Source organism: Vanellus vanellus (assembly GCF_965231255.1).
Source record: "Vanellus vanellus genome assembly, chromosome: 28".
Lineage (NCBI taxonomy): Eukaryota > Metazoa > Chordata > Aves > Charadriiformes > Charadriidae > Vanellus > Vanellus vanellus.
In genome coordinates, this window is record NC_138933.1 from 1,935,815 (window position 1) to 2,001,570 (window position 65,756).

At 63.9% G+C, this 65,756-nt stretch overlaps 6 protein-coding genes across 9 annotated transcripts; 4 read left to right on the forward strand and 2 right to left on the reverse strand.

The window, feature by feature from the left end:
• Positions 1 to 1,137: 1,137 nt before the first annotated feature.
• On the forward strand, positions 1,138 to 24,723 carry SPATS2 (spermatogenesis associated serine rich 2; the record flags this gene model as incomplete). The annotated part of the gene is made up of 12 exons (XM_082496486.1): positions 1,138 to 1,162; positions 9,147 to 9,226; positions 9,508 to 9,616; positions 10,573 to 10,622; positions 11,796 to 12,054; positions 12,310 to 12,522; positions 13,653 to 13,788; positions 19,209 to 19,267; positions 20,460 to 20,569; positions 21,987 to 22,089; positions 22,540 to 22,754; positions 23,552 to 24,723. 12 exons carry the CDS (start codon positions 1,138 to 1,140, stop codon positions 23,858 to 23,860), a joined length of 1,668 nt encoding a protein of 555 aa, XP_082352612.1. The 3' UTR covers positions 23,861 to 24,723.
• Positions 24,724 to 25,874: 1,151 nt separating this feature from the next.
• On the forward strand, positions 25,875 to 33,944 carry KCNH3 (potassium voltage-gated channel subfamily H member 3; the record flags this gene model as incomplete). Its single annotated transcript, XM_082496362.1, has 15 exons — positions 25,875 to 25,950; positions 27,394 to 27,627; positions 27,713 to 27,850; positions 27,940 to 28,070; positions 28,374 to 28,623; positions 28,732 to 28,889; positions 29,668 to 29,875; positions 30,467 to 30,739; positions 30,838 to 31,037; positions 31,703 to 31,952; positions 32,048 to 32,247; positions 32,835 to 33,031; positions 33,131 to 33,213; positions 33,305 to 33,387; positions 33,462 to 33,944. 15 exons carry the CDS (start codon positions 25,875 to 25,877, stop codon positions 33,915 to 33,917), a joined length of 2,937 nt encoding a protein of 978 aa, XP_082352488.1. The 3' UTR covers positions 33,918 to 33,944.
• Positions 33,945 to 34,036: 92 nt separating this feature from the next.
• MCRS1 (microspherule protein 1) lies at positions 34,037 to 37,469 on the reverse strand. 2 transcript variants are annotated; one of them, XM_082496320.1, is made up of 14 exons: positions 37,313 to 37,466; positions 36,708 to 36,837; positions 36,474 to 36,612; positions 36,229 to 36,387; positions 36,002 to 36,111; positions 35,809 to 35,917; positions 35,561 to 35,699; positions 35,404 to 35,479; positions 35,281 to 35,309; positions 35,070 to 35,162; positions 34,877 to 34,959; positions 34,673 to 34,760; positions 34,449 to 34,576; positions 34,037 to 34,370 (listed from the first exon to the last, which is right to left on the reverse strand). In XM_082496320.1, the coding sequence occupies exons 2-14, from the start codon at positions 36,815 to 36,817 to the stop codon at positions 34,284 to 34,286; spliced, it is 1,350 nt and encodes a 449-aa protein (XP_082352446.1). In that variant the 5' UTR covers positions 36,818 to 36,837; positions 37,313 to 37,466; the 3' UTR covers positions 34,037 to 34,283. The 2 variants fall into 2 exon arrangements, with proteins under 2 accessions (XP_082352446.1, XP_082352445.1); XM_082496319.1 differs by having other exon boundaries at positions 35,404 to 35,699; positions 37,313 to 37,469.
• Positions 37,470 to 37,793: 324 nt separating this feature from the next.
• Positions 37,794 to 52,001, reverse strand: ITGA7 (integrin subunit alpha 7). 3 transcript variants are annotated; one of them, XM_082496318.1, is made up of 25 exons: positions 51,813 to 52,001; positions 49,625 to 49,752; positions 49,428 to 49,507; positions 49,060 to 49,315; positions 47,375 to 47,494; positions 45,941 to 46,148; positions 45,601 to 45,794; positions 45,402 to 45,490; positions 45,185 to 45,312; positions 44,695 to 44,790; positions 44,527 to 44,588; positions 44,238 to 44,407; positions 43,861 to 44,010; positions 43,643 to 43,755; positions 43,350 to 43,548; positions 42,544 to 42,627; positions 42,380 to 42,459; positions 42,159 to 42,236; positions 41,971 to 42,073; positions 41,587 to 41,763; positions 41,396 to 41,488; positions 40,419 to 40,532; positions 40,229 to 40,327; positions 40,029 to 40,154; positions 37,794 to 38,230 (listed from the first exon to the last, which is right to left on the reverse strand). In XM_082496318.1, the coding sequence occupies exons 1-25, from the start codon at positions 51,992 to 51,994 to the stop codon at positions 38,048 to 38,050; spliced, it is 3,312 nt and encodes a 1,103-aa protein (XP_082352444.1). In that variant the 5' UTR covers positions 51,995 to 52,001; the 3' UTR covers positions 37,794 to 38,047. The 3 variants fall into 3 exon arrangements, with proteins under 3 accessions (XP_082352444.1, XP_082352442.1, XP_082352443.1); XM_082496316.1 differs by lacking the exon at positions 47,375 to 47,494 and adding an exon at positions 47,596 to 47,727; XM_082496317.1 differs by lacking the exons at positions 37,794 to 38,230; positions 47,375 to 47,494 and adding exons at positions 39,245 to 39,488; positions 47,596 to 47,727.
• Positions 52,002 to 57,776: 5,775 nt separating this feature from the next.
• On the forward strand, positions 57,777 to 60,469 carry BLOC1S1 (biogenesis of lysosomal organelles complex 1 subunit 1). The gene is made up of 4 exons (XM_082496354.1): positions 57,777 to 57,915; positions 58,201 to 58,273; positions 58,943 to 59,075; positions 60,126 to 60,469. The coding sequence occupies exons 1-4, from the start codon at positions 57,855 to 57,857 to the stop codon at positions 60,234 to 60,236; spliced, it is 378 nt and encodes a 125-aa protein (XP_082352480.1). The 5' UTR covers positions 57,777 to 57,854; the 3' UTR covers positions 60,237 to 60,469.
• Positions 60,470 to 61,484: 1,015 nt separating this feature from the next.
• Positions 61,485 to 64,061, forward strand: RDH5 (retinol dehydrogenase 5). The gene is made up of 4 exons (XM_082496373.1): positions 61,485 to 62,333; positions 63,045 to 63,303; positions 63,374 to 63,537; positions 63,666 to 64,061. The coding sequence occupies exons 1-4, from the start codon at positions 62,021 to 62,023 to the stop codon at positions 63,887 to 63,889; spliced, it is 960 nt and encodes a 319-aa protein (XP_082352499.1). The 5' UTR covers positions 61,485 to 62,020; the 3' UTR covers positions 63,890 to 64,061.
• Positions 64,062 to 65,756: the final 1,695 nt, after the last annotated feature.

Below are 65,756 nucleotides of genomic sequence, written 5' to 3' on the forward strand. Positions count from 1 at the left end.
ATGGCGATTTTTGTGTTTTTCCTGCTCCGTTGTGAATACGGCTTCGAGGTTTTGTAACGGGGGCCGGATCCCTCCGTGGGGTGAGGCGGGTTTGCCGTGGCAGAGAGGTCTCTATTGTTTCCTTACCTTGTGTGTCCTGTTGTTCTTTGTTTAACCTGTCATCCGACTTGATGTGGTGCCTGCCGCCCCTGCCCTCCCCGGCTCCTGAAATCAGGGGCGCCGCCGGGAGCACAAGGAAACCGCACAGATGTAATGCCACACGGAGCTGCCCCTGCGCCGCCTCGCTGGGGGAGGTTTGCCTTCCGTGCTCCGTCGAAATAAGCATTTAAAATTGTATGCTTTTGGGGGCAGGCAGCACAGCGAATTCCCTGGGATGCTGGTGGCGGTAACGCACGAGAGGTTTTAGAGTTCGCGCTGTTGTGAGCATTGAGGAACCACGCTCTCGGCCCACTGTGTCTGATGGCTCTTGCGGCCGTAAACGCTGGCGTTTGTGTAAATGTTGTTTTTTTGGTTTTTTTTTTATGGTGGGTTCTAAACCTCCCTGATTCTACCGCTTGCATGCTTAAGTGACGGTGTCTTACAGTAGCTGTGAATGAAGCCTGTTGAAACTGTACCAACTCTGTAGGGCTCTTGTTGCTTTATATTTAATGTTGTTCCTTTTTTTTCCTGGCTAGTTGTTTCACCACACTTTTAAACAAAATAGAAATTTTACTCTTCAAAAGCACAAGCAAGACCTCTCTGACAAGCCGGGAGGCGCAGGGTCTGCCTTGGCTAGTCCAGCAGCAATTTTCTTACTTCCTTTCTGTTTTTTTGTGTTTTTTTTTCTTTTTCTTCTTTCATTTTCAGAACCCGAAAAGACCGATACCAACCGCTGCAGCCAGGCTTCGTGACAAGAACTTGCTTTTCCGAGGAAGGAGCTGTAGTGCTCTGCTGGCCTGTCAGCAGATTTCTGACAACTCCAGACCCCGTTTGCCCTTGCAGCTGGGATTTTGCCATCCCAAACCAGCGAGCTGCCGCTTCCCGCGCTGATACAAGGCGGTGTGCGAATTGCAGCTGCCAGCTGCGTTGCTCAAGGGCGAGGACTCTCTTATTTCCCCCCCCTCCTGTATCGCTCGACATCAGAGCGAACACGCGGAGATGTCTAAAAAGCAAAATACAAAAGGTAAGATGCGTGTGAACGTGATATAATCAAATGCCAATAAACAGCACTATCGATTCCAAAGTTATCAATTAGGAAAGGGGTTAATTGCTTTTGCTATACTCCTTTCAAGGCTGCTGCTGTCACTTGACAGCTTATTGTCACTATCTTAGTGACATCGTATAACCTGTTGGGTTTTGTGACATTTTTAGTAGCATTTCAGTTGTCCAGCTGGACAGTTCTGATCTCGGGAGTTCCTGTATAATGGTAATATTGCATCGCTTTCACGGCCCGACAACAGGAGGAAAAAAAAAAAAAAAATACCGTTTAGTAGTTGGAAGAGTTACAGAGCCAAACTTTTGTGTTTTCCTTCCCCTGGCTGGGTATGGGCGGGATGAACCTGAGCGGGGCCCGGCTCTCCCGTGGGATTAACTCTACCAAAACCCGGTCGTGTTCCCGGGCAGCCCCTGGCCACCCTCTCGAGTGCCCCGCGGACACCAGGGGTTCGGGGCAGGCTTCGGGCTTGGAGCTGCTTGTCCTGCCTGTGGCAACCGCTTGCCAGGAATCCAGTTATGAAACAAGCTGTGGAATCGAGGTGGGATAGCTCCGCTCAGGTCGTCGCCTCTTGGCGATGGGATTCAAACCAGACCTATTTAGATCTTTTTCCTTCGATAGGTGCAGAAGGGCGACGAGCGCGTTTGCAAGAAGCTTTTTTCCCTTGCTTTGTCTTCAAATGCCCGGGCTGGTTTTCCTTTTTCTGCCGTCGCATGTTAAGTGGCAAAGCTGTTCTGGCGTCGAGCAGCTGATTTCGGGGAGGGATCTTATTTGTAGTGTGTGAAACATTAATTCCAAAGTGGGGGGGAGGGAGAAGGAGGGCTGAGGGTTATGGTTTTCTTTTTATTTGAGCGGACTACTAATTAATAATTTAAGGCGAATGGGTTTGACAATTCATGTCCTCTACCTCAAGAGAAGCGCTTTTGTTCTCTGTAGATTTATTTATTTTTTTTCCTAGCAGCTTTGGCATAAAACGGTGTCTACCTGCGGAGCCCAGCCGTCCTTTGACAGCTAGATCCATACATGATTCAAAGCAATTAGCGACAGTTATGGAAATTATTGTATAGGATAATTTTTGAGTGATTTTTAAAATGCTGTCTTTGTATCTGTGCTCTTGGAAGCCTCAGTACAAGTCATTAAGAAATCACCTTCTCTCTGATGCTGCAAACGGCGCCTGGCGGTCGTCGGTGCTGAGTAGATGTGGAGAGAAAAACACACCTTGAAACGGCAGCAGAGAATTAACGGGTCTAGGGAGGGGAACGGCGTGAGAAATCTGTAGGGGACGACTGGGGAAACCGCGGGAAGCGGTTCCTCTGAGGGACTGGGGGGTTTGGCGAAAACCGGCCCAACTCCTGCCGTCGATGGTGTTCGGCAGAGTGTGTCATGGGGAGAACGTGCCGGGAAGCACTGGCGTGGGTCGGGTTCCTAAAGAAAAGTAAAGGGATCTTGGCCATAAATATTTGACACCGAGCAGGAATGCAGAGTAGGCTTTAATCCGCTCTGCCACCGGGGATATAAAATACGCCCTGCTTTGTTAAGCAGGCTGATGGCCAGTCCGCGCTGCAGTGCGATGTGGACAGGAGGGAAGGGGAGAGTTAAAGCTGCAGACTCCTCCGGCGGTGCCCTGTCCTGTTTGGACTGTGATTGAATTTTCAATTACTACTTTTCTGCTGCTCTAGAATGTTAATGTGGTCAACAAATATTTTTCCAGTCCTCCGTAAAGGCCTGTACCTTGGCCAGGTAAGGGATGTCTTCTCAGTTTCTCTCTCTTTCTGAAAGCAAAACAAAACCTCTTTGCAGGGTAACAAAGGGCTGCTGAGAAGTGTTGAGAGAGAGGGGACGAGACAGACCTATTTTTAATAACGCGGCCGCTCCGAAACCGAATGGGAAGCCCACCTGTTCCTTCCTAGAAGTGCCACAGAACAGAGCGAACATCTGAGCTGTGCAGAAGGGTATTTTTAAGTCTTGCGAAAATGTATATGCAAAGTTTGGGCACAGAATCATGTTCTGCTCCTGAATATTGCTGGCTGTAAGTGAGTCTTCACTCCAAAGATCTGTGCTGAGGAGAAAACCCCTCAATCTCTAAACCCAGGGTGTCATCATCCCCATTCAAGGTCTGAGTGTGTGCACCCGCCCGTCGGTCCGTACTGGGTTATACTGCATGGCGCGTTTCAGCTTGAGTATATTCTGTAAGGGACAATTTAGAAACTGGAAGTAAAGGTAGTGTCAGGGATGCAGATCTCAAATAAACTCTTCCCCAGAGTCCAGTAGGTTTGGTGGTTTGCTGCTCTCGGAAGTGATCTTGGATTCTTGGTGCTTGTGGCTTTCCCCCCGCGCGAAGCATGTGCTCTCCCCCTCATCTCCCTTCTGACTCGATTAATTGATTTGAGTGAAAGCAGCCACCAGGCTCAGGAATAACTGGTGACCCCAAGATACAAAGCAATCACATAAATCTTGTTTCCATCGGACGTCGGCCACGGTTTTAGGCGTGCCGAGTTCCTGAATAAAGCAGCGCTCGGGTTCCTACTCATGCGGATGCATCAAGGAGCCATTTCAGTTGATGGAAAACTGTCCGATGTGAATTTCGTAAAGGTGAAAGGTCTTTGGTATCAGCCGCTGGGAAGGGAGTGGTGTTAAGCAGCAGGGAGCCTGCACATCACAAAAAACGCAAACGTGAGAGAAATGTCGTTTTCGGCTCCTATTTTGTTTAACGGCGCATCAGTCCAGCGGAAGATGCCGCTCTGCAGCAGCCAGGCTGGGCTGGTTGGGGTGGTCGGGAGCTGTTTGCTAACTTCTGGTGGGATGGGCGAACGGGGGGATGGGGGGGTTACACTGCGGGGCAGCACTTGCTGTGAGTTACGTTGAAAATGCACAAAGGCGAATATTGGACCTGTGTTCTGTAACCCGATAAATCAAACCCCGGCTTGCGAGGGGGCTCGGGTGCGGTACGGGGACGCAGGCGATGGCAGGAATTCACGGGGACTTCAGCTGCGTCGCTCCGCAGGGTGCGACGCTCTGGAAGTGCACGGGTTTAATTTAATTTTTCATTTTTTATGCGTAGCTGGAAATTAGATGGGCGGGGGAAGACAGTGCCGTGCAGTTCAAATTACTGTAATGGCTCTTTGGCTTCGCTGCCTCAGCTCCGCTGGAAGCCGATTGCCTTCCTTCGCTCTCCTGTGTCCGAAGCAGAAGGCGGAGTGCAGGTTAAAACTCCGGCCGTGGCCGGGAAATGGCAACGCGCCCACCACGGCTGGACCGGGCCGGTGGCACCGCGGGGACCACGAGACCTGCGCCCCAAGTGCGTCCCCTGCCCCTGGGAAGCGGGACGGGAGAGCTGCCTCCGGATGAGTCCCTTTGCCTTTGGGGCAGAAATACCCAGTTTTAGTAGCACAACATTGGGTTTATTTTAATTGATTTTCAAGAAGTAGATTTTTATTCCACGTTTAATTTCTTGTTTTCTTCCACTCTTCCAAGCCCTGGGATGAGTATGGCGTTACATTGGAGGGTAACCCACGTTAACACAGGGGCTGACTCTTCCGCCGCCAGCCAGCTCAGCAGATCCTTCTGAGGTCCCCTATCTGGAAGGTTTAATTTGCTCACCTCAGAACGAGTTCTTCAAATCGTGAGTCCCTCTCTTGCCTGCGTGGCCTTATTCTATCTGAAACACAGCACATTTTTCTTTTTTGAAATTACACCCTGGTCAACCTACGTCGGGTTTGGACCGAGGAGGCCGCGGGGGCTGCTTGGCCCCTTGAAACCTGATTGAGAAAATAAGCAAGAAAGTGGCGTTTCTTGTTGAGAGGAGACTCTGAATTGCAGCTGCCGGCTCCGTGCGCCGGCTGTGCGCTGCAGGAATATCGCAGGGCTGTCCTTGGGGCATTAAAATAGTTTCCGCAACAGCTGATCGAGGTACCAAACCCCGACTTCGAATGCGCCCAGGGACAGAAATTGAGCGAGAACAGCGTAGTGACCCCGCAGACCTGCTCACGTATCTTAACGGGCTTTGGGGAAGGGAGGGCTTGGGGTGGCGCGTGGTTGTGATGTTCTTCCCCTCGGATCGTGGTGAAAGTTGATGTTTCTGTGTGGTTTTTTCTGATATCAATGAAATGTTGTCTCGACAGCAGCAAACCCAGAAATATTGATTTGAATCCCAGTTTAGTCCTTACTTCTGTCGAATTCACGAGGAGAGAGCTTAGCATTGGTGCCTCTGTTGCCTGTTAGCGAGAACTGTTCTTACAGGGGAAAAAATAGCAGTATGTGTTGATGGAATTTGTAAGGAAAAGCACGACAGGAGAGGTGGGGAACGCAGCCTGTGGGGGTCTGTTCGCTGCGAGGGCAGTGCCCGACGCCCTGGGAGCTGCGCGACCACCGAAAGCGCCCACAGACGCAATCCCTTCTGTAGCACCTTTTTCAGAAATCCTGATGGTGGTGTGTGTTTTGTTTGGTTTGTTTTCTTTTTTTTTTTTTTTTAAGGTATTTTGGTATGACTGCAAGCACAGACCGAGAATAATGATATTCTGGCTTCTTTCCTCTGCCCTGGGAAGATGCATTAATTCCTGTCCAGTCACCTCTGCAGTCCTGGGCACGGCCGTCTCCCGATCCTCGCGACGCGGAGACTGCTGAAGATGCTTGTAATTAGAGCAAATTGGAGCTGCTCTGAGCGAGCAGCGAGGTGCCATTTCTTTAAGAGCTTTTTATTTCACATTAGCCCAGGTCTCCCGCGCTATCCCTGGGAGAGCCGGCACGGCTACCGGTGACCTGAAAAGCCACAGAGTCTATAAATGTTTCAGGGTTTAACTTAATCTCGACTGTATAGCACTTGAGGCGCGTGTGCTGTCCGGTTCCCCAAAGCGCCTGCGGATGTCCTGGCTGGCGCAGGAGGGGGAACCTGATGTTTGGAGGAGGATTTTTTTTTTTATTTTCATACGCTGTTTTACTGTGCAAACTCCCCCTGAGTGGGTGCGGCGGGGATGAAGCGGTGGCTGGCCTCGGAGGAGCTACGTGTAATCCCGCTGTACGCTTTGGGACAGCGTGCTCGGTGAGGCTGGCTGGGACGAAGTCTGCGTGGCTCTCAGGCCGGTGCTTTGATTTCTTTTCCGTGTCTCCTTGCGAAATGACTGCCTGCCGTGGCTCAGACGCGAGCCGGGACTCGGCTTGGCTTGACCCGGGGGCTTGAGGGGGGAAATAGTGGCCCCTGTTGAGGTGTCGGGTGTGAAGTTGTTTTATTTCACGTGTCCCAGGAAGCAGAGCAGGCATTTGTCAGGTCTGTAGTTTTAATTCTTGCACGTGTTTCGTACAGAAAGGACTAATTAGCGGAGTTACGGGAGGAGCAGGTTGATATTTGGTAGGGTGGATTCTTCCTGGCATCGTTAGTGGTTCTGTTTAAGAGATCCTGTGTTTTTAGTCCAATAAATAGCACTGAAACACAAAAGTAAATGATTTGGGATGAATGATTTCTTGCCACCTCGTTTTTCTGGAGGATGCAGTTATGAACAGAGAAGCAATTAAGGCCGTTGGCGGCGTCTCTGGGGTTTATCGCATCAAATCAACAGGGTAGCGCTGCATGGTGTGTGTTTTAATGCAACAGAGATCAGTCCGAGCGTCTGACTGACTCGTCATGTCAGACATGACATGCATAGTCTGAGCCCTGGCTTTGGGAAGGAGCTTTCCTTTCCCACGAGGTTGTTAATTCGAGAATCTTGAAGCCGCTGGTGGCCGCCAGACTTGTGTCCACGTGGGCGTGAGCATTTTAAATTCTGTCCCTTCTCGCAAATACCCACCGTCGCAAGAGACCTGAGCGCCAGCAGCCCTTTTAATGATGCTCGGGAGTGCTCAAGGGCAATATCAAATGTATACGGCGTAGTCTCCGTTGCATAATTTTTGCATGATAAACACTTTAACACCAGGAGGACTCAGGTCATAGCGAAGCGGCTGGAAGCTGGAGAGGCGGCCGGGAGCGAGGTGCCGATGAGCTGAGTCCCCTGTAAGACCAAGCACAAACTGGGATGTGGGAAAGGGATGGGATTGAGCAGCTGAAAATGTGCTGCATGGGGGAGCTGAACTTCATCTTTCCTGGCACCTGGGCCCTCGGTGGCTGCTCTGCGATGAAGATTTTGAAAAAAGATTGCTAATTCTCACTCGGTGATGAGAGTCTGAAAGCCATTTACAAGATTAAGGACTAGAAAGTTGGTAGCTTGAACTTCTGTGAGCTTGGGAAAGTTGAGAAAATCTTGCTCATGGGGCTGAAGCGGGTGAGGACGGCGCGAGGAAGAATTTAACCGTTCATCTGTAGCCTTAATAAGAGGCTGACCTTTCCATCATGTTCACAATTCTGTCACTGTATTTGGAGGCATCTCAGTTTAAATGCTACATCAATGTCTGGGAACTGCAGAAGTCAATGGTGTGTCTCAAAATCGCGTACGAGTTATTTAGAGGAGGTGAGGGAAAGAACATGAATCAGCAGCTCGGAATATCAGCTGAGCTAAAGCAGAAAGGGCAGTGACCGAGTGAGCGTCCCCGCAGGGCACCCTGACCTGCTCGAAGTGTCCCTTCCTCCAGGCGGTCCCTGAAGCCACCGGGCAGCGGCGGCTTTAGGAACCCACCTGAGAAGTTCTGCAGAAGAACCGGTGTCATGCGCTGCCCTGGCGCCGTGCTGGGCTCAAGGCATCGAGTGCCCTCCTTGGGGGGTCTGGAGATCTGCTGGAGGTTTTGTGAACTCATAGAATGGTTTAGGTCAGAAGGGACCTTGAAGACCATCTCGTTCCACCCCCCTGCCCTGGGCAGGGCCACCTGCCCCCAGCCCAGGTTGCCCCAAGCCCCGTCCAACCCGCCTTGACCACCTCCAGGGATGGGGCAGCCACAGCTCCTCGGGGCACCCTGCGCCAGGGGCTCACCGCCCTTAAAGTGAAAAATTTCTTCCTAATATTTAATCTAAGCCTACCCTCTTCCAGTTTAAAGCCGTTCCCCCTCGTCCTCCCCAGCAAAGGGCTGGTGATGCAGAGCAGGAACGCTTAAAACCTCTGGGGCCACGCCGTCGGCTGCTGCCCAGGGACACGTGTCCTTCCCGAGCCCAAATGTGGCTAAAATACTGATTTGAAGTACGTTCTGTCATAGTAAAACACATCCATGAACAGCTTTTCCTTAGCAAACCTGAAATTTAGCCCACTCACACCTTTAGCAGGCAAATGGAGGGTGAATTTGTGATACCAGGCGCTTGTAAGGATCTCTCGGTGAGATGGCGGGGCCTGCAGATTTATGTGACCTTTGCTCGCTGGCAGGGAGCGAACCCGTTGGTGGTGGCTGTCTCAATTATGGGTCTCTTTTGGAACATCGAAGCATTACCTTGGAGATCATAGCTGGCAGGGAACACAAGCTGCTGGATCTTCAAACCCATTTATCAGTCTGCTTGCCATTTGTATCTCCAGGTGGAGGAAATTGTTAACCACGCTGCTCGAAGGCTTTAGCGCATTTCTTAACTCTTTATTGCTGGGCTGGGTGAAGGATTAATGTGGAAGCGAAGGAGCGGGACTGGGCTGGCCTGCTTCGGCGACCTGCTCTTTCGCACCAGCCCTCCTGGGGCTTGTGTTTTTGTGGCTTGCGGTTTTGATCTGCGCTTGGTTGGTTGGTTGAAGCTGACCCAGAGCTGAGGAGTGAATCGGCTCCTTGAGTTCGGTGGGGGGCACTGGCAAACCGCGTTCTGCTGGGGTTACCCGGCTGAACAGGGTCCGGCCCTTACGCCAGGCTGGGATAGCAGCCGTTGTACTCTCAGCAGCTACTAACCCTCTGCCCACCACCATATGACGGAATTAGCCAGCGAACACCGTACGTTTGTAGGATTTCAATTTTCTCCTTGGCAGAGGAGCAGCGCGGAGCTGACCTCTTGCTTCGTATCTTTCTAACTGTCTCTCGGTGCCTGGTGTTCAGAAGAGAGCTTCCCTCTCCTTTGTCTTCACAGATCCGTCTGGGTTTATTTTTGATGTGCAGTCCAATACTGTGATGGCCCAAGGAGGAACCTTTGAAAACATGAAGGAGAAGGTAAATGTGTCTTCTGAGACTTTAACTCGCCACGTGCCAGGGAAGAGCTCGTGAGCTCTGTATCTTCGTCTCCTCTCTGGGATGAAATATGTTTCTGTCCGGGAGCTAACTGCAGCTCTGTCAAAAGCAAAATTTTATTCAGGCTAAATCGTCCTGGCACATTAAAGTTTTATAAGGAGGCCATCGGTTACGGTTTTTAGACTGCTTGCGGAAGGGTTGCTGCAGGCTCCCCGTGGGGCAAAGCCCGTGGTTGACATGTTCCCCTGTTTTCTCCCCCCTAGATCAGCGCGGTGCGTGCAATAGTCCCCAACAGGAGCAACAATGAGATTGTCCTCGTGCTGCAGCATTTTGACAACTGCGTGGACAAAACAGTGCAGGCGTTTATGGAAGGTAACCGCGGCTGGTTCGGTGGTGGGGTTTGCGGCTTCGTAACCCGGATGCACCGTGTTTATGGACCTGCTGCAGCAGCAGCAGCAGGAGCCTTTGCGCAGAAAGCGCTGTGTGCAGCGGGTACGCCAGGCAGCGGAAGCTCCTGTGGCTTCTCAGCGTATCCAAGTCTGGGCTCTGTCCGTAAAGATAACTAACGGATGAGTCTCTTCCCAAGTTTTAGTTGGTGCGTGTCGAACTAGGGGTCAAGGCAGAGATAAGCATTTGATAGCCCTTTAGATAAAGGAGGTTTGATACTCGATTACAGAAACTCTTGTTCATGTGTACAAAATGGGAATGTCTTCAGCTTCGATAGGTGCTGTGTGTACTTTGAAACCTGCCTGGCAAATCCTCTCTTGGGTCTGCCTGACACGCTGCGTTGCGTTAGATGGATTTTCTGACCTTGGAAAAAAACAGGCTGTTGCTGGTGACAGTGCCTGTCGCTTTGCAGCTCTTATTTCTGCACTGGCCGTTGCCGAGAGCCGCGCTTTGCCTCTGGCCTGCAGAAGGTATGACAGCTACTCCTCAGGCTGGGGGCATCCTGACACGCTCAGCGTCTCTGCGGAGAGAAAGCTGGCAGATATCTGACCTGAACGCAACCTTCGAGTTAGAACACGCTCCAGCAGGGTTCCAAGTACCCAAACCTTTAGTATGACAGAGCCAGAGAGAAGGTTGTTTTGGTTTTTTTTTCTTTATTTTTTCCTGGAAAGAGCTGGCACTGCGTTGTCAGGGAGTAGTCCTGTTCAGCAGTGTTCCCAAAGCAAAAATGAAACCGATCCTTTTATTACACCAACTCAGAGATTTGAAACTCAGCTGCAGGAGGTGTTTCAGCTGGCTCCAGTATGGAGGCGCGTCCACGTGACTGGGAAGGAACTGGACTGGATGCCGTGTCCACTGCTCATCTCTGCATTTCATTTCAGGCAATGCCAGTGAAGTGCTGAAAGAATGGACTGTAACAGGCAAAAAAAAGGTAACACTTTCTAAATATGCTTTGTTAAGGCATTTATCTTTTTATTTCGAGGATTTAGGCTACAGAGAATGGTACACATTCCTCACGATTTACATGGGAAAAGAAACCGAAGAGCAAAGGTGTATGTCGGTGTTAGCAGAGCTGGTGCACCGAGATAATCGCTGGGCTCACGGGTGCCTCGCTGTTCGGGGCAATGATTTACACGGTAACTTCGGTGCAAGTTGTAAATAACATCATCTCACCACATTTGCATTTAATTTAGCTGTCAGACACGTCGTGTCGAATGTAGCATCTGCAAAAAAAGGTTCTAGACTTTCTGCCCTTGCAGTTGCTTTTATTCTGCTGACCCTCTGCAGGACCCCGAATCCACACGCGCAGCCCCACACCGAAGTAAATCTTTATCAGGTCCATTTATTTCAACAGAGCTCTGTAATTCACTGTTGAGATAGTCACGCTGTTCCATTTTTCATCGCTAACCTTTGGAGCTGAACAGTTGCGTTTAATGCTGAGCTCTGTGGAAATATATGTCTCTGTCACATAAGCTTTCTCGAGTGTTTTGCCTGGTTCTTTGCTCAGGCCTCTGTGAAAGGGTTAAATAAAGATTTGCAAAGTTTCAGTACTTGATATTATAATATCTAAATCCACCAGGACAAGAATAAAATCATAATTATTCAAAAGGGCTCCTTTGAATACGTGAAAAGCACCAGGGTGAAATGGAGAGGAGGGGGAAGAATGTGACTGAATGGCCCTGTGCGGGGAAATGAGGGAAGTTTTAGCCGCGCCAGGTCTGGCAGAGCACCCGGGAAGCGGCGCCTCGGCAGTGAGCGCCCCCAGCAGCGACCCGGCTGGTGCGGTGGGTTACAGCCGCAAACCTCTCTGGTGCTTCCCATCAGTTCTCCAGCCTTCACCCGACAGCCGTTGCTCTCGTTGGCACACCGTGCGAGAGGATAATGTATTTGCGCCTCGTTAATGCCACTATATCTGTCCTCATTGTTGAATAAATCCCTCCTACTGTTAATAGGATCAACAGCCAGGCTGGCTCAAAAAGCACTTAATTCGGCCACTTTCAGCCAGTAAGCATAAGCTTGATTTTCCCTTCAGGAATTAAGCTTAACGTGTTTTGTTTTGTGTGGTTTTTTTTTTCCCTTTGTGGTGCGGGTACCTAATCCTTAGAACAAGAAGAAGAAAACCAAACCGAAACCGCAAGCTGAATCGAGCCCTGGCCTCCCAGACCCCGGTAAATTGGTGTCCACTGAAGAGGAGCAGTCGGCAAACTCGGAGAAGGGTGGAATTAACGGTTTCCATGTCAACGGCTGTGCCCACGACACGGAGTCTGTGGACTCGCTCAGTGAAGGTTTGGATGCACTTTCAATTGATGCCAGGGAGCTGGAGGATTGCGAGTCTGCTGCACCAGACATGCCTGATAGAACAGGTTAGTCTCTGTAAAGCAGCGCAGGAGATGGGCCCCGAGCGCTTAAAAAGCAGAGGAGCTGCCTCCTGCTCGGTTTTGGGTCAGCTTTAAATACGGCTTTGTTTGGATGATGGCTCTTCAGGGAAGGGCAGCTCGCCTTGACTTCTGTTTTGGGGTTTTTGGGTTTTTTTTTTTTTTGCTTGTTGTGGTAAAGAGGCGGTCAGCGTTCTGCTGTCCTCTTCGTGTTCCCCTTTAAACGAGTGTGCTTTTCTACAGCAGTGCCTGAACTAGAGAACGGAATAGCAGACTTTGACACAAAATCGCTCATCATGCATCCTTCCCAGAGCCCTTCGTCTCTTAGACAGCGGCCTGAGCAGAGGAGCGCTAGCAGGTCTCTGTCCAGATCAGCAGCCAGCAATTCAACTCCCGCCTCCCTCTCCGTAACGCGGCTGGAAGATGCTCCGCTCTCACCTGCAAACAAGAAGCTGGGTAAGGCCCTGAGGGTCTGCGCGCTCTCCCGTGTCGGAGCAGGTTGCTGCTGGCCAAATTCTCACCGCCTCTTCTGCCGTGTCACTGACAGACGCAGCGGTGAGGCGTACTGGACTTTGATTTTAATGCAAGCTAACACGCTTCTTATTATCTGGCCAGTAACTTGCACTCCACTCCTCCTCTCCCCTGCGCGCAGCGGGAATCTTGACAGCAGTTTAGATGCAGTGCCTGGAGCAGCGAACCCATATGTGTGAGAGAAGCTGGGGAGGAAGCAGCCGGTCTCGCTGCATACGTTTAGCCCATTCTTCTGTGTGCTCCGTCACAGAGCCTTTAGGTTGTTTCTCATCTTTTGTGAGAATTTGTCGGAAGGCCAGAAGTTCGGCCCAGCCCTGTTACAAGAAGTGACAGCCTCCGTCTACGGGATTTATTCCCCCCCCCCTCCCCCCCTCCTTCTTTTGTGTGCTTTCTCCACAGCTGAGTTCTTAGGGTAACAAGTGGGGACAGAGACCCCGGTGGTGACGGCGGTTGTTACGCTTAGGGAGATGAGGTGGTGGTAGCTCACCTCCTCGCTGCGTGGGAGAGCTGTAATGAACGGTTGTTAATGTAGCTTGGCAGGGGGCAACCGCTCCGGAGAGCCGGGGCGAGGCGGTGTGTCCCACTGGTGAGCTCGGACACGGCGTCTAACCAGTCCTTTCAGCTTGAGGAAACAGCCTTAATTTTAGTTTGCAAGATAATTCCCTTCCCCAGGCAAACACTCACTTCGTATCATTTAGCGATACGGAGTGTCGGTCGTTGGAGCAGACCACGTTTCGCTTGTCTCCGGTCCCGAGCACAAAAGCAACTCAGAGATGCATCTGATTTCTCTTGTCTAATTGAAAACGTGGAGGGACATCCCTGCCCGTCGAAGGAAATTCTACCGGCCCTGGGAAAACTTTCCCCAAAAAGAAAATCTCTTAAACTGTCCCTGCTGAACCTGGTGCCTTTGTAATGGGGAAGGGAAAGAAAAATTTAAAACCAAGCGGCGAATAGTTTTAAAATAAGAGGGAAAGCCATCTTTAGATTTATCCCTGCTGGGAGGATTTCGCAGCGTGATTGACGTGGCTGTTTGAGTTCACTCTGTCTCTTGGTAGGTTCTAATATTGAAAAATCAGTGAAGGATCTCCAGCGCTGCACCGTTTCGCTGGCTCGGTACCGGGTGGTGGTGAAGGAGGAAATGGATGCTTCCATTAAGAAGATGAAGCAGGTCTTTGCTGAGCTGCAGAGTAGGTAAGTTAAACATAGGGAGGGATCCAGGCGTTAAGGATTAAGACCAATACATTTGGAGTAAGACTTCAGCTTTCCAGTCGGGTTAACGACATGCTCGTGTTTGCCGTACCACCCAAGCACTGTTCTTCAGCGTCTGGGAGGTCAGCGTCTTGTAAACTGGAGTCTGAAGTCCCGCGCTGTGCGGTTTTTAGGAGCCCGTGTCTGCGGGCAGCTTCGCAGGGCCTGCGTTGGGGCTGTCGTCCCACACGTGCGGTGGGATGTTCACGCGCCGCTTCGGTGTGTCCCTCGGGGTCTTTGCCAAACTGTGGCTCCGTGTCTGTACAAGACGGACCTAAAGTCATTTCAGACGCTGATAATGTGAGGAACTCGCCAGGTGACATACTGAGCCAGGTACAAATGTTGGCTGTGTGGAAGGGGAACTGTTGGGAGCTCAGGGTGCGGTAGTATGTGCCTTTTAGAAACAAACATTCATATTTGATATCTTCAAATTATCATAAACCTTAACGTGGACTGGAAGAGAGGGATCCTTTTGAAGGTATAAGTACACATCAAAGATCATCCTGCACAGCGTTGCTTCCCCCGTTTTAAGCCAAGCTTTTAATACTGTGCATGATGTTCCCAGCGAGTGTAATCGGGTCTTTTTTTAATGAACGTCTTTATTGGTTTGAATAAGTGCTTTAAGACGATACTCCGAAAGGCCTAACATCAGGAACGCTTGCCGTCTTGGCTGATTGAATCCATTACTAAGAAATTGTTCTTCTTGGTTACACAAATACGGTTGTTTTTGGTGAAGAAATATTCATAAGAAACTGCACAGAGAGTACTCACTCCAGGCAAGGAGAAACGTTTGACAAGGAACTAAAATGCTGCTATCGCATCGGAGGACTGAAGTAGATATTTGGCAGACGTGCAAATCTGTGTCAAAAGCTGTCTGTGTCTGAAAACTGCGTGTGGCCTCCGAGGCCAGCGTGGTGAGCGGTGGCGGCGGAGGGAGCTGCGCGCTGAAGCCTTTCGGCAAATTCGGTTGTTCGGGACAGACTTTTTCTTGTGCCCGCACTTGCGTTGAACTTTGCCACTGGGAAGCTCTCTCCCGAAGGCAGTGGAACGCTGTCCCGCACTTAAATTCACCGTGTGCTAAAAATACTGACGAAGATGTTTATAGATGACTTTTAGACTTACCTGAGGACACTAGAGCAAGCGGCGGGGCAGGGCTCCGGGTGCCCGTGCGCCCTGACCTGCCGTTTCGTGGAGCTCCCGGCACCTCCCGTCTTTGGGAAAAGCTGCGGTGTAAGAGGGATTTACCTTCTCAATAGCTGAGGGAGCTGTAGCCCAAACCCACGTTTGTTTTTATGAATATAATTTCTTACTTTGTTAGTGGCTTTGTCTACTGAGTCAATACTGATACTGATTCAATATTATCACTGTTTACAGTGGGGTTCTGTTGTTTAGTTTTTTGTCTGCCCCTCTGTACAGTTACAACATCTGTAAAAAATCTCTCCCCGGTATGGAAAATGTCATTCTTTTGGCTAACGTGTCTGGTTCCGTATAAGTAATTCCTCGCCCTTTGACTTACGTTATCATCCATAAAACGCTTGCGTCACGTTCGGAAAGGGTAAAGGCTCAAGTCCAGTCCCGCAGCATTGCTCCGATAAGCCCAGCGGCAGCGGGTGAAGCAGGACATGCAGTTCCGTGAGCGGGGAGGAGAGTGCCTGCCTGGAACGGGGCCACCGGGAACCTCCTTCGGCAAATGCCGAGTGAAGGAGCTGCCCAGCAGGATGCCGGGTCCGCACAGTCGATAAGCGTTGACTCCACTGAAAGAGATTCACTTTCCTTTTCCCGAAAGTGATGCAGCTGCCGGTGACCTGAGGTGTAAATCGTACCTTCACATATTTTTTTTGTTGGTTTTTTTTTGTTTGTTTGTTTGTTTTTCCAACTCCCTTTGTGACCCAGAGAATAATTAGTGTATTTTTAAATCCTATGGCGCAGGGCAGGATGCAATAGTTAAACCCTCTTGCTGAATTGCCTCCCCAGCTGGCCTTCTACCGAAGGAGAACCTGGTTTAAAAGCAGGTGTGTTCAACTGAAATAGGATATTTAAGTAGCAAAGCTTGGACTGGTGTAACTCGTGCCTCAGGGCTGCCCATCGCGTGTCCTTATAACCAGTGAGGCTTCCTAGAGTTCTTCACCTTCTCTTGTTCGACAGCGTGTGCTGATATTAGACCTGTGGTCTGCCGGTAGGTGAGGGTGAGGAAGGAGACTAATGCCGGGGCTGTGCCTGGCAGATACCTGAGATCCGTCTTCTTTGAGTGGCAGATGTAGCAGCAGCTGCTTTGGCTTCCTTTTTGGAGAGGATTTGCTCCTCTGGGCTGGAGATGATCAGGTAGCCTGAACTGGGGAATCCTGATAGTCCTAAATTCCCTGAATATTTTGCTATCCACTGACAGGGAAAGTAGCACATCGCGGGGGGGGGGGGGGGAACCACCCCGAGCCGTTGTGCGTGGTGTGGGTAAGATCAACTTAAGCAGCGCGTGCTGCGGTGGGTGTGAGTCAGGGTTTGAGGTTTCTCGCTGCGGAGATCGCCGCTGCGTGCCCCGTGCTGCGGATCGCCCTTGCTTCCTGGTGGCGGAGCGGCCAGGCGCGCTTCCAGCCGCCTTCCACCGCGGTCAGTCTTTGAGATCGTTTGTGTTTCAGCCCCAAGGAAAACTGACCCCAAACCCTCAGCGTGCTTGTGCAAACGGCCGCTGTCTTCCACGAACAGACAGCGTCTTGCAGGCGCTGCTCGGCCGAGCTGAGAGCATCTCTCCTAATGGCTGGGTCTCAACTGAGGATTCGGTGTCATTTCATCTCCAGCAGTTGCTGGTTTATCTGCTTCCCCTTTTTCTTCCTTGCGCACTTCTTAAATGTCCTTTCTTAAGGCCCGGTCCGTCTGGCGGGGGCAGATGCGCTCTCCATCCTGCGTGGGAACCCAGGACAGAGCAGTCGAGAAAGGCAGGCGTGTTTCCGAACGCATCCGGCAGAAGGAATTGGGTTAGTTTGAGGAGAAGCCGTGCAAGATGGAGAAGCAGTGGGGTCTGATCCGAGTCGCTCATCACGTGAACCTCAGGCGAAGCCGCTTGACCTCTGTCCCTCAGCCAGCCCAGCTGTAAAATTGGGTAAAGGACTCCAGCTGAGCTCTGCTGAGTAAATGAAATTACGGAGAGACGCAAGCTGCGATCTGTGCCAAGGTGCGTGCGTGTGTGCCTGCAGCCTGGCGGAAAAAAGCCCAAAACGACCCGTATAAAGCGGGTGTTGGCTGTGCGGGCGCTGGGCGGGTGCCTGTGTGTTCAGGGAGGAGGCACTGGGGTAAGGTAAGGTGTAGCACAACCGAGTTCTGCGGCACGGGGAGCTGCAAGGCTGTTCCCACACTTGAATTAATCATTAAGGCCGCATTCCGACCCGTATCTCTCCGAGATCCAGGGGGATTCCTGCTGCTGACGTGGCTCTGGGCAGAAGGCAGCCGGGGTATCTGCCTTCACCCTGCCCGTCGGTGTTGGGGAGCCAGGTTGAGCCGCTCTGGGGATGGCTGGAAATAAGGTGAAGTCTTATTAGCGCAGCTTTTGACACGCGTTGTTGTATTTGCGCAGTTGGGCTGAGAGTGCCTGACCTGGATCAGGCCCCTGCTGTGCTACGAGCAGAAACAATTCCTGCCCTGAAAAGGCAGATGGACAGAGCGATAAATCAACAGAAGAAGCCAAATGTCAAAGCTGCTGTTCAGAGGGAATTGTTTAAATTGATCTTGCCTCAGCCTTCTCTGACATGCAGAGGAGCGGGAGCGGTGGTTTGAGTTTGCATTTCAGATGCTCTGTGGTTTCCCTTTCAGTCGGTCGCTAAAATAAATATTCTTCCCATTTTCAAGCAAACCTTTCTCGCTAAAAAAAAAAACGTGCGGTCGCTGTGGAAGGGCTGACCCTGTGTGCCGCTGGTATCTCCGAGTACCGTTTAGTGTCTGTGCTGCGGGTATCGTACAGCCGCCGTGCGAGAGGAAGACTTCTGCTTGTACATTTAGAAAGCAGAAACTGAAATGAGCCCTATTAATAGGTTGGGTGTTGAATGCGTTCGCGCCGCTGGCAGCAGCCGAGCGAAGGTGAGCCGCAGCAGCGCAGGGCTGAGGGCGTTGGAGGCGTAGCTTCGAGGGAAGCACAAAAGAAGCGTTTGCAGGGAGGGTGTCTGCAAGGGGCTGGATTCCTCACGGCGAAAAACAGAGCTGCCACCGGTACTTGCCCCTGTCCGGAATGGGAGGACTGGTATTTCCCCTCCTGCTTCCACTGTAACTGGATGTGCACGTCTCCAGGGGCAAGAGCCCTCTTTGCACGGCCTGTGAGCAGCAGTTATGGGAAGGTTGCTGGGTGCTTCGCCTTACCGGAGGGTGCTCCATAGACTGAAGTTGCTAAATTTGGCCCGGCAGTAGCTGTGCGGTTCTGCTTGCGTAAAGGCTGCCACCGTGATGCCCCGGGGGAATTGCGGTCTCATGGCAACAGACACACTCGAGGCACCGTTTGAGCCTCCTGGCGAGTGGAGATGCTTCGCTGTGACCCACTCGGGTGTTCCCTCCACGGTCAAAAAGTCTTCAGACTGTAAGAGAGTCACGGATTGTCGACCTGCGTGGCTGCGGGTGACCCGCTGGCTGCGTGGTGGCGACAGGCAGGAGGACGTGTCCCCGTACCCACCGCACCGTGCGGAAGGGTACGCACGCTCTCCCGTGGGTCCTGCAGCCCTGCGGGGATCAGCAGGGTGCGCGTCTCCTGAGAGGCAGCATAGAGAGCCCGAATCCGTGTTTCTGGGTTGGCGGGCCGATTTGTTAGGATTAAATAAGCTGATGAGGGCATCAGAGCGAAGCATTGCTTCACACACAGCCTGGCACCTGAGGGGCTGCCTTGGAGGGGACGGCTGCCCCAACGCCTGGCGTCCCACCCGCTCCGGCCATCGTAGATCCTCGTCCTGCCCCGCTGCTCACTCGTTCTGTATTTTGAGTGACTCTTTCAAACGTTGTGCCCTAGTTTTCTTTGGCAATAAAGTCCAGCGGCGTGCAGCTTCCCCCCCCCCGCCACCACAGCTACCGTTCCCTCTCCCCTTGCCAAGGTGGCTCCGACTTTTATCGGGGTAAGGTGACCATGTACCCAGCGGGTTGGGAACGCTGCGCCGTGCTCTGCGGTGACCCGAGCCTTGAGCCCGTCCAACGCCAGCACAGCCTGCGCACAACTCCTCAGCTCCCAGAACAAAAGCCGGGTGCGCGGCGCAGCGTGACGGGCTCCTGCCGCCATCTGCCGGTCTCTCCCCGCTGGCCGGCGCGCCTGCAAACCCGCCCGACCCTCTTCTTGCAGTAAGATTTTGCTGTCCTCTTTGTTGCTAAATCTCTTCCCTTTCTCTGTATTTCCCCCCCAGCCTTATGGATCGCGAGGTGGCGTTGCTGGCCGAAATGGACAAAGTGAAAGCAGAAGCGAGTAAGACTCTGTCTTTTTACCGAGTGCCCGCCTGAAGAGCCGTAGGTGTTGCCGCACTCCTCAGACACAGCCCCCCTAAAGCAGATTCCTGGGATTTACCTCCCGTCCACATTGTACCCAGACAGAACTTGCCCTGTGGCTTGTAGTTAGCCGTATATGTTGTGACTGGATTATGTTTGCTGCCTGACACGGTTGACACCAATTGTCCTCTTTGAGGCCACTGCTCTCTGCCCTCGTTAGAGGATGGAGATGTAAACTGCACTCTTCTGTTCCCGAAAATCTCAGCATTCCTGGGCAGGGCGTGGGAATTGACCCACGGGGACCCTCACACCCGCAGCACTGAGCGCCACTGTTTAAGTCGTCACAGAACCGTAGAATGGCAGGTTGGAAGGGACTGCGGGGATCATCTAATCCAACCTTTCTTAGAAGGGAAAGACACAGACTTGTTGGAGCAGGACCAGAGGAGCATTACAAAGATGCTGGGAGGGCTGGAGCCCCTCTGCTGGGAGAGGTGGGGGGGTCAGCCTGGAGAAGAGAAGGCTCCGGGGAGACCTCAGAGCCCCTTCCAGTGCCTAAAGGGGCCCCGGGAGAGCTGGGGAGGGACTCTGGGTCAGGGAGTGGAGCCGTGGGATGAGGGGGAATGGTTTTAAACTGGAAGAGGGGAGATTTAGATGAGATATTGGGAAGAAACTCTTGACTGTGGGGGCGGTGAGCCCCTGGCGCAGGGTGCCCCGAGAAGCTGTGGCTGCCCCATCCCTGGAGGGGTTCAAGGCCGGGTTGGACGGGGCTGGGAGCAACCTGGGCTGGGGGGAGGTGTCCCTGCCCAGGGCAGGGGGTGGAATGAGATGGTCTTCAACATCCCTTCCAACCCAAACCCTTCTGTGATTCTATGAAAAACGCGGGGTTTAGGGTTAGCGAGGAAGCGGTTCGCCTGGGGAGAGCAGCAAAGCTTCCGCCGACGCTGTGTGCGGTGCCCCTCGTGGACTCAGCTCACAGCTCAGGTTTGGGCCATGTGTGGAGATGCAAACGGCCGTGGGAGGGGGCGGCGGGGGCCGCTGTGCAGCTGGCACCGCGCTGTCTGCCGGGACACGGGGGAACCTGTCGTTTACCAATAAGGTGCTGCGCGCCGGGGCCGGGGTTGTTTAACGCTGCGTCGGTGCGGAGGCTGCCTAAGCCGCGGTCTGTTTTGCAGTGGAAATTCTGGTCGGCCGCCAGAAGAAGGCAGAAGCCCTGAAGAAGATGACTGATGTGGCGGTGCGAATGTCGGAGGAGCAGCTGGTCGAGCTCAGAGCCGACATAAAGGTGAGCTCTTCGCTTTGCTTCTCTCTCATCCAGCCTGGTCCTAATCTAATCCCACCCAAAAGCGGTGTTGCAGGAATTAGGCAGTCATCTAGCCCCTGGTGGGAATTGTGCGGGTGCCACCTCAGCAGGGCCCGGCCCTCGGTTCCTGCTCGAAGAAGACGAGTCGCCCATCTGCTGAGTAAATTAAGGGGTTTATTTCCCCGACACGCAGAGCAGCTCGAGCTGGTGCCTCCGAGGAGGGACCCCTACCCCAGATTGCGCCCCCCCATTGTACCCCATCCCCAAGTCCAACTCCTCAATTCTGGTCGGTGATCTCCTGGTTTCTTACTGGTTTTCTTGGTCACCAGGCTTGGCCACCTTCTGGAGTTACCTCGTTCTCTTGGAATTGTTTCCTTGATCTTTATCCTCATCATTCCGCTCGTATCTCCTGGATTCGGCGAGTTCTGTGTTCGCAGCGTTAGTTTTATCAGAAAGTTCACTCTCGGTCGGCTCTCGTGGCCTGAGGCTTCAGCTTCCAGCGCTAAGCAAGGCTGTGAACCCAAACCGGACTCAACGGGGGGACGCTTTTTTGTCACCTTCCGGGTTTCCGACACTCCTGAATGCAATTTTGTGTCATGTGCGGGTCTTCTCTTGCGTCTGTCATTCCTGAATTCACTGCCAGCGCTGTGCAGGCTGCTGTCCGCAGCCACGCCGCGGGATTCGGGACACCTTAACGTGAAATACTTGGTTTGTAAAATACTGACTTGAGCCCACAACCGATGGGCCAAACATTAACCCCGGTGTGTGCAGCACAACTTCCCGCCCTCGCAAACCGGCAGAGCGTGGGGAAGGCAGCGGGGCCGCGGCTTTGAGCTCAGAGCGGTTGTGAAAACCTCCCGCTGGCGCGGGCCGACCTCTGCCATTCCCCCGAAGCGGGGAGCGCCCGCCTGCTGCGCCCGAGTGACTTTCCTATTCCGTAAAACCCTTCTCCTCTCCAGCGCCCCAGCTCCTGCCACGAGAGGTCAGCACAAAGTTGCATCAATTAAACTCTGGTTTTGAAAACTATAACTGCTCCCCCCGACCGCCGCAGGATTAGTGCAGCTCAGAAACCTGTGAGCTTTGCCGCAGACCCTGTCTAGTTCCGTGGATGGCAGCCGGGCGGCGTGGGGCTGCCGTGGGGCTGCGTTAACCTGCGTCTTGGCTGCTGCAGCCTGGGGAAGGCTCTGTGCGTATGGGTGGAAATCGCACTGAAAAAAAAAAAAGTGTATTTTTTGTTTCCGTAAGTCGTAGCCGTCCGCCTTCTCACTGAGACTTGTTTTCTTCAAGCAGTACCCAACTGGGATACCCCTTCCGGGGCCGAAGCGGGAGGCTGTTGCCTCCGTTTTCTGTCCCTGTGCGCAGACTGAATTAACATGTGCGTTTTGCCTTTTCTGTGAAGCACTTTGTGAGCGAACGGAAGTACGATGAGGACCTGGGCCGGGTGGCGCGCTTCACCTGCGACCTCGACGCGCTGAAGAAGAGCATCGCCTCCTTCGGCCAAGGTGAGCCGGGCGGGAGGCGGGGAGGAGCCGAGGTGTCCGTCACCCCTTTGCTAGCCTTGCTGTCACCAAAACCCTTCGCCTGTGTCCCAAAACTTGATAGAGGCGGGACTGGGAGGGGTCTGGTTGGGGCGCGTTGTTTCTGCTCAGCAGTGGCGAGAGGAACCAGCCCTCCCCTTGCAGCGGACGCTCCTCCCGTGGCACGGGGGCGGTCTGTGCCCATTTCAGTCGCTGTCCAGCGCTGGTCCCAGTTAGCCAAACCCTTCGTTACCATTTGCACAACCAAAGCTTCATCCTGCCAGACAAAGCTCCGTTGTCCCTTGGAGCCTTTGGCTCCAGCCAAGAGCCGCCTCCACCCCAGCAGTACTGTAGCCAGCGGGGTCCGGAGGCTGGAGGGCAAGAGGTCTGGGTCCCGTCTGCAGAACACTCATTTTTGGGGTATTTCTCTTCCAGTTTCCCACCCAAAGAACAGCTACTCCACCCGATCGCGGTGCAGCTCCGTCACAGCCGCGTCCCTGAGCAGTCCCAGCGAGACCTCTTCTCCCTCTGCCCCTGCCTGTGCCTCTGCCTCCGCCGCCAGCCTTACCACCGCCGGCAAGAAGCCCTCGTCCTCAGCGGAGGTGTCCGTGGGGAACGCCGGCGGCCGCCCTCCACAGCCTTCCCGAGAGGTAACCGCACCGTGACACTGCGGGGAAACTTGCTCCGTGTTTGTGGGTCCTCTCCCGGTTCCTGGGCTGGATTCCCTCCCTGCCCTTTGCTGCCAGGACTTGCGCAGGGCTGGGCAGCGGCGGGGGCATGGAATGACAGAAGGGTGGTTTTGGTTGGAAGGGACCTTAAAGATTGAATTCCACCCCCTGCCCTGGGCAGGGACACCTCCCCCCAGCCCAGGTCGCTCCCAGCCCCGTCCAACCCGGCCTTGAACCCCTCCAGGGATGGGGCAGCCACAGCTCCTCGGGGCACCCTGCGCCAGGGGCTCACCGCCCCCACAGGGAAGAATTTCTTCCTCACATCTCATCTCAGTCTCCCCTCTGTCAGTGTAAAACCGTTCCCCCTCGTCCCACGGCTGCCCCCCCTGACCCAGAGTCCCCCTCCAGCTCTCCTTGAGCCCCTTTAGGCACTGGAAGGCCTCAATAAGGTCTCCCTGGAGCCTTCTCCTCTCCAGGCTGACCCCCCCCCCTCTCCCAGCCTGTCCTCCCAGCAGAGGGGCTCCAGCCCTCCCAGCATCTCCGGGGCCTCCTCTGGCCCCGCTCCAACAGCTCCGTGTCCTTCTGCTGTGGGGACCCCCCTGAGCCGGGTGAAGGACACATGAAAGCCGCGGAGCGCAGCCTTGATGGTCCTGTTCCAGAGCAGAGTTTGGGGGTTTTGTTTCTCCGCTTCCCCCATCCCCATCAGGAACGAGGGGTGGGGGTGCGTAGGGGGCTCGCAGCCCCCGGCCCATCCTCACTCCCCCCCTCTTCTGTTTCAGCCTTTCCAGGGGACCAGGAGACCAGGAGCGGGGTCCAGGTCCCAGGGCCAGCGCCACATCGGCCCCCCGACTCCCGGGCGCTTCAACACCACCAACCGACAGAGGAACGGGCCGGGCCAGGCCCACGGCAGGCGGCAAAGCTCCCCCCTGGCAGCCCCCGCCGGCAGTCCCGGCCAGATGCAGCGCACGGGTGCCGGCGGTGCCTCGGCGCAGCCGGGCCGGCACGGTCCCCCTCCCGCCGGCACAGAGACCAAGGGGCTCCCGCAGCGTAAGCCCCGGCCCAGCCGGCAGGAGGGAGCGAACTCCTGAGCCCCCCCGGCTCTGCCTCCTGCCACGCGTCCCGCGTGGAACCAGACTGTCGGGAGCTCCTAGCTAGGATACTAACGAAGGAAAGTTTACACTTCTCATTTTTTGTGCCATTGGGTTTTTTGGTTGGTTTTTTGTTTTTTGTTTTTTTTTTTTCCTCTTTTCCCTTCCTTTCCCCCTCAGCTCCGTCTGCTTTGTGTTCTTCTCCCGCCCGCGCTGCGCCCTCTGAGTGGGTTCGGGCCCCCCCCACGCTGCCGTCTCTTCTGCTCTTTTTTTTTTTTCTTTCCCCTCCAGAAATCGCCTTTCTGTGGGCAGTCGCCGGCAGCGCTGGCCAGAACTCGGCCCCCGAGGGTCTTTTCTTCTTCCTCGCCTTGGAGGAAGCGTCCGTGACAGCCCATCCCTCCTGCTGGCAGCGAGGATGATGAGTGCTGGGATGCGGGGCCTGGGGAGAGCTGGAGGGGGGAACTGTGGGGGTCCCCTCCCCTGGGGACGGGCAGGACTTTGCCCCACATCCCCTCCGGGGACCTGCACACTTTGTCCACACACTTTGCTCTTCTCTGGGCTTTATGTTGGGAGTCTCTTTCTTCTCTTCCCTTCCCCTCCTTGCCCGGCCTCCCCCCACTTCTCCAGCTCTTCTTCCTCCCTAAATTAAATTTAGAGCAATACCAATTAGCAGAGCTAATCCTAGGTGGGTACCGGGTGGAGATTGCGACAGTCATTATAGCTGTATGAATAAAGACGGTGTTCATGGTGGGTATCGCTGTCTGTGCCTTGCTGCCACCAGTAAATCATCGACTCACAGACTGGTTTGGGTCACGAGGGACCTTAAAGGCCCCCCAGTGCCACCCCCTGTCCCGGGTTGCCCCCAGCCCCGTCCAACCCGGCCTTGAACACCCCCAGGGATGGGGCAGCCACAGCTCCTCGGGGCACCCTGCGCCAGGGGCTCAGCGCCCCCACGGGGAAGAATTTCTCCCCTATATCTCCCCTAAATCTCCCCTCTTTCGGTGTAAAACTGTTCCCCCTCATCCTGTGGCTCCCCTCCCTGATCAGGAGTCCCTCCCCAGCTCTCCTGGAGCCCCTTTGGGCACTGGAAGGGGCTCTGAGGTCTCCCCGGAGCCTTCTCTTCTCCAGGCTGACCCCCCACCTCTCCCAGCCTGTCCTCCCAGCAGAGGGGCTCCAGCCCTCCCAGCATCTCCGGGGCCTCCTCTGGCCCCGCTCCCACAGCTCTGTGTCCTTCTGCTGTGGGCACCCCCCTGAGCTGGAGGCGGCACTGGGGGGGGTCTCCCCAGAGCAGAGGGGCACAATCCCCCCCGCCCCCTCGCCCTGCTGGCCGCACTGGGGGGGATGCAGCCCGGGTTGCCGGTGGCTTTCAGTGCACTTTGCCAACTCATGTTGAGCTCCTCACCCCCCCCCACCCCCCCATCCTCCTCCCCAACCCCGATTTGTGCTGGGACAGCCCCGACCCCCACGTGGGACCCCGCACTTGGCCTTCAACTCCGGCGCTGGGAGAGGCCGGAGGATTTGGGGGTTCCCTGACTTTGCTGCCTCCCCCCCACCCCCCAATTTTTCACGTTGGGATTTGTTTCTTTCCCTCTCCTTAACTAAACAAATTTAAACAAATTTGAGCTTTCAGAATTCGGCTGTTTTCTGCTTGAGGAGTTCAGTCCCTTCGTCTGTGGCTCCAGCCCCCCCCCCGACCCCCCCCCTTCCCCCAAAAGTGACACTGTGTCCCCACGGGCCACACCAATCCCGGGACCCCCGTGGGTTTGTGTGTGTCGTTCCAATCCCCCCCCCCGGTGAGGAGCCACAATTCGCCCCCGACGGCTGTAAGGGGGGGGGTCGGGCTGGAGTGGGGTCCCGTTCCCCCCCCCTCGATGGCTGTCAGTCCCTCCCGGGGCGGTGCCGGGTCCCGGGGGGCGGCGGCGCGGGGGTTCCCCCGCGCCGCCGCCCCCCGGGACCCGGCGCCGCCCCCGGTACCGCCCGTCGGGGATGGCGACAGCGCGGAACCACCGTTGAGATGTCGCCGATGAGGGGTCTTCTGGCACCGCAAAACGCTTTCCTGGACACCATCGCCCGTCGCTTCCACGGGACGCGTGAGTGCACCGGCACCGGGACACCTACCGGCACCGGCACCGACGGGTTTGGATGGGACGGGGCGGTGCTCGGCGCTGCGCAGCCCCCGAGGGCTCGAACCGGGACCGGGATGGGGACAGGGACCGCGATGGGGATGGGGACAGGGGGTGTCCGGGGCGGGGGAACCGGGACCGGGACTGGAACGGGGACGGGGACCGGGATCGCGGTCGGGATTGGGATCGGGACAAGGACAGGCGGTGCTCGGCGCTGCGCACCCCCCGAGGCGGAGGAATCGGGACCAGGACCGGGACCGGGATGGGGACCAGGACCGGCACAGGGACCGGCACCGGGATCGCGATGGGTATCGGGACAGGACAGGCGGTGCTCGGCGCTGCGCGTCCCCCGGGGCGGAGGAACCGGGACCGGGACCGGCTGTGCTCGGCGCTGCGCACCCCTTCGGAGAGCGCCCGGTCGGACCGGGGGGTGCTCGGCCTGAGGGGGGATGGGGTGTGGGGGGGCTCCGCCGGCGCCCCCGGCTCCCTCTCGCCCCGCGGGGAAGGATCGGGCCCCGCCGCCCCCTCCCGGGGCTATAAATACCCGCGTGTGTGTGTCCCTCCCCCGCCGCGCCGGTGGGTACCGGCGGTGCTCTCCGGGGCTGCACCGGGACGGGACCGGCAGCCGCGGGGGGGGCTGCACCCCCCCACCCCCCCACAACCCCCCGGTCCCTGGGAAAGGCCCCCCACCCCCCCCCCGGCCCGGTGCCGGTGTCTCTCGGGGAGAGCGGGTGGGAGGCGGCCCCCGCCCCCCCCTCCACGCTGTTCCTATGCAAATGTATGCAAATGAGTCAGAGTGGGCTCCACCGCTGCCAACGGGGCGGTTCAGCCCCAGCGCTGCTGCGCGGTGGGTAAAAATAACCCGGTGGGCCCAGATGGCTGCGGGCCCCCCCGCGCCCCACACCCCCACCCCCACCCCCCGACAGGGGCACCCCACGGGGCACCCACGAACCCCAGACCCTTCCCCCAAACCCCTGTGCTCCCCCAAACCCATGGACCCCCCCAAACCCCTGTGCTCCCCCAGCCCCATGGGCTCCCCAAAACGCATGAGATCCCTCAACCTCATGGGCTCTCCCAAACCTACGGGACCCCCCAAACCTATGGGATCCCCCAACCCCTTCCCTCCAGCCCCATGGGATCCCCCAGGCCCCTGTGCTCCCCGAAATCCCTGGGCTCCCCCAGCCCTATGGGATCCCCCAACCCCATGGGCTCCCCCGTCCCCATGAGCTCCCCCAAACCTATGTGCTCCCCCAAATGTGTGGGATCCCCCAAATGCGTGGGATCCCCCAAATGTGTGGGATCCCCCAGCCCCACGGGTTCCCCAAACCCCTTCCCTCCAGCCCCACGGGCTCCCCGCACCCCCTTTCCCTGCACCCCCCCCCCCCAGCGCAGCCGCCTCTCCCGTTGCAGACAGTAACTTCGTGCTGGGCAATGCCCAAGTGCCCGACGCGTTCCCCATCATCTACTGCTCCGACGGCTTCTGCGACCTGACGGGCTTCTCGCGGGCGGAGGTGATGCAGCGCTGCTGCGCCTGTTCCTTCCTCTACGGCCCCGACACCACCGAGCTGCTGCGGCAGCGGCTCCGCCGCGCGCTGGACGAGCACCGGCCCTTCAAGGGAGAGCTCATCCTCTACCGCAAGAGCGGTGGGTGACAGTGATGGGGGTGGCCAGGTCCCTTCCGCAGCCCCCCACCCCCGGGGGGTGACACCCGGGTGTCCCCCCCCAATAGGTGTCCCCTTCTGGTGCCTGCTGGACGTGGTGCCCATCAAGAACGAGAAGGACGAGGTGGCCCTCTTCCTGGTGTCCCACAAGGACATCACCAGCACCAAGAGCCGCTCGGGCGCCGCCGATGGCACAAAGGATGCGGGTGAGGGGGGGGTGGTGGTGGTGGGAAGATGGGACCAGCTGGAGCCACCAGTGGCCACCGTCACCAACGTCCCCCCTCTGCCCGGGCAGGCGGGCGCCGGCGGTTCGGCCGTGCCGGAGGAAAGGGCTTCAACGCCAGTCGGCGCCGGAGTCGGGCGGTGCTGTACCACCTCTCGGGGCATCTGCAGAAGCAGAGAAAGAGCAAACACAAACTCAGAAAGGTGGAGTTGGGACGTGGGTTGGGGCTGGGGGACACGTGTTGGGGTTGGGGGACACACGTCAGGGCTGGGGGACGTGTGTCAGGACTGGGGACGGGGCGTCCGGGCTGGGAACGGAGTGTCCAGGCTGGGAAGAGGCTGATGCAGTGGTGACACAAAGGCTTGGGGACAGTATGCCCACGCTGGTGACAGCGCGTCTGGGCTGGGGGCGGGGGGGACAGGGCTGGGGATGGGGGGACAGGGCAGGGGATGGGGGCACAGGGCTGGGGACAGGGCATCACGGAGACCCCCCCCTGTCTCCCCCAGGGTGTCTTTGGGGACAAGCCCCCCCTGCCCGAGTACAAGGTGGCCGCCATCCGCAAGCCCCCCCTCATCCTGCTGCACTATGGGGCCTTCAAGGCGGGCTGGGACGGGCTCGTGCTGCTCGCCACCCTCTACGTGGCCGTCACCGTCCCCTACAGCGTCTGCGTGGGCGCTGGCACCGAGGGGGGGCTGCCGCCCGCCCGCGGCCCCCCCAGCGCCTGCGACCTGTGCGTGGAGATCCTCTTCATGCTGGGTAAAGCCCCCCGACACCCCCCACCCCACACGCTGCCCCGCACCGGCTCGGGGCTGGCAGAGGCCGGGGGCACTCGGTGCACTGATGGCTGCCCCCCCCCACCCCCAGACATCGTCCTCAACTTCCGCACCACCTTCGTCAGCAAATCGGGGCGGGTGGTGCTGGACCCCCCCGCCGTCGCCCGCCATTACCTGGCCGGTTGGTTCCCCCTCGACCTCGTGGCCGCGCTGCCCATCGACCTGCTCGCCGCCTGCCGGGTCGACGTGGTGAGCGCCGGGACGTGGGGACCCCCCCCCGGGCTGTGGGGACCCCCCCCGGGCTGTGGGGGTCCGTCCCACTGGGGTTTGGGGGGATGCTGATGGACCACGGGGACCTCACTGGAGACCCTGATGGGCCAGTGGGGACCCTGAAGGTCTGCAGGGACCCCCAAAAGGTTGCAGGGACACCCCCCTCCGATTGGGCATTGGGGACCCCGGTGGGGCACTGGGGGCCCTGGTGGGATTTTTTGGAGATGCCGATGGGGCTGTGGTGGCACTGATGGGGCATTGGGGACCCCAATGGGGTTATGGAGACCCCAATGGAGCTGCAGTGACACTGATGGGGCATTGGGGACCCCAGTGGGGCTGTGGGGACCCTGGTGGGGTTATGGAGACCCTGATGGGATTATGGAGACCCTGATGGGGCTGTGGGGACACTGGTGGGATTTTGGAGACCCCAATGGAGCTGTGGTGGCACTGATGGGGCACTGGGGACCCCGATGGAGCTGTGGTGGCACTGATGGGGCTGTGGGGCCATTGGTGGGATTTTGGAGACCCCGATGGAGCTGTGGTGGCACTGATGGGGCACTGGGGACCCCGATGGGGCTGTGGGGACGCTGATGGGATTATGGAGACTCCGATGGGCTGCAGGACGCCCCGTCGGTGCTGGAGGGACCCCGATGGGGCTGTGAGGGACCCCACAGGGGCTGGTGGCTGGATGGAGCCAACTGGTGCCCCGTCCCCTTGGGGTGCCCCGTCCCCTCCGGCACTGCCCCTCTCCCCGCAGTACGTGGGCGCCCACCTGCTGAAGACGGTGCGGCTGCTGCGGCTGCTGCGGCTGCTGCCCAACCTGGACCGGTACTCGCGGTACAGCGCGGTGGTGCTGGCGCTGCTCATGGTGGTCTTCGCCCTCTTGGCCCACTGGGTCGCCTGCGCCTGGTTCTTCCTGGGGCGGCGGGAGGTGGAGGGCAGCCCGGCCGCGCTGCCCGAGATCGGTACGGCCATCCCCCCCCCCTCCCCGCCACTGACACCCCCCCCCCCGGGGGCCCTGTCCCCGTCCCCACACGCCTGGCACTGCTGCTGTGTCCCCACGTCTCCCCTATGTCCCCCCCCCCCGTACCCCTGAACTGGTGCCTGAGCACCCTTTGGGCCGCCAGTGGGGTTTTCGGGTGCACCCCATGGCACTGCTGCCGTGGCCCCGTGTGCCTCCCCCGTGGCCCCATGTGCCCCCCCCACGTCCCCACGTGCCCTCCATGTCGTCCCTCGTCCCCCCCCCCCCCCCCCCCCGGACATGGTGTCTGGGCACCCTTTGGGGTCTGGTGGGGTTTGCTGGGGCACCCCATGTCCTCCACGCACCCCAAAGTTGAGTCCTGACTGTGCACCCCATACCCCCCCCCCCCCAAGACCTTCCTATGCACCATGTGCACCCCACAGCCCCACACCTGTGCCCCCCCACCCCATATCCCCAAATCCTGTCCAGTTTCTGCCCATGTGGGGCTGTCCCCTGTCACCCCCCTCCCCCCCAAAATCCAGACAGCCCCCCCATATCCCTGCTCACCCCCTTTGTGTCGTTCCCCCCCCCCCAGGCTGGCTGCAGGAGCTGGCGCGGCGGCTGGAGACCCCCTATTACCTGTCGAGGAGGAACTGCAGCGCCGGGGCGGCCGGGAACGAGACGGGGCCGGGGGGCAACTGCAGCGGGAGCGGGGGGCTGCTGCTGCTGGGGGGGCCCTCCCTGCGCAGCGCCTACATCACCTCCCTCTACTTCGCCCTGAGCAGCCTGACCAGCGTGGGCTTCGGCAACGTCTCCGCCAACACCGACACCGAGAAGATCTTCTCCATCTGCACCATGCTGGTCGGGGGTGAGGGGCCGGGGGGGGCGCAGGGGGGTGGGGGTGGTGGTGATGGTGGTGGGGGGGGTCCCAGTGGGTGGGTGATGGGTGTCCCTCGCTGTCCCCAGCGCTGATGCACGCGGTGGTCTTCGGCAACGTGACGGCCATCATCCAGCGGCTCTACGCTCGCCGGTTCCTCTACCACAGCCGCACGCGCGACCTCCGCGACTACATCCGCGCCCACCGCATCCCGCAGCCCCTCAAGCGCCGCATCCTCGAGTATTTCCAGAGCACGTGGGCGGCCAACAACGGCATCGACACGGCCCAGGTCAGCCCCCGCCACGGGCACCACCCGCCCCCGGCACCCCCCCACGACCCCCAACACCCCCAACACCCCCCAGCCCGGGCGAGCAGCGGTGCTGCATGGATGGACAGGAGATTTGGGGTGCCCTGGCCACATGGAGGGGATGGATGGGGGGGATTTGGGGTGCCCTGGCCCCACAGCAGGGATAGGGAGGGGGATTTGGGGGTGCTGACTCCATGGCAGGGATGGATGGATGGGAGGGGCTTGGATGGACCATCTCTGGAACTGTGGTGCACCAGACCCATGGCAGGGATGGAGGGGGCCTGGGGGGTCCCCAGCCCCATAGCAGGGATGGAGGGGGGGGACTTGGGGGGTCCTCAGTTCACGATGGGGATGGATGGGGTTGTGTGGGGGTCCCCAGCCCCATAACAGGGATAGAGAGGGGACTTTGGGGCGCTCAGCCCACGATGGGGCTGGATGGGGGCCTGGGGGGGGTCTCCAGCCGCATAGTGGGGATGGGGGGAGGACTTTGGGGTGCTCAGCCCATGATGGGGATCTCAGGATGCCGCGGGGGGGGGGGGAGGGGGGGCAGCCTGCGGGATGGAGGGAGAGAGACTGTCTGTGGGGTGCAGTGGGGCGGGGGGGAAGCAGCCCCCTCCCCCCTGCCCCACTGAGGGCGGTGGGCGCAGCTCCTGCAGAGCCTCCCCGAGGAGCTTCGGGCCGACATCGCTCTGCACCTGCACGAGGAGCTGCTGCAGCCGCCCCTCTTCGGGGGGGCGAGCCGGGGCTGCCTGCGCGCCCTGGCCCTGGGGGTGCGCCCCACCTTCTGCACCCCCGGCGAGCTGCTCCTCCGCCGCGGCGACGCGCTCCAGGCGCTCTACTTCCTCCGCTCCGGCTCCATGGAGGTGCTGCGGGACGGCACCGTCCTCGCCATCCTCGGTGCGGGAGCGGGCTGAGGCTGGCGCGGTTGTGACACCGATGACACCCGGCCTGACCCCCCCCACCCCCACCCCCGCCGTGTGTGTGTCCCTCAGGGAAGGGGGACCTCATCGGCTGCGACCTGGGGGGGCCCCGGCGCGCCGCGGCGGACGTGCGGGCGCTGACGTACTGCGCCCTGCGGAGCCTGGGGCTGCGGGTGCTGGCGCAGGGTTTGGCCCTCGACCCCGACTTCGCCCGCGCCTTCCGCCAGCGCCTCCCCCAACAGCTCAGCTACGACCTGGGGGGCGCCCCCGAGGTGAGGTGACGTCACAGGGCCGGGGAGTGACATCATGGGGCCGGGGAGTGACATCAGGGCGCTGGGGAGTGATGTCACAGGGCTGCCAATTGACATCAGGAAGCGGGGAGTGACGTCACGGGGCTGGGGAGTGACGTCACAGGGCTGGGGAGTGACGTCACGGGGCTGGGGAGTGACGTCACGGGGCTGGGGAGTGACGTCAGAGAGCCGGGGCGGTGCAGGGGGCTGACGTAACCCCCCCAGAAGCAACAGGGGTGGGGGGGAGAGGGGAGGTGATGTCACGGGCTCAGCGGGTCCAAGCCCCCCGGACAGCTGGGGCCTGAAGAATGACATCACGGCTTCCGCATGACATCACTGCCCTCATGCTATGACGTAACTCTGGACTAAGGGGGACAGGACAAATTTGAGGCACAATCTGTGGGGCCAAAGCCGAGGTGGTGGGGGTGGTGGTGGGGGTGTCGGTGATGTGGGGCTGAGGGGGGGCAGTAGAGGGTGACATCAGATGACATCACAGGGCTTGGGTGATGTCATGGGGGGGGAAAGCTGCGGGAGCGGGAGCAGGAGCAGGGACCCCCCCCTCTCTGTAGGCAGCGCGGCACTCACCCAGCCGGGAGCCCCCACCGCTGGAGGGGGGGGCCGAGCCGCAGCCCCCCAGCCCCGGCCCGGCCCCCCCCAGCCCCCCGGCGGCCCCCCCAGCAGGGACCCAGCCCCAGCGCCCCCCCCGCGGCCCCCCCACGGCCCTGCAGCTGCACCCCTGGAGCGGACCCCCAGACCTGAGCCCCAGGTGAGGGGCCAGGGGGGACGAGGAGGGTTTGGGGGGGGGGGTCCGGGGGGGCCCAGACCCTCAGGTCTGAGCCCCACCGACCCCCCCCATCCCCCACAGGGTGGTCGATGGCACCGAGGGGGAGGGCTGCGCTGCCGACCGGCCCCTCTTCAACTTCCACCTCGGCCCCCCGCTGGGGGCAGGTAAGTTGGGGGGGAGGGCCCCGATGGTGGGGTTCCCGGGGGGGTCTGGAGCACTGTGTGCCCCCCAGGGGACACTCACCTCTCCCCCCAGCTGGGGATGGGGGGCTGCTGGCCATCCCCCCCACCCCCCCGGAGCCGAGCAGCGCCGACACCATCGAGAAACTGCGGCAGGCGGTAAGAGAGGGGGTGGGGGGGGGTCGGGGGGGTTTGGGGGGTCGGGGGGGGACGCTGACCCCCGTCACCCGCAGGTGGCGGAGCTGTCGGGGCAGGTGCTGCAGCTGCGGGAGGGGCTGCGGGTGCTGCGAGAAGCGCTGCAGCTCCTGCTGCCGCCACCCCCCCTGCGCCCCGACGCCCCGACGATGGCCGCAGCCCTCCCACCGCTCCACGTGGAGACGGGGGAGACGGGGCTCTGCCTGCAACAGCCCCCCCCCGACAGCCAGCCCTGGGGCTCGGGCCCCCCCGCCACCCACAGCTCGTCCTGGTTGCGCCCTGACCCCTTCTGGGGTTCCCCGGGGGGGCAGGGGGGGCAGCTGGAGGGGAGCCCCCCCGTCTGGCTGCCCATCCCTGCCTCCTCGGGGGGACACGGCCTCCCCCTGCCAGAGCTGGAGCCCCCCACGGCCTGGGAGGTGCCCAGCCTGGAGCTGGCGCTGATGGGGGGGTCCCAGGGCCCCCCCCGGACCCAAGAGGAGGGGACAGGCGTGTAAGGGGCCCCTCGCAGCAAAGGACCCTGTGCAGCCGCAGCCCCCCCGCGCCGGGGCAGAGCCTCCTCTCCGCCTTTTTCAATAAAGGAGCGATTTTAAGAAGTCAGTGCAGGAGGTGGGAGTCCTGTGTGCCCCCCCCAGGGTGTCCCCACAGCCCCCGGGGACCCCCACACCGGGGGGGGGGGAAACTACTTTATTGGAAGGTGACAATCTCCAGCCCCAGGGTTGGGGGCAGGAGGGTCCCAGCGCCCCCAGAGAGGTGGCTGAGGGGGACCGGGGGTCCCCAGAGCCAAACTGGGGGTGTGTGGGGACCCCCAGTCCCTTGTGCAGGGCTGGGGAGGGACAGAGCACAGCAGCCCCCACCCCTCGTCACTGCTGCGCCAGTTTGGCCGCTTCTGCCTTGATGAGGGCGATCAGGTCCTGGTTAATGAGGAACACGAAGCGGAGGCTGGCGATCTGGGGGAGGGGGCGCAGAGAGTGAGCAGGGTGGGACCCCCGTCCCCCCTGGGACCCCCCCTTCACGCCGGGGCTCACCTCCACCACCGAGTTGTTGTTCAGCTTCCACTTGTTGCCGCCGAGCACGGGCCGCCCGTCGATGTAGATGGGGCGCCGGCCCTCGTTAGCGATGAAGAAATCGCCGTTATTCTTCAGCTTGATGACGCCTGGAGAAGGAATATAGGGTGAGGGGGGTGGAAGCGCAGCCCCCCCTCCTCCAGCACCCCCCCGAAACCCTCTCCAGTCCCGATCCCCGTCCCTACCCTGCTTGCGGGAGATCTTCCAGGCCGGTCCTTCCAGCGCCAGGTCCACGTCGATCTGGTTGTCCTTCGTGGCTCTGCCCAGCGTGATCTGGGGGGTGGGGGGAGCGAAGGAAGCGTCAGGGGGCTGAGGGGAGGCCGGGGGGGCTCCCCGGGGAGTGGGGGGCTCTGCTGGGGGGGGAGGGAGGACACAACACCCGGACTCACCTCCCGGGAACGCATGAGGTACCGCACCATGCGGCCCCGCAGCACGGCCAGCGTCTGGCTGTCGAAATCCGGGGAGCTCATACCTGAGGGAAGAGGAAGGGGGAGAGAGGTGGAGGGATGGACAGATGGCTCAGGGGACAGAGAGACAACCAGGGGGACGGACAGATGGCCCTCCCCGGTCCCCAGCTCTCACCTGTGATGCTGTCGACCAGCACCTGCCACTTGTGCAGCTCCTGCTCCAGCTGCCGAATCTCCCGCTTCTGGCGCCGGTCGGCCACCGTCAGCTCTGGGGAGACGGGGAGACAGGAGCTGGGGAGGGTGGGGGGCGCCTGCCCCCTCCCCGGGGGGTCCTGGGCCTCTCCCCACCCATTCGGATTGCCCAGAGGGGAGCGGGCTGCACTCACCGTGCTCCAGCACCTCGTCCCGCACATCCCTGTGGAGGAGAAGAGGCGGGATGAGATGGTGCCACCCTGCCCCCCCCCCCCCGCACACCTCTGTCCCCACCCCAGCCCCCCCAAAAACCTCACTTCAGCTTGCTGTCGTCAAGCATGTCCTCGGCATCCGAGAAGTTCAGCACTTGGTCCCCCTTAGGCAGCGGCTGCACTGGAAGGAGCAGGAGGGGAGGGAGTGAGGGGGCTGGGGGGCACAGGGGACAGGGGGCGCAGGGGACCCCCCCGGCCTCACCAGTCTGGTCATCCAGCAGGTAGTACTGCTTCATGAGCTGCCAGTGCAGCTGCAGGGCCTTGGCCGTCCGCGAGGGGTAGAAGACATCGGGGTGTTTGTGGAGCAGCTCCTGGAAGGTGTCGAGCGTGGGCTGGCTGGTCTGCGGAGGGGGGAAGGGACACGTGGCACTCAGGACCCCCATCGAGAGCCCCAGACCCCCGACTGGAGGCCCCACCCCGCAGCCCGCTCCGCTCCCCGCTGGCTCTTACCGATCCCACCTTGTTCAGCAGCTGCTCCTCGGCTTTGCTGAAGAGCACTTTGCTCTGGATGGCGGCGATGGCCTCGGGGTGCAGTTGCCGCATGGCCTGACAGGCCAGCCTGGGGGGGGGACACACGCGGTGTGAGAGTCCCCACAGCCCCCCCCGGGATGGCTCTGCCCCTCCAGCCCTGCCCCACACTCACTTGGAGATGATGGGGTCGTAGAGGAGCGCGTACCACCGCTCCTGGATCTCCCGCAGGTTGAAGCGGCAGCTGAACTTCACACCCAAGTGCACAGACGTCAAGTCATTGGTCTGGAAAAGCCCTCGGGTGAGGGGACGGTCCCTGGGGACCAGCCCCAAACCACAGCGGTGGCACACACAGCCCCTGCGAGGGTCCCCGAGGGACAGGCAGCCCCCCAGGGCTGTTACCTGCAGCACAGCATTGATGAGCAGAAGATCATCAGCGGGTTTCCAGCGGCCCAGGTCCTTCGTCACCTGCAAGGACTGTTTGCTCTTCTTCATCCGCTTGGCGAGGCCGGGGGTCGGGACCGGGCTGGGCGCGATGGGGGTGGATACCGACTTGGAGACCTGCGTGGGCACAGACGGGGGTTCGGGGTCTCTCTGGGCTCCCCAGACCCCCGGCCAGCCCCTGGACGTGCCCACCAGCTCCTCACCTTCTTCTTCTCGCTGGAGGAGGGCTCGCTGCCCGAGCAGCGCCCAGGCTCGACCCCGCCGGCGCCCTTGGCCCGGCTGGAGGATTTGGCGAGGCTGCTCTCTACCAGCTCATCGTCAAACTTCTTCCGCTTGATGAACCTGGAAGGAACGTGATGGCTCTGAGCCCCGGTGCCTGCGGGCCACCCTCTCCCGCAGGCAGGGGACAGGCAGGGGACAGCCCCGTGCCAGCGTACCGTGAGGAGCTGCGGCGCTTGGGGACGGCGCCCGAGGCCTGCGCCGAGCCCCGCTTCTGTCCCGCCAGCGACTCCTCGTCCTCGGAGCGGCTCGTCGCGCCCGACGCCATCAGTCCGGAGAGCAGCACGTCTGTGGGGGGCGGAGGAGGTGGGGGTCTCCCGGCTGCCCCCCCGAGAGCTCACCCGCGGGGCCGCCGGGACCTCCCATTGCAGGCGGGGGCGCAGCTTTCCTCGGGGGCGGAGGGGCAGTCCGACTCCGGGGGGACACGGGACACCGCGAAGGCAGAGACATGGCGGGGACAAGCGGGAGATGGGGGGAATGAAGGGAGCGCGGAGATGGGGGGACACGGGGGGACGCGGGCGACAGCGAGGGGCACGGGGAAGGGCGGGGGGGCGGGCGAGGGGACACGGAGGGACATGGGGGCACCGGGGCCTATATGAGGGGCCCGGGGAGGGGATGGGGGACACGGCGGGGTGGGAGGGGAGGGCCTAGGGCCCTGCCGGGGTCCCCCGGACAAACCCCCCCGGCCCGGGGAGGACCCAGACCCGCCCCCCACCCTCCAGAGCAGCCGGTGGCCGTTCCGGTGTTGCCGCCGCGACCTCACCATCCCCGGGAGCGAAGGCTCCGACCGCTCCGCCACGGCGCCCGCCCTGCCGCCTCCATGGACGGCGCCGCTTCCGGGTGCGCACCGGAAGTTGAATGACGTTGACACCCAGCGCGCTGAAGCCGAGGAAGGCGCCGCCATTTTACAGGCTCCGCGCGGCTTCCGCGGCGCGGCGCCATCTTGGCTGGGGGCGCCGCCATCTTGACTAAGGGCAGAACCGCGGGGGTTCCCCCCCTCCTCCTTTTCTAGGCCGCCGTTGCCGGTGGGTCGGGGGCGGCCGAGCCCAAACCCACGGGCGGGGACAGGGACGGGGACGAGCCCCGTTATCCCGGCAGACAGGGCTCGTCCCAGCGTAGACACCTGAAACGGCCACACCCATCATGGCGGCAACCCCGCCACACCCATCATGGCGGCTGCCCAGCCTCCCCCCCGCCCATCATGGCCGACGCCCCCAGGCTGCGAGGAAGGCACAGGGCCTCTGTGGAGGGGGCTGTTCCTTTTATTGGGTCGAGAAGGGCTGTGGGGCCCGGCCCTCCCCATGGGGCCCCATCCCGGCGCCAGCAGCCCCCCTCCACGTGCGCCCGGCTGAGGCAGGCGTGTGCCGGCACACGTGTGTGCCTCCCCACACGCGGTGCCAGAGGGTCCTTCCCCACGCCCGGGGAGGAGGGTCCTGTGTCCAGTGTCCCATTTTCCTGCCGCCGTCCCCGGTGGTGGTGTTTGGGGGGGGCGAGGGGGCTAGGCCGAGCTGGGGGCGACATGGCCGTCGTTGGCCTCGCTGGGGTTGGCGGCCCACTCCTTCCTCTGGATGGTGCCCGTTTTCTCCTCGCGGAACTGCTGCCGCTCCTCCCGCGGGATCTTCACGGCGTGGTACTGTGGCACGGCCGGCGGCGCGTAGCGCGCCCGGCGGAAGAAACCCAGCTGGGGGACGCCATGGGGATGGGGACGGGGACATCAGGGTCCCGCGGGGACACCATAGCTCCGGGAGCCCACGGCACCGGTGCGTGCCCGTCCCTCGGCGCCCGACCCGACAGGCACCGCGGGGGCACACGCTTTGCACCAGCACGGCACACCCTGGCACAGGCACGGCACACCCTGGCACAACCCACACACGAGCAGCGCAAACCCTCGCACCGTGTCCTGGTTTGAGCAACGCCGGACTCGTTTCTCTCCTGATGCTCGGGGAAAGCTGTGCTTTTAGAAGACTCCGGTGCCTGAATTTGTGAAAATATTCACTCTACAGCCAGCGGTGGGGTGTGGGTTTCAAGGTCTCAGTGTTTTCGAGCTCGCCAAGGTGCGGGGACAAGGAGGAGCGAGACCCAGGCACTTGACCCAAGCTGGTTAACGGCGTTATTTTATACCACGACTGTCACATTCGATATAAGTTAGAAAATTTGCTGGGGAGTTTCTCTCTCTGCCTTGATGGTGGCGACCCTGAGAACTCCTCGCCCCGGTGCCGGAGCCCTGAGCCCTTCCCTTCCTCCTGAAGCCACAGCGCTCGCAGGGTCCCACGTTTGCTGTCCCCTGCGGGGAGCGCACAGCTTCTTCTGGTAGAATGGGCTGAGTATGATCCTCGTGTATTTTATATTGGTATCAGGATCAATACTGGTTCTTTAGATTACTAATGTTAATTATTTAGCCTTATTCTACTAAATCTGTTGACATTTCAGCCCTCGGGTTTCCTTGTTTTTTCCCTGATTCCCCTTCCCAGGTGGGGAGGGGTCATCGTGTGAGAGAATAATTGTCTAAACGACAATAAATGGTTGTGGGTTCCTCAAACCACGACACACACAGGCGCACACCAGCACTGCAAACCCCCGCACACCCCCTGCAGCGGCACCGCAAACCCCTGCAGGTCCCGGTTTGGGCACGGCAAACCCTGGCACACCCACGCACCAGCACGGCAAACCCTCGTCCGTCCACCCCGACGCTGCTGACCCTCGTCCCTCCGCCTCGGCACGCTGCCAGCCCTCGTGCCCCGGCACAGGGTGGCCGCCAGCCCTCACGCACCCCTGCGCGCCCGTGCTCGCCGCCGCCGGGGCCGGGGTGGGAGAGCCCTGCGTTACCGCTTGCCCTCCAGCGCCTGCTGGTCCGCCGCCGAGGGCTGCATGCCCAGGCGGGCCCGGTAATAGTTAGCGGCGTAGCGGGACTTTCGGCTGCTCCGCTTGAAGAAGCCGCACTGGGGAGGAAGCGAGAGGGTGAGGCTGGGCAAGGCCAGGCTGGGTGGCACGGCGTGGCGTGGCACAGCACGGCATGGTATGGCATGGCGGAGGTGGCGTGGCGTGGCATGGCACAGTTGGTGTGGCACAGGTACAGCTGAGGTGGCATGGCATGGCACAACGTGGCACGGCAGAGCTGGCATGGCACAGCTGATGTGGCACAGCACGGCACGACACGGCACAGCACAGCTGGGGTGGCAAGGCACAGCTGGCATGGCACAGCATGGCATGACGTGGCATGGCACAGATGGTGTGGCACAGCATGGCACAATGTGGCACGGCACAGCTGTGGTGGCACGGCATGGCATGGCACAGCATGGCAGGATGTGGCATGGCAGAGATGGTGTGGCACTGCATGGCATGACGTGGCATGGCACATCTGGGGTGGCACAACATGACATGACATGGCATGGCACGGCACAGCACAACATGTCCAGGGGACCCTGTGCCACGGGGAGGGGGACACATCCTTCCGCGGGGACCCCGTCCCTGTCCCTCACCTTCCAGAGGATGAAGACCAGCAGGGCCAGGACGAGGATGCCGGCCAGCACGGCCAGCAGGATGACCCACCATGGCACGCCGCCGGCCACCGCCGCCCCGGGGTCCAGGTAGATGGAGACGGGGATCTGGGGAGGGGGGGGCGGTCAGGGGGCAGCGGGGTGGGGGGATTGGGAGGGGGACGGGGGGGGACGACACAGACCTGCGTGGAGGCGTCCTTCAGCACCAGGTTCTTGATGGAGGAGGTCACCGAGACGCTGGCGCGCACGATCAGCTCCACCGAGGTGACGGTCAGGTACTCCTGCGGCGGGGGCACGGGACGGGCTGAGCCCCCTCCCCGTCCAAGGGGTCCCGTCCCTGTCCTCGTCCCGGGGGTCCCGTCCCCCTCTTACCTCCAGGAAGGTGCTGTTCCAGAGGCGCCCGCGGGCCGTCAGCACTGCGGCGCGCTCGAAGCTGTGCAGCGGGCAGCGGAAGGCCAGGCAGCGCGCGGTGCCCTGCGCACAGTCCTGCGGGATTGGGGGGGGGGGGGGGTTTGTCAGCCGGCCGGGCACCCCACCAGCGGGGGCACCCCGGGGCTGGGGATACCCCAGGAGCAGGGGGGCACCCCAGGAATGGGGGCACCCCGAGAGTGGATGCACCCCAGGAGCGGGTGCCCCCCAGGAGCAGGGGCACCCCAAGACTGGGGGCAACGAGGCACAGGGACACCCCAGGAGCAGGCTGTACCCCAGAAGTGGGGGTACCCCATGAGTGGGTGCTCCTCAGCAGCAGGGCTACCCCAGAAGTGGGTGCTGCTCAGGAATGGGGGTACCCAAGGAGTGGATGCTCCCCAGGGTTGGGGGCACCCCAGGAGCAGGAGCAAACCCCAGGAATGGGGGCACCCCGAGAGTGGATGCACCCCAGGAGTAGCAGTTCCCCAGCTGCAGGCACACCCCAGGCACAGGGGCACCCCAAGAGTGGGGGTACACCCCAAGAGTGGGTGCTCCCCAGGAATGGGTGATCCCCAGGAATGGGGGTACCCAGGGAGTGGGTGTACCCCAAGATCAGGAGCACCCCAGGAGCAGGGTGCATCCAAGGACCCACCCCCCAGGGTTGGGGGCACCCCAGAAGTGGGGGTACCCCAGGAGTGGGTGCTCCCCAAGAACGGGGGCACTCCAGAAGTAGGTGCTCCCCGGGGTTGGGGGCACCCCAGGAGCGGGTCACCCCCCAGGAGCAGGGGCACCCCGAGAGTGGGTGCTCCACGTGAGCAGGGGGACCCCAGGGCTGGGGGCAGCCCAGGAACAGGGGCGCCCCAGGAGTGGGTGCTGCACATGAGTAGGGGCACCCCAAGACCGGGTGCTCCCCAGGAGCGGGTGCCCCCAGACCCACTCACCAGCGTGACGTTCCTCCTCCTCTCCGCGGGTGCCGGCACCCACCAGGACCCCGGGGTGGGCGCCTCGGCGGGGTCAGCCTCCCCCGGTGGCTCCTGGGGGGGGTGGGGGGGGACAGGCATGGAGGGGGGGGTGGCACGGACACCCCCCCACCCCGAGACACCCCCCCACGCGTCCCCTCCCGCGGCCGTACCAGGGCCAAGCGCAGGGGGTTGGCGGAGGGTCTGCAGTCCGTGCGCTGCCCGGGGGGGGACAGCAGCTCCATGTGGAGGGGGTACAGCAGCCATTTGCCATTGCTGATCTCGTGGGGCCAGAGGAGGGTGAGGAAGGCCGAGCCCAGAGTCTTCAGCGACTGACCCCGGTTGGAGACCTGCCGGGGGGGGGACGACGACACACACACACGTATGGTGGCGAAAGCGGGGTGGCCACCCCACATCCCCCCCCCCCCAGCCCCCCCCACCCCATCCAGGGGGAGCGCGGGGTGGGAAGAGGAGCAGTGGGGCTGAGACACCCCCCCCCCCCAAATCAGCATCCTGCATGTGTGCCCCCCCCCCCCACAACGCTGTCCCCGACTCACCGTGACCTCGAAGCGCACGGCGCTGCCCACCTGGCTCTCCCGCCGCACCGCGCTCTCCCCCCGCACCGCACCGCCGAAGAAGAGCCGGGGGGGCACAGCCACGCTGCGGGGGACAACCCGGGGGGGTCAGGGCAGCCCCGTTGTGGGGGGCTGAGGGTCCCGGACACCCCCTCCCCACCATCACTCACCCCGTCACGGAGAGGGGCAGCTCGATGACCACGCGGGCACGAGCCACCACCGGCTCCAGCCCCGGCTGCTCACTGATCCTGGGGAGAGGCAGGAGGGGGGGTCAGGGAGGGGGGGGGGGGGCATCACCCCAAATTTCCCCCCCCCCCTGCAAATGCGCCCATGCCCAGAGCCGAGCGAGGGGCTCTCCACCGCGATGGCCCCCGACCCCCCCGGGGCTCACGTGGAGAGGGCCAGCTCCACCGCCAGGTCCGTGGTCCGGATGGTGATGCCCAAAGTGCTGAGGATGAGGAAGAACCGCACCTGGGGGCAGAGGGGTGAGGGCTGGGGCCGGGGCGGGGGGCCGGGGGCAGCGGGGGGGGGAGGGGGGCAGGGACCTGCGCCCACCTGGGCTCCGCGTTTCAGGGGGTTGCCCAGCTCGCACTCCACCTGCGAGCCGTTCTGGTTGGCGAGGCACACCACCGGCTTGTCCTTGGGGCGGGGGCAGAGAGATGAGCCCCCGCTGCTGGCATCCCCCCAGCCCGCCGCGCCCCGGGACTAACCCCCGCCTGCACCCCCAGGACCACCCTTAGCCCTCTGCACCCCCAGGACCACTCCATCCCTCTGCCCTCAGCACCCCCAGGACCATTCCCACCACTGCATCTCCAGGTCTGACCCCATCCCACACCCCCAGCACCCCCAGCACCAGCCCTGTCCCTCGAAGTGTCCCCAGGACCACCCCATCCTTCTGCCTTCAGCACCCCCAGGACCAGCCCTGTCCCGCCAGTGTCCCCAGGACCATCCCTCTGTACCCTCAGGACCACCCCATCCCTCTGTTCCTCCAGCAGAGTTGGGACCTTCCCCATCTTTCTGCATCCCCTGAACCAGCTCCATCCCTCTGCACCCTCAGGACCATCCCCATCCCTCTGTACCCCCAGGACCATCCCCATCCCTCTGCCCCCAGCACCCCCAGGACCAGCCCTGTCCCTCCAGTGTCCCCAGAACCACCCCATCCTTCTGCACCCTGAGAACCATCTCCATCCCTCTGTGCCCCCAGGAACACCCCATCCCACACCCCCAGGATGAGCCCTGTCCCTCCAGTGTCCCCAGGACCGCCCCATCCCTCTGCATCCCGAGGACCATCCCCATCCCTCTACTCCCAGCACCCTCGGTACCACCCCCGGAGCCCCCCGCTGTCCCGGCCCCCCCCGCACCGAGGGTGCCCGGCCGTCGTAGGGGCGCATGGCGGAGTAGGGCAGCTCCGGGGGGAAGGTGGCGGTGAGCAGAGCCTCGTGGGCATCGTCCCCGTCCCGCTGCGGCTCGGCCGGGTCCGAGGGCAGGTTGGTGACGTGGATCTCCAGGGCCACGTCCTTCTGGTCGCTCATGGCGAAGATGGCGGTGCCATTCGCGCCCCTGGGGGCAGAGCCGCCGTGAGCCCCCCCCTTCCTCCTCCTCAGGGTGTCCCCAAAACCCCGCGGGGAGGGGACCCGGCCCCGGCCCCCCTCACCGGGGCAGGGGTAGGAAATCAGCGTCCCCCAGGCGGGCGCAGAACTGGAAGTGGAGCTGGAGGTTGCTCTGGCAGATCTTGTCGTCCCCACAGCCCTGCTTCAAGAAATGCACCTGGGGGGGGGACACGGGGGGACAGGGACACTGGAGCAGCCCCCACGCGGGACGGCGCACCCCGGACCCCCGGGGAGGTGGGGGGGAAGGCGTCCGGGTCCCCACCTCGGTGCGGTGGCTGCTGGGCTGCTGGGGGCTGAGCACCGGCAGCAGGGGCGGCAGGACAGAGCCCCGGCTGCGCCGCGCGGCCCCCGCTCCCCGGATGCCGTAGGCGAGGGTGACGGCGATGGGGCGCAGCTTGTCACGGATGCTGTCCTGCGGGCAGGGAGGGCGAGGGTGAGCGGGGGACACGGGGGACACGGGGATGGGGAGGAAACTGGGATGGGGACGGGGACAGGGACAGGGACGGGGATGGGGATGGGGATGGGGATGGGATGGGGATGGGGGTGGGGGTGGGATGGGATGGGATGGGGATGGGATGGGATGGGATGGGGATGGGGATGGGGATGGGGATGGGGATGGGGATGGGGATGAGGACCCACCTGGAGCTGGAAGGTGGCTTTGACGCAGGCGCGGGCGTGCTGCCGAGGCAGCTCCACCGTGTCGGAGAACTGGTGCTCAGGGTCTGAGGGACGGCGGCGGAGGAAGGAGACGCGGGGGGCCTGGCCCAGCCGCCGGCGATCCGTGTCGGCGTCGAACACATACTCCAGCACTGGGGGCAGAGGGACGGGTGTGATGCCGGGGGTCCCTCCCCTCCCACCCCGGGGGGCTCCTGTCCCCCCCCCCAGCGGTGCAGCCCCCCGTCCCGCTGCCCGTCCCCACCGCGCTCACCGATGCGGGGGCTGTAGCTGGCGGGACTGGCCGTGTAGCTGAAGCAGGCTTGGACGTCCACGCTGGGGGGGCACAGGGGGGGTCCGTGGGGTGAGACGGGTGGCACCCATCCCCGGCCGTGCCAGGGGAGGGGAGGTGGTGGGGGGGGTGTCAGCGGGTGGCACCCACCAGACGCCCTCCTGGTGCTGGCAGTTGCTCTGCTCCAGGTCGATGTTGGGGGGGAGCAGGGAGACGTTTCTGGAGACGTGGACCACCGGCCGGGCCCTGCCGGGGGAAAATTTGGGGGTGCCAGGCTGGGACCCCCCCCCGAGGGCACCCCGAGCACTCGCCCCCTGCACGGGACCCCCGGCTGTGCCCGGGGCTTGGGGACCCCCCGGGTCAGGGGATGCTCTGGGAGGGTTTGAGGGGAGCCCTGCGGTGGGGGGTGCTCTGGGGTAGGGGATGCTCGGGGTGGGATGCTCTGGGGGGGGGATGCACATGGGGGATGATCGGGGGGGGTGATTGGGGTGGGGGATGATTGGGGGTGGCGGGTGCTTGAGGGGGGGATGTCGGGGGTGGGCAATGCTCAGGGGATGCTCGGGGGTGGGATTGCTCGGGGGGGGGATGCTCGAGGGGGGGATGTCAGGGGTGGGGGCCGCCCCGGCTGGGGGGCACTCACCTGTACAGCACGACGGTGTCGGAGAGGGACCCGACGAGCAGATCGGGGTAGAGGTTCCCATCCACGTCCAGTCCCCCCGAGAGGGAGTACCCGAAAGCCGTCACCCCCACGCCCTCCCCGTCCAGCACCTGGGGACAGCCCGCCCGTCACACCGCGAACCGAGGGCGGGGGGGGATGGGGGGCAATGGACCCCCCCCCCAGCCCCACACCCCCTCACCTGCGCCGGCTTTGCCACGATGCCCAAGTTGCTGCCGTGGTAGATGTAGACTTTGCCGGCGCCGTCGAAGGGGGCTCCCACGGCCAGGTCTGGGGGGGCAGGGGCAGGTGGGGGAGGGGGTCCGAGACCCCTCCCAGGACCCTCTACAGGAGGTGTCCCAGCCCATGGGGGCCCACAAACCCCCCCCCGAGCCCCTCACCCTCGAAGCCGTCGTGGTTGAGGTCCCCGGCGGCGCTGAGGGCGATGCCGAACATGGAGCCGCGGGTGCCATTGAGGCGGAGGGGGGTGGCGGAGTCCCAGCGCCCCGCCGGGTTGATGTAGACGTAGGCGGCCCCCCCGATCTCCTCCTTACGCTCAAAAAAGTGGGGGGCCCCCACCACCAGGTCCATCCAGCTGCGGGGACGGCGGCTCCATCACCCCCTCCGGCCGCGGCAAACCACCCCGGTGCACCGCGCCAGGCCGATGCCCCGGCACTGAGACTGGGGGGGACCGAGCCGCCACGGCCGGGGAGGGGGGCTGGGGTCCCCCCCCGGACTCACCCATCGCTGTTGAGGTCGAGGACGGCGACGGCGTAGCCGAAGGCGGAGGTGAGCTGCTGGCCGGGCAGCACGGCCTCGGGCACCAGGCGGTTGGCGCTGTCGCGGCGCAGGATGACCACGGCCCCGGTGTGGTTGGCGCGGGGGGCTCCGGTGACGAAGCTCAGCTCCCGCCGCCGCGTCAGCCCCGCGCCCGAGTCCACCGAGAAGCCTGTGGCCAGCGGGGGGGGGGCAGGGGGAGCAGGTATCGGTGCCTGCCCGGACCCCCACGCCCGCCGTCCGTCCATCTGTCCGTCTCTCTCTCCCTGCTCAGCCCCGCACTGTGGGGTCTCGGGGACCCTCGTGCTCGTGGGGAGGGGGGGATATGGGGGGCTGTGCTCGGCTCGTGCCTCAGTTTCCCTTCTCTGCGCTCCCCGGGGCACAGCGGCTGCAGTTTGCGGGGGGGGAAGGGGGGGGGCAGGACTTTGGGGTCCCCTCCCCGGCTCTGGGCTGGGGGGGAGCAGAGGGGGCTGGGGGGGAGCAAGGACCAGCCCCTCCCTGCAGCGCCGGGAGGGGATATTTTGGGGAGAGAAAGGGAGATTTTGGGGCCAGAGCAGCAAGACCCGGAGCAGAGCAGGATGGGGGCTGGAAACTGCCCCCCCTCAGCTGAACAGAGCGGCAGAGCCCCCTCCCGGGGGGGTGGCGGGAGCCCCTTCCCCACATGCAGCGGCTGCAGTGACCAGCACCCCCGCAGCCCCCCGAGCCCCCAGCAGGATGCGGCCGCTGCCTCCCCCCGTGGGAACCGTGCACACCCCCCCCCCCCCCATGCAGAAACCCCTCCCGAGGGAAAAGCACGGGGACAGTGGGGTGCTGGGGGCCACGCCAGGCTCTGTGCCCCCCCCCAGGGGTGTGCCCCCCCCCCCAGCCTGGCGGTGCCCCCCCCCAGCCCCGGCACAGCAGTGGGTCACAGGACGGGGACGGGGATGGGGACAAAGCAGCAGTGCCCACAGGGAGCTCTGGCTGGGGGGGGGGGGGGGAGTTGGGACCCCCTCCCCGGGGGGGGTGTGACAGCCACAGGCACCAAATGGACACAGGAGGGGTGGGAGCGTGTGGGGGGTGTGCAGCCACACGCGTGCACAGATGGGGGTGCACACAAGGGGGGGGGGGGGCATGCATGGGGGGGGGCAATGCTGCATGCACAGAGGGGTGCAAAGCGGTGGGGGGGGGTACGTGCACTCAGCGTACGTGTGTCTGCACGGGGACACGCGTGTGCTCACGCATGTGCACGTACACGCGTGTTGGCGGGGGCCGGCGGAGGCTCCTCTCCTGTTCTCTCCCCTCCACAGACACGGGGGGGGGGGGGGACACACACATACACCACAGGACACGGCTCCGGGGAGGGTGGCACACGGTGGGGTGGGGGGGGGACACACGCCGGTGCCACCGGCGCTTACGAACCCAAGTAGCTATTCTGGGCCACGTCGCCGACCGCGCCGGGCACCTTCTCGCCGGGTTGGGGGGTTTTGTAGACCAACTGGTCGGGGTCTGAGCTATCAATGTTGGTCACAAAGAGCAGCCCTGCGCGGGGGGGGGGGGGGCGGCGGGGGCGGGGGGGGAGAGAAAGAGAAGAAGGGGTGTCAGGGGGGGTTGGGGGACCCCCCCACCCCCTGCGCCCGTACCCAGGTAGCTGTTGGCGGGCACGGGGATGAGCGAGGGGTCCTGGTCCTTCTCGCCCCCGGCTTCGTAGGGGCCATCGTCGTAGCGCAGGAGGTCGAGAGAGCTCTGGTTGAGCAGCTCCACGCGCAGGTTCCCTGCCGGAGCGAGGGGGGGTGAGGGGGGGGCGGGGACCCCCTCCTGGGGACCCCCCTCCTCCTGGGGACCCCCCTCTTGGGGACCCCCTCCTGGGGACCCCCTGCCTAGTGGGGACCCCCCTCCTGGGACTGCCCTCTTGGGGACCCTCCTGCTGGGGACCCTCCTCTTGGGGACCCTCCTCTTGGGGACCCCCTGCCTACTGGGGACCCCCTTCCTGGGGACCCCCTCTTGGGGACCCTCCTGCTGGGGACCCTCCTCTTGGGGACCCCCCTCCTACTGGGGACCCCCCTCCTGGGACCGCCCTCTTGGGGACCCCCTCCTGGGGACCCTCCTCCTGGGGACCCCCATCCTACTGGGGACCCCCTTCCTGGGGACCCCCTCTTGGGGACCCTCCTCTTGGGGACCCCCCACCTACTGGGGACCCCCCTCCTGGGACCACCCTCCTGCTGGGGACCCCCTTCTTGGGGACCCTCTCCTGGAAACCCCCCTCCTATTGGGCCCCCCCCCATGGGGACCCCTCCTGAGGCCCCCCCTGCCCCATGGCACAGCAGTCGTGGGGCTGAGCCGCCCCCCCCGGCACACGCGTGTGCACGGACAGGAGCACACGCACCTACACGCACACGGAGCACAGAGCCCCACGTGTGTGCACGGCACGCGTGTGTGAGCTCACACACAGAGCATGAACACGCAGCGTGCATGTGTGCGTATGGCTGCGTGCACACACACCCCCATATGCACACATGCACGCACACTCACACCGCACGCACACATCCGCGCTCACACCCACCACATGCTCACACGTGTATTCACACTCGCAGCATGCTCACACACGCGTGCTGACACTCAGAGCATGGACACACATGTTCACACCCATGCTCACACCCATGCTCACACATGTGTGCTCACACGTGTATGTTCGCACCCACAGCACGCTCACACACGTGTGCTCACACTCACAGAATGCTCACACGTGTGCTTGCACCCACAGCATGTCCACACATGTATGTTCACACCCACAGCATGCTCATGTGTGCTCACGCTCACAGCGCGCTCACACACGTGTGATCACATGTGCATGTTCGCACCCACAGCACGCTCACACCCGCGCTCACACTCACAGTACGCTCACACCCGTGTGCCCACACGTGTGTGTGCACACCCACAACGCTCGCTCAGCCACGTGCTCACGCCTACAGCGCGCTCACACACAGCCTCACGCCCTCAGCTCCCACACCCGTCGCACGCGCACCCCCCACACGCCTGCCCGGGGCGGGAACACGCATCCCCACGCGTGTGCGGGTGCACCCCCCACCCCCGCACCCCCCCCTCACCCTTCCAGTTGTAGGTGCCGGGGGCCCCGAAGAGGACGTAGTGGTGGTCGGGGCTGAAGGCGGCGGCCAGGCCCTGCTGGCAGGAGCCGAAGCGGTCGTGGCCCTGCGGCCGCCCCTCGCAGAACTTCCACTCGCCCCCGTCCAGCTCGTCGCGCACCCGCAGGTCCTGGCTCAGCACGAAGCAGCGCCCGATCACGTCCCGCGTCTCCAGCGGCTGTCGCACCCGGTGCCGCGCCTCGTACCGGTGGGCGCAGGTCTGATGAGGAATCGGCGGTGGGGATGGGGGGGTCAGGCGGCGTCGGGGACCCCCCCACACACCCCCCCCTCACCACCATCCCTCTGCCCCCCCCTCCGGCCGCGGTGCTCACCACGATCTTGCCGCCGGCCCCTTGGCTCTTGACGCTCACCCCCAGCCACTGGTTCTCCTTGCTCTCCCGCTGCGGGTCCGCTGGGGGGGACGGGCAGCGTCAGCCCCACGGGGGACCCCCGGGGTGGGGGAGCCGAGGTGGGGAGGGGTCCCCACGCACGGACCGAGCACCCCCCTCCCGTGTGCACCGCAGCTCACCTCCCTCATCGATGGGCACCCGCCAGCAGTCGGAGAGCTCGGGGGTCAGCGGGCAGGCGAAGAGCCCCCCAGTCCGGTTGGCACCTTGGCCGGGCAGCGCCGGGGCCTGGGGGGCCCCCACCAGCAGCCTGCCACGGCGGGGACCCCCCGTCAGTGTCTGTTGGGGGGGGGGGGCAGCACCCAGCACCCCCCCGGCCATGTGCGGTGCTGCGTTTGCACACACACGTGCTGCCGGGTTTGCACGCCCGGTGCCCCCCACCCCCACCCCCCCGCCAAGTCCCCATCCTCCCCCCACCCCACACAGCTGTCCCCGCGCCCCCGCACCGATTTCACGCCACCGGCCGTGCCGGCGCGGTGCATGCCCAGCGCGGTGCCAGCCCGCTCGGACGAGCAGCTGCAGCCGCGCCGCGGCCGTTCCCAGGCCTCAGCCGCAGCTCGGTGCACGTGTGGGGCAGGGGAGGGGGCGCAGGAGGTGACACCCCCGTCCCCCTCGGTGCAGGCAGGGTTGGGGGCACCCTGACCCCCACCCAGACCCTCTGTTAGATGAGCGCTGTGCCACCCGCGGCTCCGCGGTGGCCACGGGGCACCTGCGGCCACCCCCAGCCCCTCTCCCCCCGGGGGGGGGACACTGTGGCCTCGGGGCGCCAGGGAGCCCCGGGGGGGTGGCGGAGAGGCTGAGGCGGTAAAAATAAACTGGAATTCACTCAAAATAACCCTGCAGCAACATGCCCAAAAAAGGAGGGAGCCGGAGGGAGGCACCGGAGCGCAGCCCGTGCCGGGGCACCGGGCACTGCCCGGCGTGCCATGCCCGGGGGACGCGGCGAGGAGCCCGTGGGGATGCACCGTCCCTGAGCCTCGCCGGGGATGGGAGGGGGGCACCGGTGGGGGGGACAGCGGGGGGGGGACAGTGGTGCGGGGCAGAGCCCAATGCGGTGCCAGCGGCTCCGCCAACACCTGCCCCGGGAGCCGGGGGGGCACCGGGGGTGCGAAAGTATCCCTCCTGATGCCAAGAATGCGGAGAGGCGGCTTCGGCGGCGCCACCGGCACGGCGGGGGCACGGGGAGGGGGGGGGCGACGGGGACGGTGACGGGTGGCTGCGGCCTTGCGAGCGGGTGGGGAGGCGCAGGTGACAGCGCCCCATGGGACCTGCCAGGGGTGCCCATCACTGAGACCCCCCCCCAACAGCAGCCTGAGCCCCCCCCCCGGGGGACACGGGGGCTGGGGTGCACAGGGGACACGGGGACGGGGGTCTGCTGGGGACACGGGGGACACGGGGGATGGTGGCCGCAGCGGGCGCTGCCCTGGCATGCACCGGGTGGGCGGTTGCCAGCTCAGCGGCAATGGGTGTGGGGGAGGCGGCGGGCACGGCCCGGGGGGGCACAGGCCAGGGGGGGCCCGGCCGGGGGGGGTCCGTCCACCCGACCCCCCCCGAGGCTGCGCTCGGGGCATCGATTGCCCCCCAAACCCCAACGTCCCCCCGTCAACCGGCTCCTGTTGAACAGTTACGGAGGGTCCCCGTCCCCCTCCCCTCGGGTCTCCCCGTCCCCCCCCCCCGACCAGTCGCGGTGCCCCGAAGAAGGGAGGGGCAGGATCGGGCCCCTCCAGCGTCACCCAGGACCGGGCGGCAGAGCCCTGAGTGGCGCGGGGGGGACATGGGGACCCCCGGGCTGCCGGTCCCCAACTCAGCGCCGGGGGGGGGACACACAGAGGTGAGGAGGGGACACAGAGTGGGGGGGACACACAGAGTGGGGGGGACACAGTAGTCGAGGAGGGGACACAGAGTGGGGGGGACACACAGAGTGCAGGAGGGGACACAGAGTGGGGGGGGGACACAGTCCCGAGGAGGGGATGCAGAGTGGGGGGGACACAGAGAGGGGGTGACACGGAGCCGGGGAGGGGACACGGTGGGGGGGACACAGAGAGGGGGTGACACAGAGTCCAGGAGGGGACACAGAGTGGGGGGGGGGGACACAGAGAGGGGGTGACACAGAGTGCAGGAGGGGACACAGAGAGGGGGTGACACAGACCCGAGGAGGGGACCCAGAGCGGGGGGGCCCCTCCGGCGCAGGACCCGCGGGGACAGCGCGGCTGCCCGACGGCGGGGGGATGTCCGCGGCTCCCGCGCCCCCCCCATGCCCAGAGCCCCCCGCGGCCCCCCCAGCCCCCCTCCCCGGTGCCCCCCCCTCACCAGCCGGCGGGCTCGGGGCTGAGCTGGCGGTGCAGCGCCACGGCGAAGCCGAAGAGGCTGCCCTTGTCGCCGTCCTTCAGCAGCGTGCTGGTGGCGTCCAGGTTGAAGGCAGCGCTCGCCACCAGCCGCAGGCAGAGCCAGGGCAGCGCCCCCCGCCACCGCCGCCGCCGCCGCCCCGCCATGCCGCCGCTCCGCCGCCCCCCGCCCCGCTCCGCTCCGCTCCGGCCGCCGCCGCCGCCGCCGCCGAGGAGGAGCGCGGGCGGCCGGGGAAGAAGCGCGGCCCCCCCCCCCCCCCCCCCCCCCGGCCCCGCCCGCCGCGGGTGGGTCACCCCCTGTGTCACACCGCGGGTGGCAGCGTGCTGCTCCCCGTATCGCAGGGCATCGCACCCATCGCCCTATATCGCAGTGTGCTGCAGCCCATATCGCACCCACCGCCCCGTATCACAGTGTGCTGCGCCCCATATCGCACCCACTGCCCCATATCGCACTGTGCTGCTCCCCGTATCGCAGCGCATCGCACCCACTGCCCCATATCGCAGTGTGCTGCGCCCCATATCGCAGGGCTTCGCGCCCATCACCCTATATCACAGTGTTCTGCAGCCCATATTGCACCCAACGCCCCATATCGCAGTGTACTGCACCCCGTATCGCAGGGCTTCGTACCCACTGCCCCATATCGCAGGTACTGCACCCCATATCGCAGGGCATCGTGCCCATCGCCCTATATCACAGTATACCGCATCCCATATCACGGGGCATCAGACCCACCGCCCCGTATCGCAATGCATCACACCCCGTATCGCAGTGTTCTGCACCCCATATCGCAGGTACTGCACCCCATATCGCAGGTACTGCACCCCATATCACAGTGCATGGCACCCCACATGGCAGCGCATGGCACCCCACGCCCCGCAGACCAGCCCTGCCCATGCCGGGGGGCAGCTGTCGGAGCCCCCCAGTGCCAGAGCCCCCAGCCCCGCTGCCAGGAGATCTCCCCATCCAGGGACCCCCCGGGGGCACCGATGACCCCCCCCCCCCCCCGTCGGTGTTCCCTGGCCCCAAACCGCTGCTCCCCCCCCCTCCCCCCCAGTGCTGCTGAAATGGGGCCACGTCCTCCAGGGCACAGCCCCCGGGCCGGGCAGGAGGGGTCCCCCGGCTGGGGGGCCACCACCCACCTCTGGACCTTCTGACCCCCAAACCCCATCACCTGCAGTGACACCCCGACACTCCGTCGCCTGCAGTGACACCCTGATGTCCCGATACCCCGTCGCCTGCACTGACACCCCGATACCCCGTCACTTGCAGTGATACCCCAACACCCCGATACCCCGTCACCTGCAGTGACACCCCGATACCCCGTCACCCGCGGCCATACCCAGGGGGCACAGCCACCATCGGGGGCAATTTGCCGCCCCGGTGGCTCCCCAGCACCAACACCACTCTCACGGGGACAGCCCTGGGGACACAGCGGTGGGAGGTGGACGGGGACCCCCCTCTGGCTGCTCCCATGGGGACAGCCCCCCCCCAACCACCTCCGGGGCTGGGACAGGAGTAACCCCCCCTGTACCCCACAACGAGAGGGGCAGCAGGAGTGGGACCCCTGCCCCCCCCCAACACCTTTGCAGGGTCCCAGGGGACCGGGGGGGGACGGGGGGACAGCGGTGCCAGCACGGCAGGACCCCACCAGCAGTGGGGCCGGGTCCAACGGGAGCGGTTGTGGCTGGAGTGTGGCCCTGTGCCCCAAACAACAGTTTGGGGGGGGCGGGGGCAGGGAAAGGGGGGATGTTCATATTTTCCAGCGCAGTGGCTATTTTTAACCGCTCCCACTCTCCGAAGGCCCTGTGAGGATATTTGGGAGCTGTCGGGGGCCGCTGCGGCCGTGCGAACGAGCTCCAGCTCCGCACTGGATGCAGGAACGCTCCTTCATCCCGACCTCCTCCTCCTCCTCACCGACCAGCCCCGCATTTGGGGCAGGACCAAGAGGGTCCCACCTCGCCCCCCCCCCCTCCCCCGGCCTGGCCGCCATCCAGCCCTCCCCACGCTCAACCCGCTCTTTCCCCTTCGGCGACCCCAAATCCCTTCCCGACGTGGGAAAGGGCCAATCCCTGCCTGGGAGCGGAGGACGGGAACGGACGCGGTCCCCGGGGGCTGCTCAGCCGTCCCCCGTCCCCCGCTGCCCCCCAGGGGAGCTGCCCCCCCCCCCCTCCCTTGGCATCCCCGAGCTGGAGGGCAAAGAGAAAGGGAGGGGGCTACAGCCGGGAAGCGAAACGAGCGGCCCCTCCGGAGAAAAACATGACTTGGGGTGCCGGTGCCGTCCCTCGGCACAGAGGGGACCCCCAAAAAAATCCGCTCAGGGTTCCCACGAGCAGTGGGGGGGAGATGGGATCCCAGCGTGCGTCCCCATCTCGCTCGGCCGCCCGTCTCCACCACAAACCATCCCGGGGGGGCACCACGCTCTGGAGCACCCTCTCCTCCCAGCCAAGCCCCCAAATCCACAGTGTTTTCCCTCAAACAGACCCAAACCCGGGCGGCACCCCGAGGCGGGGGAAGCGCTGGCCGTGGGGAGCCGGCCCCGCACCCCGGCCACAGGACGGACCCCAGGGGCTGCCGCGGTGGCGTCCCGGCCGGGAGCTCCCCCCGCTGAGCCTGGTGACACGCCGGAGAAGCCAACTGCTGCGGATTAGCGATGGCAGCTCCCCTGGGGGGGCAGCCCCCCCCCCCCGAGATGGGGATTTCCAACCCCAAAACCAACTGGTGAAGGATCATCGGGGCAATCCCCACAGCGGGGGTCCCGGGGCCTGGCGGCACCAGCTGCCGGCGATGGGGCTTCAGCAGGGTGGGCTTTGCCGCAGGCGGGAGCTGCCATCACTGTCGTCCCCCCCCGCCCGACAAACAGAGTTTTGCCATTCCCTCTGCACCATCTCCGGAGAATTTTGATTTTTCGGCGCAAGGGCCAACTTCCAAACGTGGCAGCGTTTGCCAAGGGGAGCGCTTCCTCCCCCCCCCCCCCCCCAGCCCGGCTCAGGCACAAAGCACGAGGGGTTTCATGGTGGGGGGGTGAGCAAAGGGGGGGTGAAGGGGGGTTAACGCAGCAATTCGCGTGTCAGGAGGAGAAATCTCCTTGTTGGGAGCGTTCCCTTCGCCGCTCCCAGCAGCCGCAGCCTCACCCCACCGGCACAGGGGGGGGCGCAGGGCTGAGCTCCCCAACCCGCCCAAGGACCGCTGAGCCCGGGGTGACACGGGGACACCTCCGTCCCCCCCCCGCAGCCCGGGCAGGATGGGCTCGAGGAGTCTCACCGAGGTTTTCACGGGGTCAGGAGAGGTGGGAAGCGCAGGAGAGGGAGCGGCGAGGGCCGGGAGCGGAGCGCGGGCACAGGGCGAGGATGGAACCCACCACTCCCTTTCCGCATGGATGGAGGGAGGGAGGGAAACGCTCCCGAGGGTTCCCCCCGGCGCGGCCAAACCGCCTCGCCAACGCCGTTACTGCTGCGAAAGGGCTGGAGCGAAGCCGGGCTCCCTCCGCGGAGCGTCGGCAGGAGGGGAGGGAGGTGGGGGATCCGCGGCGGGGAGCAGCCCCCACGGCCGGCCGTGCCGCTCCGGGCAGAGCCCAGAGCATCTCACTGCTGCTCCAGGCGGCATCCAACGAGGCCGAGGCGCATCCCCGGCACATGCCGAGAGCCGGAGCCCGGGAGAGGTGTGAAGTCCCACAGGTGCCCGCAGGAGGGTCGGCATCGCCAGCCGAGGTCCCCAAGCGGGCAGTGACCGGCATTCCTGCGGAAGGGAGGGCAGGAACCGGGTCGGTGCAGGTCTGGGAGCAGCACCTCATCCCACAGGTGGGAGAGCTGCCGGCGGTTATCCCTACAAACACCAAATCCCCCCCCAATATACACCCAAACCCTTCACCGGGAGCGGATGACCCCACACACACGCGCCGAGCCCGGCTGTGGGGAGGAGCAGGGCGGCCCCACCAAGGAGCCCCGTTAGCCCGGCACGCTCGTTAGCTAACGGTGGAAAACAGCAGAATCGATCAATCCCTCTGCCCTTCCCGAGGCTGCAGGCGCTCCCGCAGGCGAGAAGTTGTTTGTGTAACCGGAGCGGGCCCGCGGCGGCCAGGCGCACAGGGCGCAAACGGGAGTTATTTTTACCCGTTCACCCGTTTATCTTTGGCTGCGTTTGATGCTCAAGTTCCTGTCGCTGCGGCCAGAGCTGCTCCGGGTCACCAGCACGGAGCAGGAAGGCAAGAGAAGGGACAAGGGGCTGAATCCACGGGGAGAATCCAGCCGGGACTCGCATCCCGCCGCCCACGGGGGCCGGGAGTGGGCGACCCCCGCCGGGGCCAGGGGCAATGGAGACGGAGCAGCCGCCACGGGGGCTACGAGGAGGCAGAGCTGTGCGCTGCCCGCACCCCTCGCCAGCACCCACAGCCCCCTCCCCGCAGCCTCGGCCTTTTCACCTTCCTCACACTTCCCCTGCCCGAGCCGAGGGGATGACGAGACCTTCATCCTCCTCCTCCTCCTGACTGCTCGGCAGCGGCCAGCCGGCACTCGGCCAACGCACCCACCTCACCCCGGGTCTCGGAGCTGATTCAGCCCGGTGAGATCAGCCGCATCCCGGCATTTCTGCCAGCTCACCCTTCCGGCACGCCGCAGTCCAATTTAATTTCCCTCATGCACTTTGCTGGCAGCAGCCGCATCCCGGGAGCCCGGCCCGCTGGCCCCCCGCCTTCGCCAGCCCCGTCCGTTATGGCCTGGCACACCAACAGCCCGGGCAGCTGCATCTGACACGGGGACGCCCGGATGAGGACGGGTGCAGATTGTTTGGGATTTAGCCCCGGCCTTGGTCCCGCTGCAGCCGGGAAACAGGTGGGAGCTCAGGAATTCCCAAGTGGCGCAAGGCTGGGAAGTAAAAGTGTGTTCAACAGTGCCGTGCTCAGCTCCGTCAGGCACCCCCGGCCTCATCCCTCGCCAGCGGGGAGCAGAGCACTGCTCCGCTCATCACAGGTCACGGGGAGGAGAAACACACCCCCAACCAGGCTCCTACAGCCCCCCCAAACCCCCAACTGGGCTCCTACAGCCCCCACAGACCCCTCAGTGAGGCTCCTACAGCCCCCACAGACCCCTCAGTGAGGCTCCTACAGCCCCCACAGACCCCTCAGTGAGGCTCCTACAGCCCCCACAGACCCCTCAGTGAGGCTCCTATAGCTCCCACAGACCCCTCAGTGAGGCTCCCATAGCCCTCCGTGGTTGCCATCCCGGCCCCTACAGCCCCCAGTGGGATACTATAGCCCCCCAGACCCCCAGCCAGGCTCCTCCAGCTCCCCACTCCCTCAAACACCTCCCTATAGCCCTGACATGTCCCCGTCACCCTCACAGGCCACCACCCAGACCCCTATAGCCCCCTCAGGCCATCAGCCAGGACTCTGTAACCCCCTCAGGCCCCACAGCCCACACACAGGCCCCTGTAGCCCCTTGGGCTACCAGCTGGGCACCTGCAGCCCTCACCCAGGCCCCTGTACTGTATCCCCCCTCTAGGCCCCTACGAGCCCCTGCCCAGGACCCTAAAGCCCCCTGGGGCTGCCAGCCATGCCCTTACAGCCCCCAGTGGAACTCTATAGCCCCCACAGTCCCCCAGCCAGCCTCCTGTAACCCCCTCATGCCACCAGCCAGGCTCCTGTAGCCCTTTCAGGCCCCAGTAGCCCCCTCAGGCCCCAGCAGCCCCCTCAGGCCGTCAGCCAGGCCCCCGTAGCCCCCGTAGCCCACACACAGGCCCCTGTAGCCCCTCGGGCTGCCGGCTGGGCACCTACAGCCCTCACCTGGACCCCTATAGAGCCCTCAGCTCACTGTACCCCCCTTTAGGCCCCCACAAGCCCCTACACAGGCCCCGGTAGCCCCTAAGGGCGCCGCAGGCCCCAAGAGGCGGGGCGGGGCGGGGCGGGGCGGGACGGTCACGTGGCGGTCACGCGGCGGTCACGCGGCGGTCAGGTGGCGGGGGCCGGGCCGGGCCGTGCCCCGGTGCCGGCGGGGGTGCGGTGCCGGTGCCGCCATGTTGTCCCGGCTGCTGAAGGAGCACCAGGCGCGGCAGAGCGAGCGGCGGGAGCTGCAGGGTGAGCCCGCCCCCCCCCCCCCGTTTCCATGGCGACCGGCCCCGAGCGGCCCGATTGGCCGGAGCTCGCCGCGGGGGCCGCGCCCCCCATTGGTCGGCGGGGCTGTCCGTCAAAGGGAAGGGGGCGGGGCGTGGGGGGAACACCCCGGCGGTGAGGGGCGGGGGGCCGGCAGGGTGGAGGCGTGATGTCACCGCCCCGCGCGCTGACGTCACGCGGCTTCCCTGCTGACGTCACGGGGCGGGTTTGGGGTGTCCCGCCGCCCCCCTCACGGCCGCCTCCCCCCAGAGCGGCGCCGCAGAGAGGCCATCGCGGCCGCCACCCGCCTGACCGAGGCCCTGGTGGATCACCTCAACGTGGGGTGAGGCCGCGACCCCCCCCGGGACCCCCCCGACCCCCGAAACCCATCCAGGGACCCCCCAAACCCCCCCGGATCCCCAAACCCCATCCATCCCCCCCCAGCCCCTTCCTCCTCAAATCCCCTGGCCGGGGACCCCCAAACTCTCCCGACCCCCCCCACAGCCCCTTTTATCTCTGGAGACCCCCCCAGCCCCCTCCGCCAACCCTGGGACCCTTCCCCCAAATTCCCACAGCCAGTGTCACCCCCCCAGCCCTGGGACCCCTTTCCCCCCCCCAGATCCCTGCCCAGGGACCCCCCCAAACCTCCATCCAGGGATCCCCCCCACACCCCTTCCCACACGGACCCCCATCCAGGGGCCCCTTCTCCCCCCAATCCCCCATCCAGGGATCCCTGCACCCCTAAACCCCCCAGCCAGGGACCCCCCCCACCCCCCAAACCCCTCCCCAGGGACCCCCTCAACTCCCTGGCCCCTCCCCCCCCCCAGACCCCCACCCACCTCCCCCCAAACCCCACTAATGGCCCCCAAGTCCTTTGGCTTCCCCCTCACACACAGCCACCCCCTCCCCGGGGACCCCCACACCCCGGGGCCGTTGGGGCAGGATCCCACCCCCCGTGTGTGTGTGTCCATGTCCCCCCCATGTTGTGTGTCCCGTCCCCCCCCCCCCGCAGGGTGGCCCAGGCCTACGTCAACCAGCGGAAACTGGACCATGAGGTGAAGACGCTGCAGGTACAGGCGGCCCAGTTCGCCAAACAGACGGGGCAGTGGATCACCATGGTGGAGAACTTCAACCAGGCCCTCAAGGTGTGTGTGGGGGGGTCGTCCCGTCCCGTCCCGTCCCCGTCCCCCTTCCAGGCACGGGCAGGGGGGTCGCGGGTCACCCCCCACCCTTGGGAGGGGGATTTGCCTCTGGGGACGCACGGAAAAGCAGCCCCATGGGACCCCCCCGCATCACCGGTGCTGGCCGAGGGACAGGGTCCTGTGGCCGGTGTGTGCCAGGAGCCCACCGCTGGCACGGCACAGCCTGCCCGGTGCCCATGGGTGGGTGGGCTGCATCCCCCGGCCACACCAGGAGCCCACCGCCAGCACAGCACAGCCTGCCCGGTGCCCACGGGTGGGTGGGCTGCATCCCCCGGCCACACCAGGAGCCCACCGCCGGCACGGCACAGCCTGCCCGGTGCCCATGGGTGGGTGGGCTGCATCCCCCGGCCACACCATGAGCCCACCGCCGGCACGGCACAGCCTGCCCGGTGCCCACGGGTGGGTGGGCTGCATCCCCCGGCCACACCATGAGCCCACCGCCGGCACGGCACAGCCTGCCCGGTGCCCACGGGTGGGTGGGCTGCATCCCCCGGCCACACCAGGAGCCCACCGCCGGCACGGCACAGCCTGCCCGGTGCCCACGGGTGGGTGGGCTGCATCCCCCGGCCACACCATGAGCCCACCGCCGGCACGGCACAGCCTGCCCGGTGCCCACGGGTGGGTGGGCTGCATCCCCCGGCCACACCATGAGCCCACCGCCGGCACGGCACAGCCTGCCTGGTGCCCACGGGTGGGTGGGCTGCATCCCCCGGCCACACCATGAGCCCACCGCCGGCACGGCACAGCCTGCCTGGTGCCCACGGGTGGGTGGGCTGCATCCCCCGGCCCCTCGGCTCGACGCCAGAGCGCTCCGGCAGCACGCCGGTTTGCACTATGGCAGGCAGCACCCACGGGGGCCCAGCCAGCCCCAAACCCCCACGGGGCTGCGGCTGCCGGAGGGTGGGACCCCTCCCCAAGGTCGGGACCCCCCTGAAGGGTGGGCCCCCCCCTCCAAATCCCCCCTGACTGCATCCCCCCGCCCCGTCCCGGCAGGAGATCGGCGACGTGGAGAACTGGGCCCGCAGCATCGAGATGGACATGCGGACCATCGCCACCGCTCTGGAGTACGTCTACAAGGGGCAGCTCCAGCCCTCCTGCTCCTGAACCGCCGCTGCCGGGGCCCCCCCGGGCCCCCCCCCCCCGCCACCACGGCTGTTCCGGGCAGATAACACGTGTCCCGGCCGCGATGCCGCAGCAGCTCCGGCCGCTGCGGGGACCTCTCTGTGCTGGGGAAGGTGCAGAATAAAGTGTGGCTGTCGGGGCGGCGTGCGGAAGCCGGACCAGGCACAGCCCTCGGCTGCCCCCCCCTAAGCCCCCTCATCCTCTTTACCGCTTAACTCCGGCTCTGAGGCCCCTTTTTCTCCCAGACAAAGGGCCCCTTCTGGCTCTAATCCCCCGGGGGGGGGGGGAGCTTGGCCCCCCCAACTCGGCAATACCCCCTCCCAGGGCTGGGAAGGGGACCCCGGGGGGGTTCTGCGTGCCCTGGGGGGGGGGGGGGTCTCCCTCCCTCCCAGCTCCGGGCAGGGGCTCCTCCGTGGTGAGGGTCCCCCAACAAGGTGAGGGGTGTCACAGCACCCCCACGCACCCAATTTCCATCCCCCCGCCCCGCCGTGGAGCTGCACCGGGTGAGGGTGGGGGTCAGGGGGGGCTCAGCCCGCTGTGAACTTTGGCTGTGGGCTCTGCCCCGGCGCAGGGGGAGGAGCGGCCGCGGCCCCCCCCCGGCTCAGACGGCCTCTGCTGCCGCGGCCGGAGCAGCGCCCGGAGCCCTCTGCCCCCCGAAGGTAGGTGGGAGGCGGGTGGGGGCTGGGTAGGGGCCCCCCCCGCACCCCGAGCCGGGCCGGGGGTGCCCCCGCCGTGGGTCTGCCCCGTGGCTGCGGTGAGATGAGTCTGTCGGGTCTCAGCCGCCACCGGCCGGGCTGGGGCGGGGGGCTGCTGCCCGTCCCCCGGGACCCAGGGCAGGTGTGGGGTGTCCCCCCCAACAGCCCCCGAGTGTGGGGAAGGGGTGGGGGCTACTGCCCCACTGCTGGGGGGTGTCAGCCTGGATCCCCCCATCCCAGCCCCAGTGGGTATGTAACCCCCGGTGAGCACCCACTGCTGGGAGCGATGGGGGGATCCTGACACCCCCAAAGACACCCCCCCCCCCAAACGGGGCTCCTGGTGGGGGAAATGCCCCCCCACAGGGCTTTTTTATTGGGATGGGGGGGGATGGGGGGCAGGCGGGTTGGGGGGTCCCAGAGGCAGCGGTGACGGTCCCCTCCCCGTGCAGGGCAGGAGCAGAGGGCGCCCGGGGTCGTCCCTGCCTGGGGAGGGCAGGAGGGGCATGGGGTTAAGCCGGGGAGGGGGGGGGGGGAGCAGCTGGGACCCCCCCCGATGGTGTACCCACGGCCCTGGTTCCCGGCCAAGCGCTGACGCACGGCACACGGCTAATCCCCGGCACGCCGCACGGACAACCGGGCCCGGCCAGAGGGAGGTCGGTTGGAGACTGTTCCGAGGGTGGGTGGGGGGCGCGGGGTGCTCGCCCCCACCCCGGGAGGGCGACGTGGGGTGATCCCCCCATCGTAAGGGGATGGGGACCACCGCCCCGGGTGCCCCTCGGCACATGGGCACGGACTGAGACCCATGTGGGACCCCCTGGGGTCAATCCTCAGCCCCCCACACCCCCTCCCTTCTCCCACCTGGGGGGTGTGGGGGGGCTGACCCCCATGGTGTGGGGCAGGGCAGGGGGTCTGGGGGCGCACGGCTTTACCCGGCGAGCGAGGAGCCCAGGTTCAACTCGGGGTGCAGGGGTTGGGCCGGTGGGTGGGTGACACAACCCGGGACCCCCGGGGGGACGATTGGGTTCCTCTCCCACCGCCCCCCCCCCCGGCCCCACAGGCCCCCTCCCCACCATGTGGCTGTACCTCTTACTGGCGGCGCTGGCCTGGGCGCTGGGCTGGCTGGTGCGGGACCGCCGGACACTGCCCTCGGTCAAGGACAAGCACGTCTTCATCACCGGCTGCGACAGCGGCTTTGGCAACCTGCTGGCGCGGCGGCTAGCCCAGCGGGGCTACCGGGTGCTGGCCGCCTGCCTGACCCAGAAAGGGGCCGACAGCCTCCAGCGGGGCTGCTCCGGCCACCTCCGCACCGTCCTGCTCGATGTCACCCGCTCCGACAGCATCCGCCGGGCCGTCGAGTGGGTGCAGGCAGAGGTGGGCGACAAAGGTGAGGTGGGGGGGGGGCGGGATGGGGCCCGGGGAGGTGCTGGAGGGGGAACCGGGGTCCCAGGGTGGTGCTGGGGGGGGTGGGATGAAGTCCCAGGAGATGTGCTGAGGGGTGGGATGGGGTCCCAGGAGACGTGTTATGGGGCAGGGTGGGATCCAGGGAGGTGCTGGGGGGGTGGGATGGGGTTCCAGGGTGGTGCTGTGGGGCAGGATGGGGTCCTAGGGAGGTGCTGGGGGGTGGGCCATGGGGTCCCACAGGGACTGGTGAGGAGGCAGGTTGGGGGGTCTCGGGAGAGATGCTATAGGGCAAAAGGATGGGGTCCACCAAGGGATGCTATAGGGCAAGATGGGGAGCTCCATAGTGGGGGTGTGGGGCAGGACAGGGGGTCCCTGGGGAGGTGCTGTGGGGCAGGATTAGGGGTCCCTGAGGAGGGGATACGGGGCAGAACTGGGGGGTCCCACCAGGGCGTTCCAAGGTGAAGGACGAGGGGGTCGGGGGCAAGATGGGGCCTGGCAGGGGGTGCTGTGGGGTGGGTGGGGAGCCCTGGAGGGGGGTTATAGGGTGGGGTGGGGGCCCACAAGGTGCTGTAGGGCAGGATGGGGGGGATGGTCCCACCAGGGCCAGGCTGGGGGTCCCAGGGGAGGTGCCACGGGGCAGGGACGCGGTGGCCACCATCCCCGACGTCCCACGTGTCCCCCCATCCCCCCCCAGGTCTCTTTGGGCTGGTGAACAACGCGGGGGTGGCCAACCCCATCGGCCCCACGGAGTGGATGGGGATGGAGGACTACCGCCAGGTCATGGCCGTCAACGCCTTCGGGGCCATCGAGGTGACGCTGCAGTTCCTGCCGCTGCTGAAGCGGGCGCGGGGCCGGGTGGTGAACACCTCCAGCGTGCTCGGCCGCCTCTCCGCCAACGGCGGCGGCTACTGCATCTCCAAGTACTGCGTGGAGGCCTTCTCCGACAGCCTGCGGTGGGTGCCGGACCCCCCCCCACCCCACAGCCCCCCCCCCCCCCAGCCCTGACAGCCGCGCATCCCCCAGGCGCGACATGTACCACTTCGGGGTGAGGGTGAGCATCGTGGAGCCCGGCTTCTTCAAGACGGCGGTGACCAACCTGGAGAGCATCGAGGCGTCCCTGCGGCAGCTCTGGGACCGCCTGGCGCCCGAGACGCGGCTCAGCTACGGCGAGGACTTCTTCCACAAGTGTGAGTGGGGCCGGGGGGGGGGGGCGGGGGGGGCCTTGCCTCAGTTTCCCCTACCCTGGGAGGAGGGGGGCGGACACGCTGCTTGACCCCCATCGCCCTCTCCTCCCCCCCGCCTTGCGCCCCCCCAGACCTGAGGGTGCAGCGCCTCATCATGAACGTCATCTGCGACGCCGACCTCAGCAAGGTGACGCGCTGCATGGAGCACGCGCTGGGCGCCCGCCACCCCCGCACGCGCTACAGCGCCGGCTGGGACGCCAAGCTGCTCTGGCTGCCCGCCTCCTACCTGCCCGCCTGCCTCGTCGACTTCGCCCTGGCCACCATCCTGCCCAAGCCGGCCCACCGCGTCCGCTAGCCCCCCCGCTGCGGCCGCCGGCCCCCCCCGAAGGGCTGCCAGACCCCCCACCCCCCCAGCGCTGCAAATAAACCGCCCGTCCCGGGTGCTGTGCAAACCCCCGTGCCTGCGGTGCTCGGCTCCCCCGGCGTGGCTTGGGGACCGCTGGTGGCATTGCTGTGGCACACGGGGACCACTGGTGGCACTGCTGTGGCATTGCCATGACACACGGGGACTGCTGGTGACATTGCCATGGCACTGCTGTGGCACACGGGGACCACTGGTGGCACTGCTGTGGCATTGCCATGACACACGGGGACTGCTGGTGACATTGCCATGGCACTGCTGTGACACACGGGGACCACTGGTGGCATTGCCGTGGCACTGCCGTGGCACACGAGGACCAGTGGTGGCATTGCCATGATACACGGAGGCTGCTGGTGCCATTGCTGTGGCACACAGGAACCATGGCACTGCTGTGGCACACGGGGACCACTGGTGGCACTGCTGTGGCATTGCCATGACACACGGGGACTGCTGGTGACATTGCCATGGCACTGCTGTGACACACGGGGACCACTGGTGGCACTGCCGTGGCATTGCCATGACACACGGGGACTGCTGGTGACATTGCCATGGCACTGCTGTGACACACGGGGACCACTGGTGGCACTGCTGTGGCATTGCCATGACACACGGGGACTGCTGGTGACATTGCCATGGCACTGCTGTGACACACGGGGACCACTGGTGGCATTGCCGTGGCACTGCCGTGGCACACGAGGACCAGTGGTGGCATTGCCATGATACACGGAGGCTGCTGGTGCCATTGCTGTGGCACACAGGAACCATGGCACTGCTGTGGCACACGGGGACCACTGGTGGCACTGCTGTGGCATTGCCATGACACACGGGGACTGCTGGTGACATTGCCATGGCACTGCTGTGACACACGGGGACCACTGGTGGCACTGCTGTGGCATTGCCATGACACACGGGGACTGCTGGTGACATTGCCATGGCACTGCTGTGACACACGGGGACCACTGGTGGCATTGCCGTGGCACTGCCGTGGCACACGAGGACCAGTGGTGGCATTGCCATGATACACGGAGGCTGCTGGTGCCATTGCTGTGGCACACAGGAACCATGGCACTGCTGTGGCACACGGGGACCACTGGTGGCACTGCTGTGGCATTGCCATGACACACGGGGACTGCTGGTGACATTGCCATGGCACTGCTGTGACACACGGGGACCACTGGTGGCACTGCCGTGGCATTGCCATGACACACGGGGACTGCTGGTGACATTGCCATGGCACTGCTGTGACACACGGGGACCACTGGTGGCACTGCTGTGGCATTGCCATGACACACGGGGACTGCTGGTGACATTGCCATGGCACTGCTGTGACACACGGGGACCACTGGTGGCATTGCCGTGGCACTGCCGTGGCACACGAGGACCAGTGGTGGCATTGCCATGATACACGGAGGCTGCTGGTGCCATTGCTGTGGCACACAGGAACCATGGCACTGCTGTGGCACACGGGGACCACTGGTGGCACTGCTGTGGCATTGCCATGACGCACGGGGACTGCTGGTGACATTGCCATGGCACTGCTGTGACACACGGGGACCACTGGTGGCACTGCCGTGGCATTGCCATGACACACGGGGACTGCTGGTGACATTGCCATGGCACTGCTGTGACACACGGGGACCACTGGTGGCACTGCTGTGGCATTGCCATGACACACGGGGACTGCTGGTGACATTGCCATGGCACTGCTGTGACACACGGGGACCACTGGTGGCATTGCCGTGGCACTGCCGTGGCACACGAGGACCAGTGGTGGCATTGCCATGATACACGGAGGCTGCTG

Coding starts and splice junctions, on each gene's coding strand:
- ITGA7 (XM_082496316.1), bottom strand. CDS start 51,994: ATGGCGGGGCGGCGGCGGCGGCGGTGGCGGGGGGCGCTGCCCTGGCTC. Junction 47,728..49,059: donor CGGCACCTACAACTGGAAGG/GTGAGGGGGGGG, acceptor TCGCTCCGGCAG/GGAACCTGCGCGTGGAGCTG. Junction 45,491..45,600: donor CAACCACGACGGCTTCGAGG/GTGAGGGGCTCG, acceptor CTGCCCCCCCAG/ACCTGGCCGTGGGAGCCCCC.
- MCRS1 (XM_082496319.1), bottom strand. CDS start 36,817: ATGGCGTCGGGCGCGACGAGCCGCTCCGAGGACGAGGAGTCGCTGGCG. Junction 36,112..36,228: donor TCATCAATGCTGTGCTGCAG/GTAACAGCCCTG, acceptor GGGCTTTTCCAG/ACCAATGACTTGACGTCTGT. Junction 34,371..34,448: donor ACAACAACTCGGTGGTGGAG/GTGAGCCCCGGC, acceptor CCCCTCCCCCAG/ATCGCCAGCCTCCGCTTCGT.
- BLOC1S1 (XM_082496354.1), top strand. CDS start 57,855: ATGTTGTCCCGGCTGCTGAAGGAGCACCAGGCGCGGCAGAGCGAGCGG. Junction 57,916..58,200: donor CGAGCGGCGGGAGCTGCAGG/GTGAGCCCGCCC, acceptor GCCTCCCCCCAG/AGCGGCGCCGCAGAGAGGCC. Junction 59,076..60,125: donor ACTTCAACCAGGCCCTCAAG/GTGTGTGTGGGG, acceptor CCGTCCCGGCAG/GAGATCGGCGACGTGGAGAA.
- RDH5 (XM_082496373.1), top strand. CDS start 62,021: ATGTGGCTGTACCTCTTACTGGCGGCGCTGGCCTGGGCGCTGGGCTGG. Junction 62,334..63,044: donor GGCAGAGGTGGGCGACAAAG/GTGAGGTGGGGG, acceptor ATCCCCCCCCAG/GTCTCTTTGGGCTGGTGAAC. Junction 63,304..63,373: donor GCCTTCTCCGACAGCCTGCG/GTGGGTGCCGGA, acceptor CGCATCCCCCAG/GCGCGACATGTACCACTTCG.